We start from the raw sequence: 72089 nt of genomic DNA, 5'->3' as shown, positions 1-72089 counted from the left end.
TATATGACAAAGAACAAGAATTCTAATCAAGCAAAAGAATTAAAATACAAGCCTAAACTAATATTTTTTAGTGATTATTTTTCTATGTCACACATTTGTATTAAAGTCTAAAAGTTAATAGGAGAAAGATTAGTATTTTATCACCTAAAAGAAATTGGTAAAAAAAGACTAAGTAAACCTAAATTTATTAATTAAACAAAATGTGGATCAGGGGGGTGTGAACTGAGAATAGAGGTGTAATGAGCAGGGCGCAGGGCCCAGTGGTACTGGCCCAAATAGAGTTTTTATTGCAATTTTCTTATGTTAAAAAACAAGGTGATAGTGATACATGGGCCTGGGGGTGTAGTTTTCGGCCCAATATGGTTTATTTTGTATTGATCCATAACATTCTTTGACCCAATTAAGTTTCAACAAAATTAATTAAAATAAAAAAAGAATGAAATAGAATTGGGATTAGGGTAAAACCTTGCGACGTTCCAGCTTACTCTTCTTCCCCTTCCTCTCTCAAACAGAAGCGGCGGTGGTCAGATCCACTCTTCGATGGCACTTCTTCCGCCGTAATCCGCGATACAAAACAAGCTTCGCTCACTCTTGTCTCTTCTCGCTTCAGCTATCTCTCTCTCGCTTGATTTTGATCCGATTCATCTCTCTTAATTCAAATTCGAATGGAGTTCGTCCGGCCCGAATACATCGTGACAAGCACGAAGAGAAACTCGGAGACTAGAGGTTCATATTTGATTTTGCATTATCGATCCTTGCTCTCCTTTTTGTAGCTTCAACGCGTTTTCCAAACTCTCGATGAGTGAGTTCTTGATGATGATGTTGGTTCTGCAGTGTTGTTGATGGATGCTGGTGCGTCGTTACTTGATGAAGATGATGATGATGATGCGAAGGTTTATTGTGGTGATTTCTTCAGTGGTTGAATCTTTGTTGTTGCAGTTGAAGGTTATGAAGATGAAGGCTCCTCTGATTGTGGAGGGATATTGAAAGATGGTTAAGGTGTCTGAAGATTGAGTTGGGTGAAGAAAATGGTGAATGACTGAAGGTGAAGGAGAGTGATTGATGGGTGAAGTGTATGGAGATGAGAGAATGGTTGAAGAGATGGTGAAGAAAATGGTCGAGAGTTATGGAAGTGAAGGGAGTGATGAAGAATTGTGGAGAGGAAGAGTGGTAGATAGGTGGTGAAGATGATGATTTCTGGAGAAAATGGTGGGGAAACTGAAAGAATGGATCAAGGCTCTGATTTATAGAGATTCTCAGGTTAGTTTTTCTTCTGACTTTTTCTCTTGTATCCAGTTGCAAAGTTGGTTATTGGATCTGTTATATTCTGTTAAAGGTTAGTTAAAAGATGGTTATAGGTGGTTACAATTCTGTTATAACTGTTGTAGGTTAGTGATTGGCAGTTACGAATTCTGTTTTGGTTGTTATGACAGTTAGGTTTCTGTTGGAATGTTAGTTATGTGGATCTATTAGAGTTTTGTTGGTTAGGAGAAGTTAATTGTGACTCTGCTTTAGGTTAAAGGGTGAGGTTAAAAAGAATTATAAGGTTAGGATAGGTTATAATTCAATTAGAGATGGTCACCTGTTGGAGTTAATGTTAGAGGTTAAGAAAAGCTTCAAAATCTGTTATTGGTTATACACAAGAGTCAAGTATTGTTCTGTCAAACTCAGAAGAAGAATGTGAAGAGATGATCTTGAAAACAAAAGCATCAGCAAGCACTGTGTTAGATTATGAATAGAGATCAATAAATTAAACAATTAATTTCTCCTTTTTGTAGAGTATGTGTTATGCATCCCTGTTTGTATTGAGTCTTTGCTGCCTGAGACCGTTTTCGTTTTGCAGGTCACAAATGAACCATTTCAGAACAAGATCGCAATTGCGTAGCGCGTTGGATGCACGGACACGATTAGGCTTGCTGCAAGTCAGAATTATCACTTGAAGCAGCTGACTGGTTTTGTACAAGTATGGTGCAGGGGCTGTTTGATATGCAGGGCTGGAGGTATATGGTGTTGTGACTGAAATAACATGTTGATGTGTGACTGAAATGGCTGTAATATAATGGGCAATCTGAACAATAGCAGGGACTTGGAGCTGTTTCATGACATATTTTATGGACAATGGTTTTGATGAGTATGTCTAGAAGACTTGTAAACTTTGGTCTAAATGTGAACATCCTCCTTTTTTAAGTTCTTTTTATTGTAATGTATTGAAATATGTACCCATGAAGCGAACCATATAATTGTATTATATCTGAAAGATTGGTGATGGACTTTGTATGAGAAAGCTTTGATTTACTCTAAAGCAAATTTAGGATTCTTCTCCCTCCATTTTGTATTCTTCAATGTAACTTCATTTCTTATAATTTGTAGTGGATTCTTGCACTATGCCACGAGCCCTTCTTGGAACTTGAATTCGAAGTGAATTTCCTTTTCACTTGTAACATTTCAAAGTTTGCTTTCCTTCTAAGTTTTAGATTTAAATTTCAAACTTTTTCTTTAACTCTTGAAACTTGCATGAGAACCAAAGAGGTAATTTGCAACATAACTAATTGGAGGAATTTTTAGGAATCAGTGAGCGACACCCTAATTGCTTGTAGATTCAAGCAACTTAAGCAAACTTCTTTTGACAAATGAAGGAAGCTCAAGTGAAATCCTTTTGGTGTAGAATAGCTTTGCATGATGATGATAAGAAATCCACAGTGATAATAAAATAAACAATAATCCCCTCGATCCATGCTCATAGATAATTTTAGGGAATCTGACGTGAGTGAAGTAGAAACCTCAATTTCCAAGATCTTTGATCCTAAACCAAAATTTTGAATAGTGAATGCATGAGTTATGTTAATGTCCTAATAGAAAAATGCATATGAATGGGAAGCTCAAGTTAACTAGAAGTGAAATTATATGGGCAAATTTTGGGGTGCAACACTCGGTAAACCAGAAACAAAATCCATAGATATACTATCCCACTTCCATTCTGGAATAAATAACGGTTGCATAGCTCCATATGGTTTCTGATGCTCAATCTTTGACTTCTGGCAAGTCAGACAAGCATAGACAAATTCAACTATCTCCTTTTTCATTCCAGGCCACCAAAACAGCTTCTTTAAATCATGATACATCTTGGTAGCACCAGGATGAATACTCAATCCACTACGATGTCCTTCTTCGAGAATACTATTCCTCAATTCGGCAACATCAGGAACACAAACACGATTACCAAACCTTATAATACCATTTTCGTCAATTCTAAATTCACCTCCCTTGCCTTGGTTAATCAGAGTCAACTTATCCACTAACTCTACATCAGCTTTCTGACCCTCTCGAATCTCTTCCAAAATACCACTAGTCAGCTTCAGCATTCCCAACTTAACACTGACAGGAGTGTCTTCGCATACTAAACTCAAATCTCTGAATTGTTCAATTAAATTCAATTCTCTTACCATCAGCATAGACATATGCAAGGACTTCCTACTCAAAGCATCGGCAACCACGTTTGCTTTACCCGGATGGTAATTCAGCCCAAAATCATAATCCTTAAGGAACTCTAACCACCTTCTTTGCCTCATATTCAGCTCTTTTTGATCAAAGAGATACTTCAGACTCTTGTGATCGCTAAACACTTCAAACCTCGAACCATACAGATAATGTCTCCACAATTTCAATACAAATACCACTGCTGCCAATTCTAAGTCATGAGTCGGATAGTTTCTCTCATGCACTTTGAGTTGTCTCGACGCATAAGCGACTACCTGTTGATTCTGCATTAGTACACCTCCTAGTCCCAACAACGAAGCATCACAATATACAACAAAAGATTCCGCCGGATTCGGCAAAATCAAGATCGGCGCACTAGTCAACCTCTTCTTCAACTCTTGGAATCCTTCTTCACATTTCGAATCCCAGATGAATGCTTGACCCTTCCTAGTCAACTTAGTTAACGGCAACGCTAGCTTTGAAAAACCTTCAATGAACTTTCTATAGTAACCCGCAAGACCAAGGAAACTACGGATTTCGGAAACTGACTTCGGAGCTTCCCATCGAGACACTGCTTCTACTTTCGTTGGGTCAACGGCAATACCATCTTTAGAAATTACATGCCCAAGAAAGCTTACTTCACTTAGCCAGAACTCACACTTTGACAGTTTCGCATAAAGTTTCTTTTCCTTCAGTAGTTCTAATACCACTCTTAGATGCTCTGCATGTTCTTCTTCACTCTTAGAATATATTAGAATATCATCGATAAATACCACCACAAACTGATCCAGGTAAGGATGGAAGATCCTATTCATATACTCCATGAAAACTCCCGGCGCATTAGTTACTCCAAATGGCATCACTGTATACTTGTAATGGCCATACCTTGTTCTAAATGCCGTTTTTCTGAATATCGTCCGTCTTCACCCGAATTTGATGATATCCCGACCTCAAGTCAATTTTGCTGAACACACTCGCACCAACCAATTGATCCATCAAATCATCAATCCTCGGTAATGGATACCGATTCTTGATAGTAACTTTATTCAGCTGTCTATAATCCACACACAATCTCATAGAACCTTCTTTCTTCTTTACCAACAACACCGGCGCACCCCACGGCGACACACTAGGACGAATGAATTCTTTTTCCAGTAACTCTTCTAGCTGACTCTTCAACTCTGGTAGTTCAGATGCCGACATACGATACGGCGCCATCGACACCGGACTAGTTCCAGGAACTAACTCAATAGCAAATTCTACCTCCCTCTCTGGCGGTAACTCTCTTACATCTTCTGGAAAGACTTCTGGAAATTCACATACTACCGGTAAGTCACTACTCACCACTTTCTTCTTCACTTCCATGGATGCAATCAACATAAACACGGCAGCCCCGTCCTTCATTGCTTCATCCACTTGTCTAGCAGTCACTGCTACACTCTCAACACCGACATCTTCCGGAAAAATAACCGTCTTCGTGAAACAGTTGATATGAATCCGATTAAATTGCAACCAATTCATACCCAGGATGACATCAATTTGTTCCAACGAAAGGCACACTAAGTCCATTCCGAACTCTCTACCAAAAATATCAATTGGACAGTTCAAACAGGCAAACGAAGTAGTCACTGAACCCGACGCAGGAGTGTCAATGATCATACTTCCATAAATATCAGATATTTCCAAGTTCAGACGTTTAGCACAATCCAACGAAATAAACGAGTGAGTTGCTCCAGTATCTATTATTGCAGTTAAAGGAGTGCCATGGATAAAACACGTACCTTTAATCAATCGATCCTCTGGAGTAGTCTCTGAACCTGATAAAGCGAAAACTTTACCCCCAGCTTGATTCTTCTTTGGCTTAGGACACTGTGGACTAATATGACCTTCTTCACCACAGTTATAGCAAGTCACAGTCCTTCCCTTGCAGTCAACAGCAATGTGGCCTGCCTTACCACACCTGTAGCACTTCTTCTCTTTGCTCTTGCACTCGTGAACATGATGTCCAGGTTCCCCACACTTAAAGCACTTAACAGGAGCACTAGAGTCTCCCCCACTAGGCTTCTTCCAACTCCCAGCTTTATAATTACCTCTACCATGTGGTTTACCACGGTCCATAGGCTTCTTCCCTTTCTTGTCGACTAACTCGCGAGAGTGAGATGACTTCAGCTTGAGGTTATCCTCTTCATAGATCCTACTACAATCCACCAAATCTGTAAACCGACGAATCCTTTGGTACCTGATTCCCTGCTTAATTTCATCGCGGAGACCATTCTCGAACTTAACACATTTCGAAAATTCGCTCGCTTCATCATTGTTATAGTGGACATAGTACTTGGCCAGCTCAACAAACTTTGAAGCATACTCCGGCACCGTCATGTTACCTTGTGTCAGCTCCAAAAACTCAACTTCTTTCCTGCCCCGAACATATTCAGGAAAGTACCTCCTCAGGAATTCTCGCCTGAATATAGCCCAAGTGATCGCTACACCTGCAGATTCAAGTTCATCTCGACTAGCCATCCACCAATCATCAGCTTCTTCAGACAGCATGTGAGTCCCATACCTCACCTTCAGATTTTCGGCACAATCGATCACTCTGAAGATCCTTTCGATTTCCTTCAGCCACCTCTGAGCGCCTTCGGGATCGTGCGTGCCTTTGAACAACGGAGGATTGTTCCTCTGAAAACTATTCAGCTGCCTGTCAGCGCCAATACCAGCTCCATTGGCATTCCCCCTTAATGCACCAGCAATCATGCCCAGAGCCTCGGCAATCGCGTCGTCATTTCTTCCTCCTCTTCCGGCCATTGTTCTGCTAAATATCAGACAATATTCATTAGAACAAGAAGTATCGACAGTGTCAACTTTACACTAATCGTATACGAAGGATTAACTGACACTAAGACTCTGACTCAACGATCGACTATGCTCTGATACCACTATTGTAACACCCTTCTAAACCCCGCGGAAAATTAACATTAAAATTAGAGTAAAACATGAAGAAGGGTATTACAACGCCAACAAAATAAACAAATATTCATGTCATGCCATAAAGGAACGATAAACCAAAAATTATTCAGGTAGCATGTTAACACAGCGAAATATTCTTAACAACTGAATAATCAAACATCTGGAGTCGAAGACTCATAATTCAAATGTAAACCATAACAAAACGGAAGTCTATCAGCAAATTCTAAAATAGCGTTCCCGGTGTTACACGAGCAGAGCATGACACAGACCCAACTGACTCTAACGAACTACTTGACGAGCTAATCCTCACCAAGTACACAAGCTACTCCTCAATCTGAAAAATAACAACAGTAAGGGTGAGTTTCATTCGCATTAACAAATGTTATAGGAATATAAACAATACAACTTCATCCATACATTATTCACCCAAATCAATTATATTCAGATAATGTAGCAACATTCGTCAATTACAGTCATTCATACCAAAATACACACAAATCATAACATTGGACAACTTCCATTCATGTTACAGTTATACACAACAACCTAATGCAATGCAACTAAATGCATGTGGTACCAAACATGGGATAACCCATCTCACCGATCCACCACCATAAAGATTCGGCTACTTCTCTCACCAATTCCACACAATGGGAATTAGCTACCGCTGTCCCACCACCATAAGGGATACAGCCCACAATATGATTATGAAATGCATGCATCACATACCGCATGCTAATCATCAACACCAAACAACTGAACAATCATAATCATCAACCGATGCAATAACAATATAAGCCACCACAACCAATTAAATCAAGTGTTTTAAATTAAATTCGAGTCACAACTCAAAACACTATTTTATTGCATAAATCGCTTAATTAGCTTCACTGTGCTCGAAACGGCACATCAAACGGACTAACAGTTAAAAAGTTATACAACGTTAAACTTTAAAGAAAATCCCAAACAGCAACAGCACGCGGCGCCAAGCTTGGTTCGCGGCGCGAACTGAGAGTTCCAAAAATCCTTGGCTCTCTGCCAAGCTATTCGCGGCGCAAACATCTACACGCGGCGCGAAGCGAGGAAAAAGTTACGCCTTCGCGACACCAACACAGGTACGCGGCGCGACCTGTGCGTATCACAACATCCTGGCATTCTGCCCACCTGTTCGCGGCGCCAACCCTGTGCACGCGGCGCCAACCGGCGATTTCAGAAACCCCGACCTGCAGAAAACAGCATTCTATACCTCCCAAATGCTCCCAAATCATACCAGTACGAATTTTAGAAAAATAAACCACACATACGACATAAATTGCACATTTACACATACTTCTAATCATGTTTAACATCATTATTCAACACCAATCATCATTAACAACCTAAATTGAATCAAGTTCTATAAACCCCAAACCCGACATACAATCCAATTCGGAATCCTAACATACAAATTCCATTGAATCATTCATACAACCCATAATAGAGGTTAATGAGAAGAATCCCCCCTTACCTCGATGTCGAATTCTTGGATGCCCTTGCTCTTCACAGTTGCTCTTCTCCCAATTTCACGTTCAGCTCTTTTCTTCTCCTTTTTGGTTCTCTTTTCACAAAATCCTCCTCTTTTCTATTTTATGAAAAATATAACCTTGTTTTAGTAAAAGGCTTTGCAATTGACACACCCCCCAATTGCTACTTGCGACACTGGCCCATTAGCCTCATCAATCCATATTTCTCAAATAATTCAATTAATTCTATTATTTAATAAAAAAATTAATTAAATTAAATAAAGAAATTTATGGGGTGTTACAGTTTCAACGAACCAGTTTGATGAGATGCAACACCAGAAGCAGTGGATATTTCTTTATCAACTGTTTCCCAATCAACTCTTCCAGGAAGAGCACCTGTGATACCTTCTTCATCCTCTAGATTGTACAGCTTTCTGATCAACTTCTCAGTTATCACAACCTCATGCCCTAATATGAAAGAGATGATAGCTGTTGGAGTAGCCGTTGCATGAACCCAGGAATCCTTTACTAAATCAGGATATATTGGTCCAACCAGTCTACCAAGGTAGTTTGACCAACCCTGTTCCATCGTTTCAGCATTAGTATTGAAACCATGCATCCTTAGGTTTTCAAAATCTACCGATGATTCACAAAGAACTTCCAGTTCTGTTGACAGAATAGAGCATGTCTTCAAAGGAGTGTAATCGTATTTGAGACGAACAAGATGAGAAGATGACATTTCTTTTCTTGAAGAACTTGATGAAGAAAGCATGAAGATTCACTGAGGTTCAGTTACGAACTAGGGTTTATGCAAACAATGAATAAAAGAGAAAGAGAGAGATGAATGAAGAGAGAGAATGTAAAAAGATGAAATGAATGTGGAGATGAGTATATAAAGGGACGGATTTGAAATGAAATGCAATACGTGTTTGAATGGATATGATTACAGAAAACATGGAATCAAATGCATTTAATGAGAGATGACGTTAGGAGAGATAATGTGAAATTTGAAATGATTTGCACAGTTACCTAGGGAGGTGTCTCCTCAACTGTACGCATGCTTGTCCAAAAAGAGTGAACACGTGTTCATCTTCTGGAACAACTGGTGACAGCTGTTTTACTTTAATATAGATTCTGAATCAACTTAGATAATGAAGCGTTAGTAATAACAGAATCAGAACTTCTAAATGATCACAATTAGAACTTCTTATAAGAAGATAACCAAATACATTTCAGAACTTATCCATACGTCAGAACTTCTCATCTTCTCATTCTGGGCATAAATCCATACTGATATTCTTCAGAATGAACTTAAACCTATCTTCAGCAAGGGGTTTTGTAAATATATCAGCCCATTGATGGTCTGTATCCACAAAGTTTAAAGAAAGAACACCCTTCTGAACATAGTCTCTAATGAAATGATGTTTAATCTCAATATGTTTAACTTTGGAATGTAAGATTGGATTCTTAGATAAACATATAGCAGAAGTATTATCACATAAGATAGGAATGTTACTCTCATATATCTGATAATCTTCTAACTGACTCTTCATCCAGAGCATATGTGTGCTACAACCAGCAGCAGCAACATATTCTTCTTCAGTTGTTGAGAGGGCAATGGTAGCTTGCTTCTTGCTGTACCAGGAGATCAGGTGACTTCCAAGAAATTGACAACTTCCAGAAGTGCTTTTCCTTTCAACTCTATCTCCAGCATAGTCAGCATCACAAAATCCTACTAAGTTGTACTTTTTAGATCTTCTGTGGACTAAACCAACATTAGTAGTACCTTTCAGATACCTCAGAATTCTCTTAACAACTATTAAGTGAGATTCTCTAGGATCTGATTGGAATCTTGCACACAAACAAACACTGAATAAAATGTCAGGTCTAGAAGCACTCAGATATAGAAGAGATCCAATCATACCTCTGTACAACTTCTGATCTACCTTCTTACTTACCTCATCCTTACCTAGGACACACGTTGGATGCATAGGAGTTTTGGCTTCTTTGCTTTCAGAAAGATTAAACTTCTTCAGAAGTTCTTTCACATACCTCGTTTGATGAACATATGTTCCATCAGAAGTTTGATTGATTTGAATCCCAAGGAAGTACTTGAGTTCTCCCATCATACTCATCTCGAACTCAGCCTGCATAGACTTAACAAACTCCTTTCCAAGTGTAGCATTAGATGTTCCAAAGATAATATCATCAACATAAATTTGACAAATTAAAATATCTTTCTTAAATGTTTTACAGAAGAGAGTCGTATCCACTTGTCCTCTAGTGAAACCATTGTTCAGAAGGAAAGAACTTAATCTTTCATACCAAGCTCTAGGAGCTTGCTTCAAACCATACAATGATTTCTTCAGTTTGAAAACATGTTCTGGAGACTTAGAGTCTTCAAAACCGGGAGGTTGGTGGACATAGACTTCCTCATCTATATAACCATTTAAGAAGACACTCTTAACATCCATCTGATATAGAGTGATGTTATGTTGAGTAGCAAAAGAAATTAATAAGCAAATAGATTCTAACCTGGCCACTGGTGCAAAGGTTTCTGTATAGTCAATCCCTTCTTGCTGACTATAGCCCTGAGCAACCAGTCTGGCTTTGTTTCTTACAACTTCTCCTTTCTTGCTCAGCTTGTTTCTGAAGACCCACTTGTTTCCAATGATGTTGAATCCTTTTGGTCTAGGAACAAGATCCCATACATCATTCCTTGTAAACTGATTTAGTTCTTCTTGAATGGCAATTATCCAGTCTGCATCTTCTAGAGCTTGATCAACAGAGGTTGGCTCGATCAAAGAAATAGTCCTAATTGACATTCTGCATTGTTCTTGAGGAATGCTCTTGTTCTGATAGGATCATGCTTCTTTCCAAGAATGACATCTTCTGAGTGAGCAGATGTGAGTCTAGAAGATCTTCTGACTGTTGGCTCTTCAGAAATTCTGAGATTCTCTAAAGATGCAGCAACTTGATCTTCTGATCCTCTGCTTCTGAGATCTTCAGCTTCTGATTATTTGCTTCTTGGTTCTTCAGCTTCTGATATATCAATATTTAAATCTGCAAAATTCTCAAACTGCTTTGGCTTTTCAAGACCAAGCTTATCATCAAATCTGATATTGATTGATTCTTCTACAACCAATGTTTCAGTATTGTATACTCTGTAGCCTTTAGAGCGTTCAGAATATCCAAGAAGGAAACACTTCTGTGCCTTAGAATCAAACTTACCAAGATGATCTTTAGTATTCAGAATGAAACAAACACATCCAAAAGGATGAAAATATGAAATGTTGGGCTTTCTGTTCTTCCACAATTCATAAGGAGTCTTATTTAGAATAGGTCTTATAGAGATTCTATTATGAATATAACATGCAGTATTTATTGCTTCTGCCCAGAAGTGCTTAGCCATATTGGTTTCATTGATCATGGTTCTGGCTATTTCTTGTAGAGTCCTATTCTTTCGCTCTACAACTCCATTTTGCTGTGGAGTTCTAGGGCAAGAGAAATCATGGGCAATACCATTTTCTTTGAAGAACTCCTCAAAGAATCTGTTCTCAAATTCGCCACCATGATCACTTCTGACCTTTATGATTTTGCACTCCTTCTCAGATTGAATCTGAGTGCAGAATTCAAAGAACACTGAATGAGACTCATCCTTGTGTTTTAAGAACTTTACCCATGTCCAGCGGCTATAATCATCTACGATGACTAATCCATATTTCTTCCCTCTGACAGATGCTGTTTTGAATGGTCCAAACAGATCAATGTGCAAAAGTTCTAGCGGCCTAGAGGAAGAGACAACATTCTTAGATTTGAATGCAAGTTTGGAGAACTTGCCCTTCTGACATGCTTCGCAAAGAGCATCTGATTTGTATTTCAGATTTGGGAGTCCTCTGACCAGATTTAGTTTGTTAATCTGAGAAATGTTTCTTAAACTAGCATGGCCTAATCTTCTGTGTCAGACCCATTGCTCTTCACTAACAGACATAAGGCAAGTTACCTTCTGCTTCTTAAGATCAGAAAGATCAATCTTATAAATGTTGTTCTTTCTCTTGCCTGTAAATAGGATTGAGCCATCCTTCTGACTTACAGCCTTGCAAGACTTTTGATTGAAGATTATGTCATAACCATTGTCACTTAATTGACTTATGGACAATAAGTTATGCGCTAATCCTTCTACAAGAAGTACATTAGATATGAAAGGAGAGTTACCAGTACTTATGGTTCCAGAGCCAATAATCTTGCCCTTCTGATCTCCTCCAAACTTGACTTCACCACCGGACTTTAGCACCAGGTCTTGGAACATAGACCTTTTTCCCGTCATGTGTCGCGAGCACCCAGAGTCCAGGTACCATGACATGTTGTGCTTTGTCTTCTTTGCTGCCAAGGATATCTGCAACAGAAATTATCTTCTCCTTAGGTACCCACAACTTCTTGGGTCCTTTCTTGTTAGTTTTCCTCAAGTTCTGATTGAACTTGGGTTTAGCATAATAAACAACAGGAGGTACAGCATGATATTCCTTAGGTTTAGCAGCATGATATTTTCTAGGTTGTGTCACATGCTTCTTAGTGTGTGTAACATGAAAGCTTTTGGCATGTGAAGTGAGCCTAATATCATGTGAGTGGCCATACTTGAACTGATCATACAATGGCTTGTATGTGATTTTCATATCATCTACAGGTTCAAATTTGTGTGGGGTATCACCCTCATAGCCCGTGCCAATCCTTTTGTTTCCAGAAACACCATATATCATAGAAGCAAGATGACTTCTGCCAATACTTCTAGATAAGAACTTTCTAAAGCTCGAGTCATATTCTTTCAGAATATGATTGAAACTAGGAATGGATTTTTCTGAGTCAGAAGGAGATCCAATATCTTTGGATAATTTTAAAACTTTTTCCTTCAGTTCAGAATTTTCCACTTCCAGCTTCTTAGTTTCAGAATCAAATAGCTTTTTCAGCTTTTTGTATTTGATACTAAGATGAGCCTTGAGTTCCAAAAGTTATGTTAAACTGGAAACTAACTCTTCTCTAGATAGTTCAGAAAATACCTCTTCAGAATCTGATTCTGATGTAGATTCTGATCCATCATCAACTGTGGCCATCAGTGCAATGTTTTCCTGCTCGCCTTCAGAGTCTGATTCTGATTCTGAATCTGAATCATCCCATGTTGCCATAAGACCTTTCTTCTTATGAAACTTCTTCTTAGGATTCTCCTTCTGAAGTTTTGGACACTCATTCTTGTAGTGACCAGGCTCATTGCATTCATAGCATGTGACCTTCTTCTTGTCAGATCTTCTGCTTCCAGAAGATTCTCCACGTTCAAGCTTCTTAGAGCTTTTGAAGTTCTTGAATTTCCTATGCTTGCTCTTCCAGAGTTGGTTTACCCTTCTGGAGATCATGGACAGTTCATCTTCTTCTTCTGATTCTGATTCTTCAGAATCTTCTTCTTCTGCCTAAAAAGCGTTAGTGCATTTTTTATAATTAGATTTTAATGCAATAGACTTACCTTTCTTCTGAGGTTCATTAGCATCCATCTCTATTTCATGACTCCTCAGAGCACTGATCAATTCTTCAAGAGAGACTTCATTCAGATTCTTGGCAATTTTGAAAGCAGTCACCATAGGACCCCATCTTCTTGGCAAGCTTCTGATGATCTTCTTGACATGATCAACCTTGGTGTATCCCTTGTCAAGAACTCTTAATCCAGCAGTTAGCATCTGAAATCTTGAGAACATTTTCTCAATGTTTTCATCATCCTCCATCTTGAAGGCTTCATATTTCTGGATCAAGGCAAGAGCTTTGGTCTCCTTGACTTTGGCATTTCCTTCATGAGTCATTTTCAATGATTCATATATATCATAGGCAGTTCCCCTGTTAGATACCTTCTCATATTCAGCATGAGAGATAGCATTCAGCAAAATAGTCCTACACTTATGATGATTTTTGAATTGCTTCTTTTGATCATCACTCATCTCTTGTCTTGAGAGCTTTACACCACTAGCTTTCATTGGATGTTTGTAACCATCCACCAGAAGATCCCATAAGACACCATCTAAACCAAGAAAGTAACTTTCGAGTTTATCTTTCCAATATTCAAAGTTTTCACCATCGAATACTGGTGGTCTAGTGTAGCCATTGTTACCATTTCCATTGTATTGCTCAGCAGAGCCAGATGTAGATGTAGGTGTTAGAGTTTCAAACATCTTGACTTAGCGTTTTTCTCTTCCTGAATCTTTTCTAAACACGGTTAAGTGCTTGCACCTTAGAACCGGCGCTCTGATGCCAATTGAAGGATAGAAAAACACTTAGAAAGGGGGGGTTTGAATAAGTGTGACTTTAAAAACTCTTAAGATAAAAACAATGAACATAATATTTTTATCCTGGTTCGTTGTTAACGAAACTACTCCAGTCCACCCCCTTAGAGTGATTTACCTCACCTGAGGATTTAATCCACTAATCACACAAGATTACAATGGGTTTCCACTTAGATACCCTCTAAGTCTTCTAGAGTATTCTGATCACAACCTGATCACTCTAGGAGCACAATGCTTAGATACCCTCTAAGACTTTCTAGAGAATCCGATCACAACTTGATCTCCTCTAATTCTTTACAAATGAATGTAAATAAATTCTTACAAGAGTTATACAATGCTTCTTAAAAAGCTATAATCACAACTGTGATATTTCTCTTAAAGTTTAAGCTTAATCTCACTAAGATATTACAACATTAATGAAGTGAGGTTGAAGATGAAGTTTGAGAGCTTTTAAATTTGACAGCGTTTCTGTATGTTTGCGCAAAGTGTTGTATTCAGCTTCTCATCAGAACTTCTATTTATAGGCGTTTGAGAAGATGACCGTTGGGAGCATTTAATGCGTTGCGTGATCCTTACAGCATTGCATTTAATGTTTCACTATTTTGTCAACTACCTCGAGCCTTGCTTTTCCTGCTTTAACTGACTTTGCCTTTAATAGCTTCTAACGTTCCTTTTGTCAGTCAGCGTAGCCTGCCATCTTGTACTTGCTTCTGATCTGATCTTTGTAGATACAACGTTTGAATATATCAGAGTCATAGGAGCTTGGTGCAGATCATCTTCTTGTCTTCTGACCTTGAAGTGCTTCTAGCGTGATACCATGAGAACTTCAGTGCTTCTGCTTCTGATCTCAAGTTCTTCTGATGCTTCAATAGACCATGTTCTGATTCTGCTTGACCATCTTCTGATGTCTTGCGAGAGCATGTTCTGATGTTGCATGTTGAACCTTCTGAGTCAGTGCTTCTTGCGCTGATTTTGTGCATACTCTTTATATATTTCCTGAAATGGAAATTTCATAGGATTAGAGTACCACATTGTCTCAAGCAAAATTCATATACATTGTTATCATCAAAACTAAGAATATTGATCAGAACAAATCTTGTTCTAACAGATGTTGCCTACGAAATATGATCTAGTCCCTCGATTTGCCTACGAAAATGATGATAGTCCCTCCGAACGCTAAGGTATCCTTACATGTTGCCTTCTATGACTATACGACGACCCTATGCATGTCCCTTCACATCCAATAGATAGGACTACCTACCCACTAATGGTATGGATAGTACTATCACTCGGGAAAAGCCATAAGTACAAGAAAGACCTTACAACTTAGGGTAAGTAGCTCCTAATTTCTTGCTCACAACAAATCAAATCTTCAAATACTTTTCACACCTCATGTTTTTCCAAACACCTTTCAAAGATAATACTTTGTATACGTTCATACGAGAACTATTACAAAGTTAATTCTTTTACAACACACTTTTCAAAACATCTTCAAAGATAACACTTTGTATATATCCATACGAGGATCATTACAAAGTTAACTATTTTACAAACTGTTTTTTAAACACACACCACATTTCAAGCAAATCAAACGAGTTAAATAAAAGTGAGCTAAGCAATTAAGAGCCCATGGATAACCATGGATATAAATGGTGCTAATACCTTCCCTTTGTATAACCTACCCCCTGAACTCAAAACCTTTAAAAAGCTCTTTCCTGTTCTTTTTGTCTTTCCTAATTGGATAAAATAAAAGTCGGTGGCAACTCTTGCTAACCCGCAACATGTTTTGCGAAATAACAAAACAAAAAGTCAGTTCTCCCACCGTATTACACCAATCCTGGATGGAATTCACTAAGAGCATGGTGAACCATGTGAATGCATTCTTAGTCAGTGAACTAGGGAAGTGTTTTATCCTTAGATTTTCATTATTCGCTAATGTCCTCGACCACGGTAAGATACCTGGCTATATGTTCGACGGTGGACTCACTGGTAGGACCAGAAAATTTTGTGAACTTTGGGACTTTCCAGCCCCTGGGTAATTCGGTTTGTAAAAAATACTCAGATATTTGAGAAGTATAATTTTTCCTTCGAAGGCCAACATTTACCCTATTCTGTGCCATAATTCTTTCAATCATGGAAGCCAGGTTATTATCTCCTAACATCTCATCTTGTCGAACGCGTTGAATGACTTCGTCAACGTCCTGGTTTCGATTGACCAACATGACTTTTCGTGGTTCTTCCTCCCTAGGTATAGCCTGTTGGTTCCTGAGTGGTTCGATCCATACTCCCTAATTATTTTCACCAGCATTTTGTGTTATTGGCTGAGCTTGGTTGATTGTTAGATCCTCTTCGAAGGTTATACCCTGGTTTTCTCTTATCCAATTGTGACAAGGTGGTTGCATTTGTTCCCTAGGAGCCCTAAAGAAATATGCATTTCATTTCATCTACGCTACCATTTGCTGGTTCACCTGGGCATTTTGCAAGTTCAAAGGGTTGAAGATTGCACTTATTTGTTGGGCAAGTACGCCCACCATTTTGTGATAGCTCTCATCCATTTTTTGCCTTAAAATTGTTTAGGAATTTATTGTAAGTGCACGAAATTGGGTGGAAAATCCCATTGGTTGGATATTTTGACCCATATTATTAATGCCAAAGCCTGGTCCTTGTAATGGTAGGAATATGGATGTTAAGGGATTTGTGTATGTGGACGTACTATTATGTAAGGCTTCCATAAAGGATGTTGGCATACCATACGGAGTATCTCGCATTGGAATTGAAACGCCTGATGTATATGGTCTGGATACATTAAATCCTGGAGGTCTTGGGGTCACAAGTTGACCTTAAGTCACTGTAGAGGAAAAATTTGGTCCACTATAGGAATTCGAAGGTATGGCCATTGAACCTATCATCGAAGTAATGGTCGTTGTTCCTTAATTTGATGGTATGTCTTCAGTCATATTCGTAATGACCGTGCCTTCTCCTATCGGAGATAATTTATTCAACATTGTTATTGGGAGGGTTTGCCATCTTCCTATTGTATTTCCTTTTTGGTATTGGTTCATTGGTGTTAGATAATTTCCCATTCCTTAGTCTCAAGCAACAATGTCAAACAAATTGAAACGAGATAAAAGAAAACACAAATTTGTGACACAAAACTAGACGTTGGTCCCACTGGGCGTGCCAATTTATTTACCTTGGAATTTGGTAAACAAGCGCTAGTCTATCAAGATAGTGGAAACTCTCTTGAAGAATTATTGGGAACATGAGTAGGTCAAGTGGTTAGGTCGAGCATGTATAAATATTTAGTTTATTTTTCTTTCCCTTATGTCTTTTACTTTATTTTCTTTTTGTTGGTTTCCATCTATTTCCTTTTTCCGTTTTCTATTTGCTCATTTTTTTAAAATGATTTTAAACTCAAATTTTCACAATGATTTTGATTTTTACCATACAAAATTCAAACCCACACAATCCCCCCCCCCCCCCACGCCCTCTTGCGTTTTGAGTAGCATGTCCAACACATATGTCTGCGTTTTGAGTAACATGTCCAACACATATGTCTTTCTTGAATACCATTGTCCTTACCTGCCGTTATCTACTAACTCCAAAAAAACAACAATTGCAAGTTTGTTTCTTCATGTCCATAGTAAACATTTTCTCCCTAATAAACTTCTAGAAGAGATCATTCATATATATTATTCGATGAAGATGATGAACATATTTGCTTGAAATCTTCTAACAAACAATATGGTTGTGAGGTAACAACTTTATCATACAAGAAATTATTTAAATTAAATGCTAAGTTAATCAAGGAACATGATAAGATTGAAAATAGAAACTTAGATCTTACAAATTATATTGAGTTCCTAGAGAATAATGATGAAACACAAAGACATGAAATTTCTAATATTAGAAATCAAATTAATAATTATAAAAATTGTGTCTAATGAAAAATTAAATGAAATATTCACCCTAACTAAATTCAAAAAGGGGAAAGAAAACCTAAATTTGATTCTATCAAATCAAAGGTCTTCCTTAAATAAAACTGAATTAGGGTTTAAGTTGGATAAATCACATAGTAAAGGCTTTAATAGGACGAAATTGAAATGCATATCTATAAATGATATCTCTGTAATAAGCTTGGTCACTTATAGCCGTTCTTATACGATAAACAAAGAAAGTATAAATGGAATAACTCTAGACCACTTAGAGCTACTAATGGACTAGGATCCAAAAGGATTTGGATATCAAAGGTGAAAACCTTATTTATTTTGAGGAATGTTTTGTAACTTTAATGGAGCCTTAGTGAAAATTAAATAAAGTTGTGCAAAGCAAGATGTATCTTGGGTATACAAGACAAGTTCTTGTCTAATGGAATTTGATGAATTTGATACTTTTGTTTAAAGTATACTCGTTGATGGTATATTTCAATGAATATGATCAAGGTGTTCTTGTTGTGGGTGTTTCTCAACAATTATGGTGATTTGCTTGATCATTTAAACTATTAGTAAATTGAGGTGATAAGTCTATAATAGATTTATCAGTCTTATGGTTTGAACCAACTTTCTTATCAAAAGATTCACATAGAAGTATTTACAATAAAGGTTTGTCATTCCCTCAAAAGGAGGAGTTTTTTTCAAGTTGACTTAAGGTTTAAGGTAGTACATTTTTTAGATGTTAAAACCTTTAAATAAGTGTTTTATTAATTGCTTAGTCAATTGAATTTATTTTTACTTATTTTTTGTAGCCTTCTTGAAGAAAAGGGTGCAAAGAAATGAAAAAAGATGTACCAAAAGCAAAATGGCAAAGCGCAATGTAAATCCAAGGCCCAAAAGACCAAGGATGCTGAAAATACAAAAAAGTATCTATAAGAGCTAATGGAATAGTCGATTAGAAGCATGTGAAATTCAAGTTTCAAGAACTTTAATCGATTATTCCTAATGGGATAATTAATTATAGCGTTGGAAACATCAAGCCGCCCATTTTCTCAACAACCAATTGGTTACACTAATGGGATAACCCATTATAGGCTCTTATAACCGATTATTTTTCACATATTTAAAGGCTATCCTTCTTCTCACTTCTCATCCCATCATGATTTCTTCTCTTGTGTGTTATTTGTGAGTGTTAGAGAAAAAAATATTTTTTTCTCTCCATCATCATCAATGGCACCCAAAAGATCTCGCACATTCAGAGGCTCCTCCTTTTCTACTTAATACTCATCATTATTCTCCTTTCTTAGACGCTCTTGAAGATTAAGTCATCTCTTTGAATTCCACATTATGGTGAAATGATGTTCAAGTGAAGACTTATGTGTCAAGGTTAGTCGGTGGTTTGGTCCATCAACTCTCTTATAATGGTAATCAACTTGAATATATCTCAAGCCTCATCAATCTATAAGATTAAAAACATTGTGTGATGTTAAATTCTAATATAATGAGTCCAATACTTGAAACTTAAAGGTCTGTTTGGTTCAACGGAGGGGAGGGGAGGAGAATGGAAGGGGAAGAAATTTAACTAAATATATGTTTGGTTCAAAGAAGGGGAATGGAGGGGAGGGGAGGGATTTTCAACAAATATATGTTTGGTTCACAATGGGAGGGAAGAGATTTTAAAATTAAATTACCTTTTTATCCTTACAAATATTGTCATTTGTACTTAGTAAAAATAATTATAAATAAAAATATTTTTGGATAAATTTCACCAAATAAAAACTTGATAATTCATAAACCACACAAATTTAAACAAAATATCTAGAAACATATTAAATTTGAACAAATTATTCAGAAACATAATAAATTTAAATAAAATATTCATAAAAATCGTAAGGCTGTTAGAAGATGATCAATCAGATGAGCCAAAGACCATTTGCATTATCACTGCTTTGCATGTTTCAAGTTTTCCAAATTCACCTCATTTCGAGCAACATGGTCATCAATATCTTGAATAGTTTCAACAAAGTCTTCATTGGTGACCGATGACTTTTGTTTTCTTGTCTCTTTTAAAGTTCCAGATTCCTCTCCATCGGCTCAGTTAGGTCCATAAAGTATCAACATCTTCTCATAATTTGGAAGTGGTGCATTACTCCAATTTGATGCTTTTGGTTTTAACTGAAAAAGTATGATAAATAAAATATATAAGATTAATAAAAGCATCAACAAGAGTATCATCCATGACTCTATTCCAAGTCAAAGTTCTAGAATTACCATTATTAATTGGTAATTGCTTATTCGATGCCATAAACTATGAAAATGAGCAATTATAACACAACAAAGTTAATAAGTATAATTAACAAAAAGTTGCAATATCAGGATAAATATCATAATAAATTTGGTACTACTTCATCAAGGAACAACAAACATAAAAGTAATAATATAAAATACAAGTCAGACTCTTTAAGCTAAGTTATTATTTTGATGATTTAACCACATTTGATGTGCTACACTATCTTTTATAACCTCACCCATAGCAAATTCATCTCGGTCACTTCTTGAACCTTGATGATTGTCATGAGATACATTTTGATTTGCAAGTTCAACATCTACTTCTGCTATAAGGTCTTCATCTGGGTCTACTCTCATTAGATAATTGTGAAGAATGCAACATGCAAAAATGAGTATTTCTTTAGCTTTGACTCCATAATTTGGCTTTGTTGAATTAGATAAAATCTCAAATATTTTTTTCAATACACCAAAGGCTCTTTCAATTGCACTGCGTAAAGACGAATGTTGAAGATTAAACAACTCTTTAGAATTTTGTGGTGGATTTCTAGCTGAATATTCTTTCAGGTGATACCGAACTCCTCTATAAGGTGTAATTAATCCACTTGTCAACATGAATCCAACATCAACAAGATAATATTTTTCCTATAATAAAGGTAAACAATAAATGTGATAGTTTAAAATATATAATATAAATAACTAAGTTTAGGTTATTCTTGTATTACCTTGAAGAACTTTAATTTTATCTTCACATAATAATGCATTCTTTATTATTCTCAAGTCAGAGGCAAACCCTTCCCATCCCACGAGCACATAAGTAAACTTTAAATCAAAAGTACATGCTGCTAAAACATTTTGTGTCGGGTAGTCTTTCCTACTGCGATATCTAGGAGCATCTTTTACGGATACTTTGACACGTATATGTGTTCCATCTATTGAACCACCACAATCCTAACGCAGTATAATATATTTTTTATCAATAAAATCTAGGCTTAATTGCAATTTTAGTCCCCCTATTATCCTTTTTTTTGGGTATTGGTCCCCCTATTTTAAAATCCGAAATTTTAGTCCCTATATTTTAGTTTTTTGAGGATTTTAGTCCCCCTCCAAATTCGAAGGCAATTTTAAATGAAATGATGCTCACATTGATGATGTGTCACTGATAGTTCATCATTGAAATGTTCAAAAAAACTAATTTTATTTAAGATTTATATTGAACATGTCATCAATGTGAGTTCCATTTCATTAAAAATTGCCTTCGGATTTGCAAGGGGACCAAAATCCTCAAAAAACTAAAATAAAGGGACTAAAATTCCGGATTTTAAAATAGGGGGACCAAAATCCAAAAAAAAAAAGGATAATATGGGGACTAAAATTGCAATTAAGCCTAAAATCTATTAATATTAGAAATTTTAGTATTTTGTGCAGGAAATATAATTTATTAATAACAAATTTTACCTTAAAATATGGGTAGAATATATAACTACTAGAAATTTCATGAGGGACTGTTGAGTCATCGTGTTGGACTAGAAATTTTTCTTTCAATTCTAGAATAGCTCTCAAAATTGGATGAAGATGGCGACAAATAGTCTCGCCGGAACGACGAAACCAAAATTTGACTTCACGATTTTTAGCATTAAGTATTAATATGTAAATTGATTTTGCAACTTGTTCTTCCACACTTGACCATCAGGTAGCTTGTAATCCCCCTTCTCTTCTAACATACCACATAAGGTCATAAAGGTTTAAGGACTCACTCATAATATATTTCTACTAGTTTTCCTATTACTAATTCGATACATTATTTCTTCACGAACCCTCCCCTCCAAATACCCTCAAATTGAGGGGGAGAAAAAAGTGAGTCTACGAGGGATTTTGCTCCCTTCTTCTCCCCTTATAAAAAATGAATCAAACAAATATATTTATAAATATCCCCTCCCCTCCCCTCCATCTACCCCCAATCAAACAGACCCTAAGTGTTGTGACAAAGAGAAAGTGTGAAAGCTCCCTTGGTTATGTGCGTATGAGTCACAGTGTCCTGTAAAGGCACAAGGGCACTTATGGAATTACAAAGACAAAATGAGACACGCACACACATAAAACTTTTGAGAACCACTAGAAAATATTTTTAAGTCCTAGCTAATTCATTAGGGATTTGTCAGATCAATTAGGAGTTGTCTTACAACTAAATAATTAATTAGCAATAATGCTATAGACGATTATTTAGCTTTGTAACACTTATAATGGATTAGAAAAGGTGTCTTACTTATTGGTAATGGTTAAATATCAAAATATTTTATTTGTAGCTTGAACAATCGATTATTCATGTGTAATAATCTATTAGCCTTATCGAATATGACAATTAATTTGCTCAAGGATTATTTCCAAATTTAAACCATGTTTTAGCCTATAAATAGATAGATTCTCAATCATTTCAAAACACTTAGAAAACGATATTTGATCCTATTTTATCACTCTCTCATCTTTATCTATAAATATCTCATTTTTCTTACATAGACTTTTTATTGGTGGTTTGAAAGTGTTCTTGTACTTAGTGAGGATCATTATTCTAGGTAATCACATCCTAAATTTTGCCCTAAGATTTTCATCGGTTAATTGTACCTAATTCATCTGCATCAACATCTCATGGCCATTTCATCTGGTCATTGATTCCCATATACATTCATCAATTAAAAAATATATAATCTACATAGAAACCAAAAGGAGAGAAAATCAAGAATTTAATTTATTCATCTAGTCTTTTGCATTTTCATGCATCTTTTGTTTCTTTTTTTCTTTAAGTACAAGGTAAATAGAATTTGAATAAATACCAAAAAGATTAAGTTTGGTAATTAGAATTGAAGGATGAAAAGGAAGTAAAATAAAATTTGATTTAAAAAAGAAAAAATTCCATAAAGGAAATATACATTGTTTTTGCTAATGATACCAAGGTACAAAGGCATAAACTATTAAGCTCAAAATATAAGTGTTGTACAAAAGTTTACAAGTCCTACAGAGTAAATGCATTACAAAGGATTTGACTTAATTCAAAAAAAAATTGTTTGAATCCTCCGAAGCTCGATGTGATCACTATTTGATTTGTTCCAATTCTTCATGTTGAGTATCATCTTTGTGCATAGTTCGTGCCCTCAAAATTGTCATAATCACATATCAACAAAAAATAAGCAAATTAGAAAGGTTTTCTGTAGTACAAATGGAAATCACATAGGACCCCTACAAACCATTCACACACGGTTTCAGTAACAGGCCATACAAGACAAGGTAATACACAAAGCAATAAACCAAATTTGAATTTCATTAAATTAAAATTGTTGTGGAATTACATTGAGAGTTTGTTAAGGTGCAAAATTAAGCACATGGACCTCACACGTTTCATACTCCTTCCCACAAAATCAGGGATTTGCAAGTCTCCCTTAAACACTATCATCACACTTCAAAACCTCTTAACCTTATCCAATTTCCAGCTCACCAATTCACCAACAAACTTGAATTTTCTTCACAAGAATTTTATTCTAATTCCTCACAATCCTCACTCAAGTTACATGAGTTTATCAATATTTCATCATAAATTATCTAATTCACATGCTCATAACTAAGCCTCACACACTCACCATTTCACTTCCTATAAATAATCAACATTCTTCACTCATTAGCCCCCAACAGAAAAAACCCTAAACATTTTTGCTATCAATAGCCACTCTTTGAATGTTGAAACCGCAACACTTTTTCTCCCTAACCCTTACCAAATCTCTCCCTCCATAACCATTAGAGCTTCACACTAAAGCTTTAATCAGGTTAAGAGCTAAACCTCACTCGCAAACAGAAATAGAAGAAGAAAAGAAAACCAAAAGCAAGTTCAAGTAATAACAACAACTCAAAAGCAGAAAGGGGAACAAGAAAGGAATGAAAACAAAAATTGTACATGGAGACTCCAAGATTGAGGCTTGTTCTTCATTTTTGTAGATTATATTTGTTTCTTTATGATTTTCATTTATTGTTGTTGTTGTAAGCTCTAAACATTCCCCTTCCCTCTATAATTTTGACTATAAGCTCGATAACTAGTATACAAATAACTAGTTATTGAGCTTATTGTTCGAATATTCTTCATTTGTATAAAAAGCAATCCAACTCATCAAACTCTCTTTTTTCCGCCTTAGCGCTACTCCGCAAACTTTTCAAATAACATGTTTATCCATTCTATCGCAATACAAACGAAGGCTTAAGTCTCCCATGCGCGAGCATACAAGAAACGTTTAACTGCTAGAATGCAATCTTAGCATCGTTCACTAAAATCAACAAACACACAATTTTTTTCTACTAAGAACTACGTAGTCTTGAGTTCTTCTTGAACAATTTTTTCATCAGTTTATATAGAGAAAGTTGTTTATTGTCTTTTCAACTACAAACATTAAGTTGTTCTTCACATTCCTTATTATTTTTGGGGGAATCTAGTTTCAAAATCTTTTATTTTTCTTATCTTTCTCATTGAAAGTACATGTTTATTCAAACGTTAATTGTGCTATCGACTCCACGGATGGTGAGTCTACCACATTTTTTTAAATCTTTTTTGGAGAATTTTTTATTTCAAGTAAAAAAACAACATATATAGTAGTTGAGTATTATGATTAAAAATGTCAAAATAATTAACATTAATTTAAAATTTTAAAAATAAATATATACTTTTTTGCAATGATAATTTTTTCATTTACATATAATATATATCGTTTCATTATATGACATATGTAACTTATATAATTAAATTATTTACTTGCTCTTTTTTTTTTAATATTGAAATTGTTTATTTAATAGTATCAATAAACTTTTTGAAAATAAGGATAAAATTAAATGAAAAAATAAGGATAATATCTTGAATATATATTGAACTGAATACTTTTTTTTTTTTTTTAATAAAGGATGGTATACGTTGAATTGAATACGTTGAATATATGCATAGTAAATTTTGGTGTCTACAATAACAAAATGAGCTTTCAGTTTTTTCTTTTTTTTTAACGTGTGTATGACAAATTTGAAGTCATGGTCAACACATGCAGTCAATATTTTTTACATATTTAAAATACAAATAATAAAATAAACCAATACTTGAATTCACCTCAGTTACACTACAAGACACTCGAGAACAAAACATATTAGCAACATATACCAATTATTTGTTAAAAGAAAATGGCATATACTACCAAATATGTCCAACAATATCAGCAAACTAGATCAATTAAATATATAAACGTAATTAGCAAGTCTTATTAGCAGAATATACCGAATATTTAAGCTCTCACCCATAAGTTAAAATCAAATGTGATTAACACAACAATTGTTTCAGAATCGAAAGAAAAAAAAAGTTAAAATCAAATGTGATAATATACATCTTTAAAAAATTTATTAACTTATTTTACTTCATCTTTTTAAAAGACCATATATATATATATATATATATATATATATATATATATATATATATATATATATATATATATATATATATATATATATATATATATATATATATATATAGACACACACATTTTTTACTAACCCACATGCATGATACATTTATCCATCATCAAATCATATTCATACATACATGAAATGATATTGAGGTATGTCACTCTTTTTTTCATCAAAGCTTCTATCTTTGAGTTTATATCTTGATATTGTTCAACTCACCATTGATTGTATCCATTATACACATGTTATCACACACACTTGAGATATTCACCATGATTGATTGCTCAAGATGTTACCTAAAAACTCCAAAGGAATAGGAATAGTATTGACTAAAATTATCAAGTTACTCACTCTCTTTTCCAAACTCTTTTACTTTGTGCTTAGTATTGTTAAAGCTTTGCACCCCACTTGTTATAAATAACTCAAATCATTGAGAGTCAAATAGTGTTAAGAGTCAGCCATGCATTTTTCAAAAAATTACCTAACCCACCAAATTGTAATAGATGATCAAAAAACTTTCTTTGAGATTCCGTTGAGAATCCTAACCAATTATAAATAATAAGCCACAATCTAACAAAAGAAATCACATTTTACAAATAAATGATCTCTGTCTCCATCCATGTCATAATTCGCCACACATCTTTGATCGTTCATAGCTAGAACCCTCCGCCTAGCCAAATTGTCCTTCGTCGAAATACAATTCAGTAACAATCGTTAAACAAAAATCAAAACATTGATCGACACAATCTTCAACCACAAAATTTGGGAATTAGCTTTATTGTTGTTGGCGTCAAGTTCAGGCAAATTTTTATAAGCACCGTTGACCGTGTAGCAAGAAGATGGGTGCAAATTCCAAACCCAACTATCTTCTACATCCATCTGCAAAACAACTGAGATTAATCGCTCAATAAATTCTCTCACTAATTCCTCATCCCACACAAGCAACCTCCTACGCCACTTCCACGCCTCACCATTCTCCTCCATCCTAACTCTTTCATCTCTGCTACAATTGTCATCTTATTCTCTGCAAAATCAAACAACCTACTAAATATAACCTTCAAAGAAATATAGTCAAGCCAAGGTTTTTCCTAAAAGAGAGTAGAAGACCCACTTCCTATCTTCAAATCAATATTATCAAGCAACCATCCTCCATCGACCAAATCAGCCCCTCCCCAATGCTTTTCAAATTCCTTTGCTAAACAGATCCACCACCTTCCCCAAAACATAATTGCCCCTTCCTCACCATACCGAGCAAACAATACCATATACCAAAGACTTCCTGTGTCATTTAAAATCCTCCTACACCATTTATCAAGTAAGGATCGGTTAAACTCCTTCAACCTCTTAATTCCCAAACCTCAATTTTCTTTTTTAAAAATAATAAAATCCCATTTAATCCAAGAAATTTTTCTCACTTCCTCACACCCCCCCCCCCCATAGAAAAATTCATTAAAAATATATTCAAGGGAAGATAAAATATGTGAGGGCGCCTTGAAGAAGTAAATAAAGTAGACCAAGATGGATGACAAGACATACTTAATAAGAATCAGACGACCTATCATAGAGAGAAAGCGACTCTTCCACCCCGACAACCTTCTTTTGATGCAGTCAATCAGATGATAGCAAAGATCAAGCTTCCTAGAAGCACCACCAATAGGCAGCACCAAATACAAAAAAAGGTAGGCGACCATGCTTACAGTTCATAACCAGTGTTTCCTCGTGCCACCAAGATTCAGAGACGTTGGCCCCAATCAACATACACTACTATAAAAAGTGCTTTTTACCTCGGACGTGAAATGGATATAATCTCTGTTACACAAGTGAGGTAACGAAAGGCGACATGAAAAGTTGCCACTTATCACCTTGGTGATATAAAAAGTGAAGGGAACAGTGTCACTGGTCATGAGTTCGATCCCTAACAACTACATTTTTGGAAATTTCAAAACTGCACTACTTTTTACCTCGGTTTTTAACAATAATCGAAAGGTAAAGTCATGTTTACAAAATTTTAATTTTAACCAATTTTTTTCGTTTTAATCTGCAAAGCACTAATTTTTTTGACAAATTCTAAATCTTCCTCATCATCATCATCAACAACAACACCTATAACAACAAAAAAACAAAATTAATAAAATCCTTAAACATTAAATCTCACAATAAAAACAAAAACAACAATATCCTCGTCAAATACAAAATTTCTACAACAACAATATTAAACATTTTACTTGATACAACTACAACAAACATTAAACAGTTTTAATAAGGAATTACTAGATAAAAGATTACATTAAGAAACTAACCTTGAAATATTTTCCTGCTCTTGCTTTCATTATCATTGTTTTCAATATGTTAAGTTTAAATTTCAGCACTTTGTATTCAAGATGGATAGTTGTGACATTCGCATTTTGATTGGCTAATGAGAGTTTCACGCGGATTATTAATGTTTAATATAGAATGATGAGTTGGCAATGTCTTGACCATTGTTACTTTATAAATGGCAGACAAAGATTTGTTCCTAAATTTTTCATCAAATTAGTCATAAATAAATAAAATAAAATAAAATGCACTACTTTACCCCCTCGATTTTTAGCAAAACCAAGGTAATAGGTCATAAAACAAATTAAAAAATATATTGAAAGGTAATATTGGTCACGAGTTTGATCCCTAAAAACTACATTTTTTTTCAAAACTGCGCTACTGTTTACCACAGTTTTTAACAAAAGTCAAAAGGTAAAGACCGGTTAAAAAAATTAAAAAGTGATCAAGTGTAGTTGCCGACACTTGAAGTTATGTCCTCTATATACTTTACCTCTCGGTTTTCTGCAAAACTGAGGTAATAGATCATTAAATATTTTTAATAAAATTAAAAGGTGATAAAATGTAGTTGCTGGGATTCGAAGACGCGTCCTCTAAATACTTTTACACTCAGTTTCCAACATAATCGAGGGAATATATGTTTTTTATAAAAAAAAATTAAAATGTGACACATCTATGGTTTACACTTCAGATTTTTGTTGGGTGAGGTAAAATGTTCCGTCATGAAATGTATTATTTTTTGTAGTGATACTTTTATGAAAATTAATTTTTAATCCCGATATGGATTCAAAAAGAAACAACACCGCCTTCAAAGCTCGAATATTAACCCAACTTTTAATCCCCACCAAAAAAGTATCATCAGCAAATTGTAAATGAGAAGTAGAAGCAACAATTTGTACCCCCACCCCATAACCTGTACACATACCCTTTTTCACTAAAGCATGGATTACAATGATGTCACTAATTTATTAGCATGGATTTTTATGGCCAGTAATTTTCTCTACTATTAGAACATATTGAATCTAGATTGAATCACCATCACAACGATTCAACTTAACTAGACAGTGGTGCCATGGTTTCATATGATGCAATCGAAATTTGAGTTCTGGTCCTAGCAAGAGATCAAGAAGGCCATATAGTTAGAATTTGAACCTTTAGTGTTTGAGAGGCTTGCTTTATTCAAGCACAATCAATCCATATCTATGGGTGAATACTACTTAACTTTTACTTTGTTGGAAAATCGGGTTACAGGTTTGAATTCAGAGACAGTGTTGGATTGTTGCATTAGTGGGCTTAAACACAATCACTCACATCTTTAATGTAATATGTATAAATTTCCAGATTATTTGAGACCAAATTTCAACCCATCTAGCCCACACTACAAAATTCAATTTCCAAAGCTCCTTGCCCATTTACCCCGAGCTTAAACCACAACACAACTTTCCAAGATTCCACCTCTAACCCTTATATTCGCAACACCCCTCTCCATTCTCCATAACCTATCGCGTAATCAACCAACGACCTTGTTGTCAAAAACATCAATCCGACAAAGATGTAACTCTGTCATAATAAAGGCATGTGCTAGTACTACGATGAGAAATTCTCTTTCCATCATCTTTGTTCTAAAAAACATTTGTACATATTACAATTAAGCAATCCCAACCCAAATGATCTCGGCCCAACACCTTATTCAAATCCCAATTGTTAGGGAAAACATGTGTGTCGAATGGTCTAGAAGTGCGGGGGGGGGGGGGGGGGGGGGGGGTTGAATAGGACATGAAACCATTCAGAAAAATTATTTTCTTCGAAAATCCAAGATTTACAAAAAAAAATGTGCAGATTACAAATGAAAACAAAAGATAACCGGTATTTTAGAAAAGACTTGTTTGAATGTATTTCATGATTTGCGTCAGTTATCAAAGATTACAATAACCGTGAAAGATGAAGTTGCTTAGACAAGGAAAGAATCAATTAACATATTTTAGTTTTCACACAAGGTTCAAATTGAATTTTGATTAATTGAGAAAACAATCTAAGATTAACAGTTTATACAATATGATCATTAAAAATTGGATTCAAATGACTAAATATATCATAGATCTACGCTTACAAAGTCAATCACTATAAGCAGATAAAATATATTCACACATGATTCTATAAAGCAATAAAACTTAAGTCATAAAATTTTATAATGGAATATAAGAGAGAGAGAGAGAGAGAGAGAGAGAGAGAGAGATAGATTATACACCAGGTTTATACTAATTTAATGTGTGTGTCCTTGCTTTGCGTTTAGTCCAATCTTAAATATCAGACCTCTAAAAAATTGTTAGGTCCTCCACTATTTTGCAAATTAATATACAAATTTTTTTGTTACAATGGACAATCAAGACAACACCAAACACTTCAAATCAAAATGCTTAAGCTAACATATGTCTAAATATGGATTTCCCTTCTATTGTAGAAGAACACTAAAAACGACTAAATTCACGAGATCTTTACTTAATATTAACCCAATTACCTTGCTAGACCCAAAGTTTCTCTCCAAGCTTATGTTCTATAACAGTCTTCACCCAAATCTACCGACTCCTTGTCTAAGCCTTTGTTCTACTCAAGGATCTTGGAAACTCCCAACTCTATTCTGTAACTACTTTCACTTGGTACTACAAAAGTCTTCAATGGAGAAGGAAATGATCTTTCTCCTTGTTGGAAGTCATTCTTTAAACACCATAATCACAATATCGAATCTTCAAACTGATACACGCAAAAAGTTCACAAAAAACATTAAATCCCTAATGTACCTTGTATCTACCATTAGCACTAAATCTTTAGAGTTGAGTACCACAACAATTGAGTTTCTTGGTTCAAGGTTGAAGGTGATTGGCTTTCTTGAAGAAACTCATAAAACTCCTAAATAGATCTAACTCAAAAAACATATGAAATTTTTCTATAGGCTTGACTTGAGACACAAGGCGTGAAAAAAAGAAAAATCAAGTTTTTTCTAGATTTGTGAAAATATGGATTTTTCTAATTATGAATTACTCATTATCATGAGAACTCTTCAATATTTCTTTTCTATTTTTATTTAGAGAAAATGACAAAAATGGTTTATATAGGTGTTAGCGTTAGGTCATAAAATAGGTGAAAAATGAACAATTGATTCGAATCAGATCGTAAATTTATGATTTGAATCATATGAAAGAATGACTAGAATCAAGGTGATAAATCTAGAGATGGCTTGTTTGATTCAAATCACTGTTTGATACACATGATTCAAATCAAATAGTTAAATGATTTGAATCATAGTTGATTTTTAAAAAATTTGTTTGATCACAATTCAAATCATAAATGTTGTGATTCACATCAAGGTGGACTTTGATTCGAATCAGACACATCTTTAATCTGAATCACTAATACAACACCAAGATCTATAATTCAAATTGAATTATTTGTTCGAATAAGCCATATTTTGACTTTGACCAACTTACTCAAGGTAGAAACAAATTACAATGGATTCAATTTTAATCAAGTGTAAGGGATGACTCAAGGTACAGTACTACAATAAATAATCAAATTACTAACAAATTGATAGAATGAATTATCAAATTATAAATCTAAAAATACTACAAAACATCAAAGTACTGATGAAATTCACTTTTACTAGTGGAGCAATTTTAGTCTCCCCTTTTTGATGTTTGACAAATTTGAGATATTATATGATTTGAATAATTTGATTTGTTCGATTAATGATGAATGCATTTTGATATATAAGCTCTTGAGATAATTAATACACATAGGTAAAAAACAAGAAATGAGATGAAATGTAATTTTATGCATGCTAAAAACATAGGAGGTTGGACGTGAAATGGTCATCTCCAGGAAAATCTAAAACGTTGAAAGAGAAACATGGACCATTAGTAGTACCAGTTTCCTGTAGAGAAAAAAAAATTCAATATTTCTTCCTTAGCTCGCACTTCAACAACTATCTTCTTTTCACGACCAATTTGATGCTCTTCCATAGCCTTTGTCACTTCTTCTTGGCGGGCTTCCCCCTCTCGGGATCGACTAGAACCTTATCAAAACAACTACCAAGGTAGGCATTGAAAATTGTAATCAGACCATCAAGTGAGGTGGAAGATAGGGTGGAAGCAAATGAAGGAGTTTCTTTCCAAGGCACGAAACCATTAGGAGCATTCTCGCAAACAACATGTCCTCATATATCTTGAATAAGCTGTCATGATAGTAATATTCGCCTTTGTCATCTTGATGATATCTTATTTGAACATGCACATCAAACAACTTTGACGCTTTAATGAGAGTTCAACTTCTTTAGACATAATAACATTCCTTTCAAGAATTAGCTGAATGAATGAGGTCTAAAAGAATGGTCGATCTAGATTTGTTTTACAAATCATTATCTAGTCAATTATATACTTCACCTAATTAACTTTTGTTTGGTTGAGCAAGATCCACATCAAAAACCGTTTGTATCATCATCTTTGTCTCAATTTGTTGCCTTTCAATATAAAATTTTCATAATATTTAATGGAGTATTCTCATTTCCCATTTCATTTTATTTATCTAAAAATTAGAAATGCCCAGATGATCTTTGAATACAAATTTAGAGATTGACTCCACGGATGGAATACAACGAAAACCATTAGCTTGATGATGAAGGTTGATAACACTAGGAAAAAGCAACTATACCAAATCAGATTTAAACCATTAAATGACACTAGAAAGCAATAGATGAAAAAAAGACGTTCATTCAATTCTGCCTCCTTTTAGAAGATGAGAGCAGTTTAAATACTACAGCAGCAAACCCTAAGGGTTAGTTAAATGGGCCTAGCCCAAAACAGAAATAACAATTACATAATTATATAATAACTTAAAATGGAGCAAATTATTTAGTAACGAAATCCAGCATCCATTTGGGCTTTGTCTTCACTCGTATGGGCTTGCTATCAATACTATCCGGTCCAAAAACAACCTTGTCCTCAAGGTTGGGGTTATTGGATCCAGTGGGCAGTTGGTTGGAAACGCGTGGCCCAGAATGACTAATGGCGGTGGGAAATTTTGAAACGGGTGGACAGTTGTTTGCATGTGTGCCAGCTGTTGTAAGTGGGATTTGGGTGGAGTCCAGCTGTGACGCAGACTGTTGTCTTGGAAAGAGGTTATCACGTGAGTCCCTGTTTCCAACGGGCAAGAGATCGTGTGGGTGGGATTTGTCGGTCAGGGAATCCAATGAATCTGAGGGTGGAGATTTTTCCGCTTGTGTATTCTTGGGAAACGAGGTGGGGTTTGAAAAACGGTGTGGTCCCAAGACAGAATCAATTAAGTCCTTTGAGATAGAGTTGTTGGATTTCATAAGTACAAGTCTCTTTTGTTCTCTCTCTGCCTTCGTTCTCTCATTCTCCCACAACCCCTCTGTACTTTTAGATTGTGGCTTCGCTTCAGATGCATGGATTAGATCTGGGACTTGAGTGACTTGTGAAGGTAGGTGCGACGGTGTATCCTTGGTTTGTAGCACAGAGTTTGTCTGATGATTGACCAACTGATTATCTTGTGTTTGTTGCAGGTTTGAAGAAATGGGTGATGGTGGTTCGTTTGTTTCGTCATCTGAGCCTTCAAACTCAGATGGGATCTGTGTAGCGGACGTGGTGGTGTTTGGAAAAAACGCACGGAGCTGAGAAACGTGAATGACGGGATGAATCTTAGAAGAAGGAGGGAGGTCCAGATGGTAAGCGACGGCACCAATGCGTCTGAGGATGCGGAAAGGACCAAAAAATCTTTGCGCAAGCTTTTGTGAAGTGCGATGTTGAACAGAACTCTGCCGATACGGCTGAAGGCGGAGCAACACTAGGTCACCCACTTCAAAGGTACAATCTAACCGTTTCTTGTTGCTTTGAATGATCATGTTTTTCTGGCTTTTCAAAAGGTTGGTCTTTAAGCCCGTGAGAATTTCTTGATGTTGTTGTAGATAGTCGTCCAGATCTGTGACGGAGGTGGAACCTTTGGAGTACAGAGGAAAAGATGGAGGTGTTCGACCGTAAAGAGCTTCGAACGGAGTCATATTTATTGAAGAATGCAACGCTGTGTTGTGCCAGTATTCAGCTAAATGTAAGTACTTGAACCATTTCTTGGGATGTTCACTGGTAAAACAACGCAAATATGATTCTAAACATCTATTAACCACCTCTGTCTGTCCGTCAGTTTCAGGGTGATAGGAAAAGCTGTATTTCAATGTGGTACCCTGAACACGGAAGAGCTCCTTCCAGAAAGTACTGAGAAACAAAGGGTCCCGATCTGAAACGATGGATGAAGGAATGCCATGAAGACGACAAATTTCCACCGAAAAACGCAAAGCTAGATCCTTTGCAGCAAACTTTGTTGGGAGTGCTATGAAATGGGAGTATTTGGTCAAGCGGTCGCAGATTACCCACACTACCGTATGTCCAAAACTGTTAGGTAAGTGGGTTATAAAGTCCATGCTTAACTCGTCCCAAACTTTCGCTGGTATATTAAGTGGTTGTAAGAGACCCTTTTTCTTCTGTGTCTGATATTTATTAACCTGGCAAACTGTGCATGTTCTAACGAAATCCTTTACATCTTTGTATGCTCCGGGCCATAAGAATGAAGCTGAAAGGCGATGAAGAGTTGGTTGCAAACCGGAATGCCCACCTTCAGGAGTTGAATAATATTCTGTGATAATGGTCAGACGAAAATCCCACGCATCAGGTACAAACAATCTACCTTTGTACAGAATTAGGCCTTCTTTAATCTGGTATTGGGGATCATTTGTCACTGTTTTTAACAACATTTGTCCATCTTTGTTTGAGGTATAATACCGGCGCAGCTTGTTGAGAAGGAGAGGAACTGGGGAGGAAAGAGAGAAAAGTAAGGCCTCGGATTCCAGTTCAATGCGGCTTAAAGCGTCTGCAACTAAATTTGTCCTTCCAGGTTTGTAAAAAATTTCAAACTGAAATCCTTGAAGTTTAGCAGCCCATTTTTGTTGTTCGGGCGTTTGAATAGTCTAGACTAATAGGTTTTTTAAACTCCTCTGATCTGTGTAAATATGGAAATGTCTACCAATTAAGTATTGTCTCCATTTCTTGACAGATTCAGTGATGGCGTACATTTCCCGAACATAAACCGAAGAATTCTGCAGACGTGGGCACATCTTTTTGCTGAAGAAAGCCAGGGGGTGGCCGGATTGGGATAAGACAGCTCCTATTGCAACGCCGGACGCATCCGTTTCAAGAACAAATAATTTGGAGAAGTCTGGAAGACACAACACAGGGGTCTCAGTCATTTTTTGTTTTAATGTTGTAAAAGCAGATTCTGCTTCTGTGCTCCAATGTAACTTAGTGGAACTCAATAAATCGGTGAGAGGAGCGGCGAGAGAGGCATAATGACGAACAAATCGTCGATAGAATTCAGTGAGGCCTAAAAAACCCCTGAGTGACGTGAGAGAACGTGGCGTAGGCCAATCGACAACTGCTTGAATTTTGGTAGGATCCGGGGTTACACCTTCACTTGAAATAAAATGACCTAGGTAATCAATTTTAGGCACAACAAACACACACTTGGATAATTTGGCATAAAACTGATTAGAAAACAACAATTCTAAAATCAATTTTAAGTGAGAAACATGATCAGAAAGACAAGAACTGTATATAAGGATATCGTCAAAGAAAACTAAAACAAACCGTCTTAAGTAAGGGCGTAGTAGGTCATTCATCGCTGATTGAAAAGAACTAGGAGCATTAGTTAGGCCAAATGGCATCACTAAAAACTCATAGTGTCCATCAAACGTGCGAAATGCTGTCTTGTGTCTATCCTCTGGTGAAACTCTGATTTGGTGGTATCCAGATCGAAGATCGATCTTAGAGAAAATAGTTGCTGATCCGAGTTCATCAAATAGCTCATCTATGGTTGGTATAGGGAAACGATCACGAACAGTGACAGCGTTTAACGCTCGGTAATCGACGCAAAAACGCCAAGTGCCATCCTTTTTGCGCACTAACAAAACGGGTGAGGAATATGGGCTATTGCTGGGTTTAATGATGCCATCTTGTAGCATCTCTTGGATGATGGAGGTCATTGCGTCTTTTTGGGAGTGGGGATAGCGATAGGGTTTGACATTCACTGGGGTAGTATTTGGCAGGATAGGAATGCGGTGGTCGTGAGGTCTGGGTGGAGGCAAACCTTGAGGTTTTTGAAAAATGGAGGAAAAAGATTTTAGAAGGTTGGAAATTGGTTTAGGAAGAGAAGAGGGTAAAGTGTCAAGTGAATGAAAATTGGGTGGGTCGGGTGATAGGAAATTTTCTGGAGTGGGCTGATAAATTAAAAGATGAAGGGAGGCAATGGAATCAGAATGGAGAAGTTGGCAAAATTGATTATAAGAAGAGTGGGATGGTATTGGTTTAGGGTCACCGCTAATAGTTATTTCGTTATTGTTAAAAGTAAACGAAATTTTGGGTATGGAGAAATCCGTAATTAATGGACCGAGGGTGCGGAGCCATTCCATTCCAAGGACAACATCAGCTCCTTCGATAGGAAGTAGGTGAAAAGGAATTGAGAAAACAGTATTCTGAAGGGTGATTGGGACTGCGGGGCAAAGTCCTGAACATAGTAACTTGGATCCATTACCCACCATAACAGAGAAATTTGGAATAGGTTTTGTGGGCAATTTGAGATGTTGGGCAATGCGGGGTTGTAAAATGTTATGGGTACTGCCAGTATCGATTAGAACTGTCACGGACAAGCCATTAATCAAACCATTGAATTTTAGTGTTTTAGGTGAAAATTGCCCACTGACTGCTTGGGGGGATAGCTGAAAATAGGTCTCTTCCGCTGAAGAGTCTGTAATCTGTTCGTCTTGTGTCACAGAATCCGGGTTGTTGATATCATCTTCATCATCAATCATTAATAGAAGAAATTTACCAGCAGAGCATTTGTGTCCGGGAACGAACTTTTCATCGCAATTGAAACATAAGCCTTGGGTACGTCGTTCCTGGAGTTGAGTATTGGAAAGACGTCGAATTGGCAGGCGGTTAGGTTGTGGGAATTGGGTCTGTTTGGGGTATATGGGGGAGGCAGTAGGAGGTGGTGGTGTGGCTGTTAGGGTGGATGGTGTAGAGGTGGCTGAGCGTGGGGTTTGAGAGGTAAAAGGTTTGTGGAACTTGGGTTTCGAATCTCTTAGTTTTGATTCGATAAGTTTGGCGAGGCCGATAGCTTGGGATATAGAAACAGGTTTATGTATGGCAATTTCGCTCTGAATTTCGGATGATAATCCCGAAATAAAACAATTAAGGAATGCTTGCGGTGACAGCCCAACAACTTGATTTGCTAATTTCTCAAAAACAGCCTGGTATTCCACAACTGAAGCAGTTTGTTTCAACTTGAAAAGTTCAGCTTGGTGGTTGGCATAAGTAGACGGACCGAAACGTAATTCCAAGGCCTTTGTAAACGAGGCCCAATCCACTAACTCATGGTGCTGATACATCCATTTGTACCAACACAATGCTTCACCCTTCATATAGAAAAACATCATAGGTAAACGCTGTTCAGGTGGTATATGATAAAAATCAAAAAATTGATCTGCCTGAAAAAGCCATTCGAGGGGGTTGGTTCCATCAAAAACAGCGAGTTCCAATTTCGGAGTTCGAAAGGGGGGAAGGGGGCTGGCAGTGGGGATCTGAGTGGGTATAAATTGAGGAATTTGTGTGGTCTGAAAATTGGGAATAGATGGAATTGAGTATGGCTGAGTGAAATTTGTGGAAAAAGGAATGGAATAGGTGGGAATGAAGGGTTGGGTCGTGTGGGGGATATGACCAAAATTTTGATTGGGTGTAAAAGGGGGGTTTGGTGAGAAACGTTGGGTGGTGGGTATCGTAGAGTGTAAGGGTGGTTGGGTGAAATTCAAAGTTTGGCGGAGTTGTGTGGAGGATGGGGAAAAAGTAGAATGCATAGGTGTTGAAGAGTTTTGGCCCGTCATACCTGAAGAATTGGGTGATGTTGCTACTTTGCTGGTAGAGGTCAGCTCCTGCTGAGACACCAACTTTGTCAAGATGGACATCATAGAGTCAAATCTTTTGTCAGCTGTTTGTTTATCCTTGTCCAATCGAGAATGAAGCTGACCAACTTGTTGTTCTAACTCATTTGATGCTAAAAGAAAACGTTCGTCCATTTGGTGTTGAGTGTCATGGAGTGCGTTGTCAAGGTGGAGACCGGCGGTCTGCACCGCTGTTTGCACTGCTTCTTCGATAATTTCTTTGGAGGATGGGTTAGGGGGTTTTGGGGGGGCCATGAGAACAAGATGAAAGCACCAATGATAACACTAGGAAAAAGCAACTATACCAAATCAGATTTAAACCATTAAATGACACTAGAAAGCAATAGATGAAAAAAAGACGTTCATTCAATTCTGCCTCCTTTTGGAAGATGAGAGCAGTTTAAATACTACAGCAGCAAACCCTAAGGGTTAGTTAAATGGGCCTAGCCCAAAACAGAAATAACAATTACATAATTATATAATAACTTAAAATGGAGCAAATTATTTAGTAACGAAATCCAGCATCCATTTGGGCTTTGTCTTCACTCGTATGGGCTTGCTATCAAAGGTCTACTTCCAAACCCTTGTTCTCTAGACCGGGAACCTCATGAAAACCCAGCAAAGTGAATTAAATAAGTCTTCCATGATATCTATGGGGAAAGGTGCTTCTAACATTGCAGTAAAAAAACTTTATATGGCCGGGATTGAATTTCTTGTTTAGGTCCAGAAATTTCAACAAATTGTAATTCTAAAACGATTATAGCAATTCCATTTTTAAGCATGCTTCAGCTTTCTTCAAGACAAAATACTTTTGATCAGAAGTTTTGTTCAATAAAATCTTAAAAAAACGCTTGAACTCATCCTAAAAAATAAGGTGATTAACCTTATGCGGAAGGACAAAAAAATCTGGAGTAGAAAAGGTAGAACCATAACCTTAACTTTTGGTCTAGACGGATATTTTTCATTATCCTTGTTAGTTCGAATCTTGATTCTCTTTTTAATGGGAACTTAAGGAGGAAGAAAATATGAACTAGGACACTTCCCTTGTTGTTTATCAGATGATTTCATGGAATTTTCCATTGATGAAGGATGAAGAAATTATGAACTTTGGTGAAAGTGATGACAATGATGAAGGTTGAAGGTTGGAGAGAAGCTGAGGTTTAGAAAAATGAATACGTAAAAATGAATGTATTCACAAACTAGAATATCCATCAAACTAGAAAATGAATGTATTCGCTTACTGAGGTTTAGAATATCATCCATCAAACTAGAAAAAATACTTGAGTTTAGATACACTTATTAAATATAAAATAGGGAAAAATACACTAACCTCCCTTGAGGTCTCTTTAAATGACACATACACCCTCTCTAGTTTTATATTAAACACTAATCTCCCCTAAACTCTCTTAAAATAGATTAAAATCCCCTTTATCAACTTAACACCGTTAATAAATCTGTTAGAACTCATCTAATTTTACACTAGACACTAACCTCCCCCTAAAATCTTTTAAAATGGATAAAACTCATGTTTGAATTATCACTAACAATAACATCATGTTTTTCTTCAAAATCACTAAATTCATCAATATTGATTTCATTTTTCCAACCCATTCAACATCAGACTCACTATTTATTGTATCAACAACCTGACAAAGAACTTTGGTTTCTAAGTGATTTAATAATGTAGCATATACTTGGATACAACTACACGTGTTATTTAGCTTAAACATGTCAAGAACAATCTGGATCAGTTTTAATAGATTTCATTGACTCACAATTGAAAGAGCTCCTGACAAACTGCATCCTTGTAGCCAATATTGTTAGCCAACCAATTAATGTCGTTAACCAAATCCATCAATATTCAAAATCGGTATGCTTACTTTTCCATAAAAAATGTACCAGCAAATGCACACAACCTAGGTTAGGTTTATCATCGTTATCCAACTTTTATCCCAAAAACCTGAAACATGAATGCATAATGAAAAAACATAAAGAGAAAAAAGAGTGAATAAGATGCATCAACCAATCATGATAAGGACAACAAAATAATTAGAAGAATTTTGAAAACCACATTACCGAGCACGGCGAGAGCAAAAGCCACAAAAACGAAGATAACGAGAGTGCGGCGAGAACGAAAGCTACGAAAACTATGTTACCGAGAGCGCAGAGAGAAGAAATCTACTTTGTTGAGAGTGTAGAAAGATATGAAAGCAGTGAGAACGAAATCGATGAAGAAGAATACCCAATGTTTTAGGTGTTGCTTGTTGTTAAATGATGCTTCCATGGTGTTGTTTGTTGTTAGATGATGCTTCCATGGTGAGAAGTGAGGACAAAGTGGCACAAGGATCGATCAAGAACAATATTTCTGGAAGGGAAATTCAAAAGGCTGGTGCTTAGAAGGACAAAAAACGTTCTATTGTATTGGACGGCAATTATCAGTAGCTAACGTCAAGGGAGGTTTGTGTCATGTGACAAATAGAAGGGGTGTTGATTAAATATAGATAGAGTTCAGGGGAGGTTACTGTATTTTCCCCTATAAAATATGTATTGACACTACTTAGTAAATTTTCTGACTCCTATACCTCTAGTAAGCGAAGTCTTTCTAAAACTTTTTAAAGCTAAATATTAAATTTAGTTGATTTTAATTTTAATTCAATTGAAGTTTTATTTATTATTCACTTGAATCAAACTAGTAGTTGCTAAATTTAAATCACAATACAAATAAACTATGGGTTTTTCTAACCTATGCAACCTTGCATAGGATAAGGGCAATTAATACATTATTTCCTTCCATATAAAGTATTATATTAATTATTTTTCTTTTGAAAAATAATCTTTTATATTTTCTCTCTCCCACCTAATTAACGGATCAACATAAATAATAATTAATATGGTAATTTATATTTAAAAAAGTGGTGTATTAATTGTCCCTTATCCTATGCAATGTTGCATAGGTTAAAAAAACCCATAAATTAATAGTATAATTTATCAAAAGTTTTCTTTTTAACTAGTTTAGTTTCTTCAAAAAATTGTTTTCTTTTTAACTAGTTTAGTTTCTTTCAAAAATTGAAAGTGGTTGTAACTGTATTATATGGGATATTTGTCAAAAAAGAAATGTAATGTAGCTATATTCAATGAATCAATTAATGCAGATTGTTGGGACTCAGAAAATAAATTGAATTTGTTTCACGTGCTCCTTAAAACGGAAATAATACCATTAAATAGACGAGATTTTTTTATACAATAAATGAGACAAGAGTTATGTTTTTTATACAAAATTCAATTTGTAAATTTATGTTTTGTAAATCATAAATAAATAATCTTTATATATAAAAATCAATAAATAAAAAACAATAAGTTTTAAAAATCAATTTATGTTTGATTTTTTTTATAAATCAAATATTTTTAACGCTTAATTACAAAGTATTGAAACTATGATTAATCTATTTTTTGTTTTAATTTAAGTTAATCCAAATTGAGCATTTAAAACATTAAATATAACTATTTTTTACGTTTAGATTTGTAGTTTGGCTCATCACGTTTGTCTTAGACAACAAAGATGCAAATGCAATAGTTTAGATTTTCGGCACACGGGTTCCACTCATCTTGATTGATAAAAAAACATATAGATTCAACTCAATTAATAAAATAATATCTATTCAATCAACTCAATTAAAAAAACACTAATGACTCAAAAGTGATGTATATGTATTAATTAAAAAAAATCAAAATTCTAATGCAATCATTAGTTTGTGAAGAGGAATTAAAATACTCTATGTCGTTCTCTAAATCTTAGCAAGATTATAAAAGGGAATATGTCATTACATCATTCATAATTTTATCCATTTAGCAAAATTCTAATTATGTTTATTGTTTTTGTAAATATACATTCAGAAGCACATTTTTTAACATAATTTAATTTTGTTCGTATGTATATATACGAAAGTATTAAAAATATAAAGAATTTTGAGAAAATTCAAATTAATTCAGTTCAGTGAATCTTCCATAGATGTATCTACGGAATGTGTTAAAAATAGAGTGTTTCGTAGATGTACCCACAAAACCTTCTGCTATATTTTAAATCACCTTCATTTCACTCCAAAACTCCAATATTTTTAACAAAAATGGAACATCAAATGATAGTACATCAAAGTAGTGCAATTTAAAGGCAACGAAATATGGTACAACAAAACAGTACATCATATAGATCATTAAAAAAGTGTCAAATACATAATCAAAATAAAGTACATAAATGTAATCAAAATACAGACATCAATAAAATCAAAGGCATCACTACTGTGTGTGTCGGACAACATCCTCCTCCACTCCTCGGCCTCTGGCTCCGTCTCTGCGTCCACCACGTCGTCTCTTAGCTACTCTATCTCTACCGTCAAGTGTCCCACCCATCCTAGCACGATTTCTACGGTACAGAAATACCCCATCTGCCACCCTAATGATACCATCATGTACATGCCTGTGATCAGACCCCTCAGGGAAGAAACCATCGGCAATGACTGCCAGCGCTATATCAACTATCTCACGACAGCGAGGAAGAACATCGTCAGTGTGGTCGAACTGAGACTGACGAGTCTGCAATATCTCCTCATGGGTTGATCTGGGTGGTGATCCCGCTGTAGTGGGGATAATGTATGGGCGTGACATCGTGAAGTACCAAGTGGTGTACCCATCAGTGTAACTCCTGTCTCTCTCAAATATGGTCGCTTGAGCCTCGTCAAGAACCATGTGATGCTCAAAGTCTGCAAAGACCTCATCTATCTGCCGACGGGTCATCAATATAGGAACGAAGAGATGAGGGTCGCGAGGTATCGTCTGACAGTACCCGAAGTTCCGCATGACGCGCTTTGGAAGATAAGGAATAGTGATGGTCAAACTGCCAGACAACCATCCAGAATATAGGGAACAACTGCCAGCCACAATCCTTACCTTCCACAAGCATCCCTCTCTGAGTCTATGGTAGCTGTACGCCAGTGTAGTCACTCCTAATTGTACTCATAGATACGTGTAGTATCCGATAAGTACCTGAGATAAACAACATATGTGTAGGAGGAGCTGGTGTCCACAAACAGCTGAGTGCCTAACAAAAATAGGAAGTAACATCTCAGCATCTGATGCTTGTGTATGTCCTCCTCTATTGGGTCACCAGCAGCCTGTTGTGCCGCAAAGAGCCCGACCTCGTAGTGCCGTGTAAAGAAGGAAAACCTCACGTGCGAGTTGCGGGTCCTCTCCACCTTCTCAAGCGCGTCCTTAAGATCACCCCCGGGCTCAACAATTAGAACCTTCCTCACCTCTTCCTTCGTCAGCCTACCGTGACCAAGAAGGGTTCCCTGATAAGTATATGCAGGAGACATGCAATGTCGTCAAGAGTGATGGTAATTTCACCATGTGGCAGATGGAATGATGAAGTCTCTGGGTGCCACCTCTCTACAAAATACATCAGCATCCCATTATGTATCGTGTTGTACCTAATCTGACAGAGGTCCTTCAGCCCAAAAGCTGGGAGGACATCCTAGAACCACGACTCGGTAGGCTGCATAAGAGAGGCAATATTCCGACCGTGGTTGTAGAACTTCAGGGAAGCCCTATCCTAAAAATTTCCAAAGAAAATACTGTTAATAACAAGCAAAGTTAGAAATAATAAATCAGAAACTGTGTACAAAAAAGTAATAAGTAATAAGTCTAAGAAATTTTACCTCTCCGTCCCAGCTATGCCTGGCTGAATGATATGCATACACTGTCTACAGGGATAAATATGCAGAACCCCCTGAGTAGACGACAAACTCCTCAACCACATCATTCTCCTCGTGCATCTTCGGAAGTGGCACCGGAGATCCAACATCACTCTCTAGAGGTGGCACAGGAATAGAAGAAGTGTCCCGACGACGTCTACGAGCGAAGGGCGTCGTGAGGAACCCTCACCATCATTCTGAGGCCTTCAGAATGAGGTAGTAGATGTGGAAGGCCCCTCTACTGGAACAGTTGTAACATGTACCTCTACTGGAATAAGTTCCTCTACTGGAATGGCGGTATTAGGTGCATCTGCTGGAGCGGAGGCTCCATCCGTCACCTGTGAGACTACCTGCATCCGTGCACGTTGCACGAAGGCATGTTGTGCAACCCTCCCATGTATAGTGCGGTCTGGCTGGTCGGCCATAATGTCTGCATTGTATTACAAATAAATTCGGATTAAATACAATTAACTGATAAATGAAAAGGAAAAAAAATCAAATTTAATTCCGTATGTGCTAATACGGAACTCTTCCGTATATGTATCTACGGAAGCACTCAGCATTTCAAAAAACAGGGGTTGTTTCGTAGGTGCATCTACGGAGCTACCTAATGTTTCATTTGTTCTGTAGATGCACCTACGAAACTTTATGAAACTCCAACAACGCAACAATGACGTCTGTCATTGTTCCAGGGGCTTAAAAACCCCATTTTGGTGGTTTGATCGTCTGTTTTACACATCCAAAAATACCTACATTGTCTTTAAACTATGTTTCTAAAACTATCCAATCATTTCTACACCAAAAAATTGAATTCTAACTCTATTACGAGAAAACTAAAAGATAACTCGAAACGTCGAAAACTTACCGATTAAATTGAGTTTTGAAATTGTTGGAATGTGCTGATCGTTGATGCACACGTCTAACGCCAAACTCGAGAGAAAAAAACCAACTTTGGTGGAATTTTAATTTTAGAGAGTTTGAGAGTTTGAGAAGATGAAAAATGTGAGAATGAGGGAGAAGAAGCTGTCTGACGCGAGTATAACATCAAATCGTTCCGTAGATGCATAAGTGGAAGAATTCCATAAATGCATCTACGAAACAGATGGACTTTGAAACAAAAAAAATAGTAATTTCAGAGATACATCTATGGAAGTAAGAGACATTTTTGACAACGCACATGGTGCGTAAGAGACCCAAAGAATAAATTAAGAGTTTCTCTTATAAAATTGATATTATTAAGTTGAAGTTTGAATTAAAGTAAATATTTTTCTTTTTTCAAATATATTTTAAAAATCAATAATTTATTTAAATTGATATATAAATATATAAGAGATTTAATAAAATCAATTTAATTCAACATATATTAATTGAACTATTCTACTGACTCATAATTGTTTTTTATCATCGTCAAAAATTTATATTTATTTAACTCAGTTTATAAGCTAATATCAAAATATTAGAGGAGCAAAATCAAGAAAAAACATAATTTTCTTTATCTTTAAAAAAAAATCAAACTAATAATATTTTAACTATTAACATAATAATTAATATTATAACATAATTATTTTTTTATAATATTATTTAAATTTTGAATTAAAAATTATTTAAATTAAAAAAAAAAGAATACATCGACAATATAATTTTACATTATCAATCAATCAGCAACGAATATTCCATTAAATCACGTTTATAATTTAAAATTACGTTGATGACATGATAAATTAATAAAGTTTTATTGAATGAAAGTGTACAACTATTTTCTTTACCTTTTTTAGAAAATAACACATCAAGCTAATAGTATTTCAAAAATTGACAAAATAATTAATATTGTAACATAATTAATTTTTTTTATAATATTACTTAAATCTTAAATTAAAAAATCATTTGACTTCAATTATAATAAAACAAGAGACTAATTCATATACACAATTTTTACACCATCAATACAATTATTCATAAATAATACTTTGAATTAAATCTAATTAAAAAAAAGTTAAACACATAAAAATTTAATTAATATGATTAAATACATATCAATTAAATTCATATAACAATTATATTACAATAGAAACAATTTTGACCACTATAAAATTTTTATTTATGAATAATATTTTATTACAATATGAGAAAATGTTGAAAATTTATAACCATATTCAATAAAATAAATATACAACTAATCGACTTTTGTTTGTTAGTTCTTATTTTAATTAGTATTAATAAATTGAGGAAGAAGGACTACTACCTCATGTTAAGCAATTACTATTGTGCAGAACTGTGTTTCTCCTCTGAGTTCTCTTCCCTCACACAAACACCAACCACAGAAAAATTAAATTAAAATTAAAAATAAAAGCAAAACCTTAGAAAATTCTATTTTCAATCTTTCTCCTTCATTCATTTTCATTCTTCTCTCTTTCTCTTTTCGCCATTACTTCTCTCATGGCTTCTCTTACCTCTCCTCTCTGCACGTGGCTTGTTGCTGCTTGCATGTCTGTCACGTGCGAATCTCACTCCTCTCTTTCTCCTCGCTCTCGTCGTCGCAGCAACAACCGTCCCAATCTCACCCTTTCCACTCCCAATCGACACCGTTCTGGTAATTTACCTTTCTTTCTACTGATTTTTCATTTCTTGTTTTTCAACTTTGATTCTTAGCGACTTGTTAAGCATTTTCTTCTAATTCTTTCTTAATCTTTTTATTAGCTTTATTGGTTCATTTATGTGAATATTGATTTTCGGTGTAAACTTGTTTGTTAATTAATTAATTTATTAGTTAATTATTTTGCTGCTATATAGTTTTATTTGCTTGATTGATTCATTAGATATGAATATGGTTGGTACTGAGAACTTCTTCAGAGATAAGGACTTGTTAGCTACCTCTGTTTCTTTGAATTTATTAGTTAGATAGATAATTAATGTTATTATAATTCGCACTGATTTTCTTGTAATCTCATTTAAATTGTTCGTTTTACACACTACTGAGATTTATTTTGCGAATTTCATATGAAACAAAACTTGAAATAATAGATTGAATTCTCTAATCAATATATTGGCTGTATGTTTAAAGTTGATAAGGTGGTAAACAGAGCTGTTTTTATTTTCGGGATAAATAAATCTTGACGAACATTAGAAATGAAAGTATTAGAGAGAGTGTTGAAGTAACACATATTAGATGGTGGAAACTAGATTTAGGTGGTTAGGACTTGTATGTAGAGAGAAGACCTGGAGATTTAGTGGTAAGGTGAGTAGATTAGATGGAGAGAAGTCAAATAACTAGAGAAAGAGGAAGACATAGAAAGACTATAAGAGAAGTTATTAAGAAAGATCTCGTGATTTATGATTTTGATAGAAGCATGATCTTGGATAGAATATTATGACGAAAGTTGATTCATGTAGTCGATCCCACTTAGTGGATAAGGTTTGGTTGTTGTTGTAGTTGTAAATCTTGACAAATATTAAGGACGTGATATATATTAGTTTATGGTAGAAACTATCTATTTAGCAATGACAGACACAACATTGACATGTTGACAATGTAACCACATGTCTTGGTGTCCGACACTAGACACGACTTTAATATGAGGTGTTGGTGCTACGTAGGAGATTTCATCATGTGCGTTGTTGCTCCAAGAATGTAAATTTAGTCTTTGAATATGCATGCGTGTTTTGTGGCTTGGTATGTTTAGTTAAAGTCATGCGTCTATTGTGATTAATTTATCATTCTAAGTATATGCTGTCTTCAATGTGATATGTTTTGAAGCATCAATCTAAGTTAAGTTTACCTAAACCTAAGCATATTCTTGGCCATTGGCTGCATTCTCTGCTCTAATTTAGCGTCAAAGATTACCATTTCTTGCCTATTAAAACTGTATATCTTTAACTTCTTTATGAATGGTAAGAACTAGGTATTCACTCTATTGTAAGGATGTTGGCATTGTTTGCTTGTATGATTAGTAGAAATTGGCTCCAAATTTGAACTCTAAAGCTGTGCTGCTGATGTGAAGGAAGCCACTTTCAAGTCATGATTTACTATTTACTTTCTATTGTTGTTATAATAATTACTTACCTATGCCTCGTGTTTTATAAAATTTTAAGGTAAAGTAATGGCCGTAGCTTTAGAACCTGCTCAAGAAGCTACAACAGCGAGAAAACCTCCTTTAAAGCAAAGGCGAGTAGTGGTGACGGGCTTGGGCGTGGTAACATCACTTGGTCATGATCCAGATGTATTCTACAATAATTTACTTGACGGTGTTAGTGGAATAAGCGAGATCAATGCTTTTGATTGTGCGGAATTTCCAACGGTAACAATATTTCTTTCGAAGTTTATTTGTATTCATTGCCTTCTGTAACTTTTGATCTTAGTATTCTGTGTTTCCAGAGGATTGCTGGTGAGATCAAGTCTTTTTCAACTGATGGCTGGGTGGCGCCAAAGTTTTCAAAGAGGATGGATAAATTTATGCTGTATCTGCTGACAGCAGGGAAAAAAGCATTGGTTGATGCTGGAGTTACTGAGGATGTAATGGATGAATTAGATAAAACAAAATGTGGTGTTTTGATTGGCTCAGCAATGGGTGGAATGCAGGTAATCTCTCTAGAAATTTAGTTACTATCTATGAAGCATCGACAACGACTTGGCAAACACCAGACAAATAGACACCAATAATTATTTAAGAAAATGAAAGTGTCCATGTCCGAAATGCCTTTAATCTAAAGTGTTGGTATAACCTAGATACAATGCTTGAGCATATTGGGAAAAGAGACTGTTGTCCCATTCAGTAGTTTAATTTATATATTAAAGCATAATAAACTTTTTAGGAGGGTGTTGTCTCTGTTGTGGTGTGAAATGAAATTACTTTCAAATGCGATCCAAGATGGGGCAAGAAGGTGTTAATATTATGTAAGTTGATTGCTTTGATTTATTGACTATTTTGTTTTTGTTTGTGTTGAACAGGTTTTTCACGATGCCATTGAAGCTTTACGAATCTCATATAGGAAGATGAATCCTTTTTGTGTACCTTTTGCAACCACAAATATGGGTTCTGCCATGCTTGCAATAGATCTGGTCTGTTTGAATAAATAAAATTAAGCACATATTATGGACACCATAACTGGCTTAAGCTTCTGAAAAATGAATTTTTTAATGAAAAATGCAGGGGTGGATGGGCCCAAATTATTCAATCTCTACAGCGTGTGCTACAAGTAATTTTTGCATATTGAATGCTGCAAACCATATAATTAGAGGTGAAGCTGTAAGTATTCAATTTCAACATTTTCTTGTACGATTGTGGATTTCTCATATTTTCCTAACTTTTCTCTTTGAGAAGAACTTTGTTAACAGCCATATGATAATTTTTTCTGGAAGACATAAAATATTGAGTTTACTTATGCAGGACCTGATGCTTTGTGGTGGTTCAGATGCTGCTATAATACCAATTGGTATTCTATTTTACCAAATATTTGTGGCTTGCAAGAAGTTATCTTGGCTTAAATATAATTTCAATTCAACAATCTTTGTGTAGGTTTGGGTGGCTTTGTAGCGTGCAGGGCACTTTCACAGAGAAATGATGATCCTACTAAAGCTTCACGCCCTTGGGATATTGTAAGATCACAAATATCATAATGCTTTATTTTTTTCTTCTTTTTCCATTATTATGGCTGAGTTTGCTTTAGTCTTTTTTGACAACCTATTAATCTATAACACTACTGAATGTTGGACCCTGCAAAAAGTTTTAAATTTTCATCATGTCTATAGTTTGAAGTGGAAAAATTCTTGAGAACTGAAAAAGAGAAACCGTGAATCTGAATAAACATTAGTGAAAAGTTTTAATACCTGAAATGAGCACAATTTTCAGCATGTGCTTAAATATCTAAATATTTGAACAACTTTTGACAAAATGACAGATGCACCAATTGCAAAGGATACTAAATTACTAATTACTAAACAGTTAGAGTGCTTGTAGTTTGGCCCGTATTTTTTTCTTGTTCCTGTGTTGCACTTCTTTTGCTTACCATTAGTTTACCTGTGTGATATCGCAGAACCGTGATGGGTTTGTCATGGGAGAAGGAGCTGGAGTTTTGCTTTTAGAAGAATTAGAGCATGCACAGGTACTTATATTTTAGTCTAACAATTTAGGAATAAAATTCAACTTAATTTTACTGCATGATGTAGAACATTAATGTGATACTTATTTACACAATTGACTGATCGTCCTTCATTTCCTTTCAAAGGTATAAGAGCACACTGATGAATCTGTTGTATCCCGTGTTAGACTTAGAATCACGCTTCATAATTATTTCCGTCATTGCTTAATCACTCTCATTACATTACATTGTTTTGGATGATCTTATATTCAACTAACTGATATTTGCGTCTAATTTTTTATGTTTCAGAAAAGGGGAGCAACCATATATGCGGAGTTCCTTGGTGGAAGCTTCACCTGTGATGCTTACCATATTACTGAGCCACGTCCGGATGGTAAAATTTTGCATCTTCTTAAGGCCAATTCCTTTCAGCTGATTTTAAAAAACATAAATAACTGGTAGGTTTTCTGACAGCTTCCGGAGATTATAGACTAATAAAAGGTTTAGGGTTCAGTAATCTTATCCTGGTCTTAAGGCTCCTTCCTCCAAGTCCTAGGCTGCTTGAGACTAGTATATGTTGATCAAGAATTTATTTAGGCTAAATTCCAATGTCTAAAATGTAGGATATCAGGTCACTGCGTAGACCCACATGTATTGGTAGTATATATGTTGAAAACATAAAAGGCATCAATCTTCACCTCGCATATATTGTTATATGGTCAATTTTATCCCCTCTCACTTCTCTTGCTTCACTTGATATGCTCTCTATATGTTTTGGGTACAATGATTAATAGCGTTATTTTTATGCTGATGAAAATATAATTCCTTAATAAGACACTTGATGAGAATTGTGAGACATGCATTTTATGAGTATCATATGGCTAAGCTGATGAAAATATAATTCCTTAATAAGACACTTGATGAGAATTGTGAGACATGTATTTTATGAGTATCATATGGCGCTGGTGTTGGAAGTGTTCAACCCAACATCTATATAAGGAGAAGTGGCTGTGCTTCATGATAGAAAAAGAAGTCTTTTTGGAAGATTGGTTTAACCATAAATACTGATGTTGGAAACTCTATCTTAATTGCTGTCCACCCCGAGCTTCCTTAATGGGAGGCATTTGGGTTCCCTTGGGTGGGTTTAGCCCCACATCACCCAGACATACGACTTTAGTAGTGCTTAATAAAACTTGGGTAATCCTCACCTTACAAACCAATTTGATAAGTTAGATTCAAAACTCAAATACTAAGAATAGAGAACACTTGCACCTTTCTGATGTCGATTGATTCGTATTCTCGGTTTTGTTTGAAGCAGGGGAAACAACCAATGAAAGCTATTTTCCTTTTTCATGATTTCATTAATGAAAAAACTATAATGATTAATATTTTTTTTTTTGTTATTTTCAAAATAAGATTTACCAAGACGTATTTTTCTGCTTAATGGCATTTTGACCATGACAATTCTCAAATTATATCAGCTATATCGTCTGCATGATTTTTACACTGTAATGTCTTTTTAAAATAATGTAGTGTCCTTGGTAAGTACTTGATTCATGAATTTGTTAAGAAAATTTGGTTCTATATATCCCTGCAAATCATATCTTAACTATGCTTGAACTTATGTTTCTTTATTCCGTATCTACAGGGACTGGTGTTATTCTTTGCATTGAAAAGGCATTAGCTAATTCCGGTGTTTCAAGAGAGGATGTAAACTACATAAATGCACATGCGACATCCACTCCTGCTGGTGATCTTAAGGAGTACCAGGCTTTGATTCATTGTTTTGGCCAAAATTCTGACGTAAACTTCATTTCATGTGTATTTATTACTATATTCTTCCTAACCACTTTAAACGTAACTATAATATTCTGCCCTTTTATCTCGTTTGATCTATGCTACAGCTACGAGTGAATTCGACAAAGTCTATGATTGGTCATCTACTAGGGGCAGCCGGTGGTGTGGAAGCCGTTGCAACTATACAGGTGAAAATTAATGTGCCACTTGTTTATGAATTTGTTCTTGTAATGTAACCTGTTGTGACGAAAAAGTTGAGGACTTTTCTTCTTTCTGTTTTCCTGCATGTAGGCAATAAAGACAGGGTGGGTTCATCCTAATATCAATCTAGAAAACCCAGATGAAGCAGTCGTATGTACTTTTGTATTTCTCTTTAATGCTTACTGTAGGATCACATTTTTGTTTTCAAATTGAGTTTATAATTAGGGACTGAGGTAGCATCGTCGTATACGGGGTTCATCAAAGTTATCTAATTTGTTTAACTGAACAAAAAACCAGGACACCAATGTGCTTGTGGGCCCAAAGAAAGAGAGACTGGACATAAGGGCAGGCTTGTCTAATTCATTTGGTTTTGGTGGCCACAATTCTTCAATCATATTTGCCCCTTTTAAGTGAAACAGATTTTACCAAGTGTTATTACCTTCCTATCATCATTAACAAGGTATGTGGAGTTTCAGGCACATATTCCCTTTGTTCCTTTCTTGCTCCATTTTAAGGGTATGTTTGAATTGACTTGAGCTTATAAAAATAGCTTATGACATGTTCATAAGTTTTTTTCAGCTCATTTAAACAGTTAATTAAGACATTTATCCAAACATGACTGAGATCTTTTTATCTTGCAGTTTGCTGAGTAACCAGGCAATGTGTTGCATTCGTGTACTCCTCATACTACTCCTTTGCTCGAGTGAAAATGCCTGTGGTGTGGATTGCTTACTTGGATGATTGATATTCTCTGAAATTGTCGATGAGATGCCGCTCTACAATCAGAACTTCCAGAGATTGATTGTTTGGTGTTTCTGGTGAGATAAAATTGCATTTATCAGTTGGTGAAAAAAAAATCCTGTCTGACCATGAATGACTAGAGTAGGAATTGACTTTTGATGTAACCGCTAGACAATCACCTGATGGGAACATTGACATTGTTTAATTGAATGTTAGACGAGAAAATGTGGATTTTGGGCTGACAAAAAGATTATATGGGGTATTTTCATTGAAGTTTATGCCTTAGGTTGATTTCAACTTAGTTATTATATATTTTGCAGTCTGCAAATCCTAGCTCAACGGACAAAAACTGATATTGGTAGGTTAGACGTCATCATTAGGATTTGAATCTTGTTACTCATGATTGTGTGAGTTTATAATGGATATTACCATTTTGTCTAATTAGATTAGATCTATGTTGTACCTCTACTTAGTGGCCAACATTTGAAACCTACACTGGTCATTTCATTGTCCTCTATGTTGATCTATCCTTTTTTCTTCATGTGCTTCATGTTTTTTTTTAGTGAATGTGCAACATAATTTGACCGTATAGAAATTGATATTGATGTTTATTTTGACAATATATTGACGTTTTAATCTTTAATATATTGTGGACTCAATTTTAAGGAAGATCATAGATCATATGACTGGAGGAATTAATTTTTTTTTAATTCTAAAATTACCCTTGAACAAGTTAGTGGGGTGAAGAATGAAATTTCCGGTATATTTTTTTGAAAAAAAATAAAAATTTGTATTACCGGAAATTTTGAGAAATCCGGTAAAAATTCATGGAAATTTTTAAAAATTTGGTTTTTTTTTTTAAAATTTCCAATATAGTAGAAAGGCAAATTTTTTGAAAATTAGTGACTTTTGACAAGGGTATAATGGTAAAAACATATCCTTGGGGTGGGGGAGTGGCATGTATAATTTGAGGGTTGGCTAACCATAAATTAAGGATAATTGCTCAATGCACCCTTCAATTATTACTGGAAGAATGCCTCCGAAAATGTTTTTTTTATTCGAAAATATACCAATGAAAACATGTTTTGAGCATATAATGGTGATTTAAGAAATGATTTAAATCGATTATTTGATTTTCAAAACATGGTTTTAATTTTTGTCACTCGTCAGTCGTCACACTGCTAGTTAACAATGGCTGACTTGAGTCACGTAAGTCCAAATACCATTTGCCAGGGGGAGGAACTTTTCTAATTGAGTTGCTCATTATACATCTTTTTAAGCCTTATTAATTTGTATAATTATTCCTTTTGCTTCGTCGGGTAGTAAAAATTTGGTTGCACCCTATCTGTTTATCTAGATAATGCTATCACGACAAATCTCTGTAATTATGTTTTGGGAATTGTTAGTGTTCTGGACTGGGCCGAGCAGGCCCAGCTCTTCCTTCTGGCCGAGCAGGCCCAATGCATTTGGGCCTATTTGTTTGGTAGCCGTTACAACTACTCAAGCACGAAGACCACGTATCACACTTCAGCGAAGGATCCGGTCAACCTCCTCCGAATCCTACGCCACGCTCATCCAGGACGTGGGTCACCTGCTGACTCAGCCCTAGCACAAGGGTGTTCTGGAAGTTTCCTAGCACGTGGGCCTCCAACTGGATTTGACCCAATTAGGAAACCTTGGCCCAGCGCTGGGGGCTATAAATACCCTCTTTCACTAGAGGGTCAGGTATCACATTCTACACTTTCTAAACCTTCAATCTCTGATAGCTACTGACTTTAGCATCGGAGGACCTTGCAAGCACCCCCCCATCTTGCTCTTCAAGCCAGATTCTGCCGCCTTGACGATTCTTCTGATCAGGTACGATCAGTGGCGCCATCTGTGGGAATCTTGCTCCCCCTTCTTTAACAAACAAAGATCAAAGCTAATCCATTCACGATCGTCATGGCTGACAACAACAACAACAACAACAACAACAACAACACCAACGTCCCAAGCGCTGATCCCTTCCGCCTGCAACGGCTCATCGAGGAGTCCAACCCTAGGGGGACGAATCGACCTCGCCGGGAAGGACAGCAGCCTACCCTTGACGGGCAAAGGGGACAGAGGCAGGAGGCCTCACAATCCAACAGAAGACAGCAGCTTCAGAACGTCGATCAGGTTCAAAACGGTGGGAACGAGCAATCTCAACCTGAGAACGGGCACGAGCAGCCTCAGAATCTGAACGAAACTGACGCCAGAGACGGGCAGCCCGCTTCATCATTCACCCATACCTCTGAGAGACGAAGGGTTCACTACGAAGACGACCAAGAGCAGGTCGAGATCCCCGAGGATGCTGACCCCACGACCATCCTCCTACTCAAAGAGCTGCAGAGGACCAACCGTCTCATCCGCCTTCAGGGTGACCGCATCCGCGAGCTGGAAAGGAAGCGACGATATCGTTCCCCCCGCGGAGGCGCTATCGATCGCGTTCCTATTCCTCCTCGCGCTCACCACCGAGGAGATATCGCAGGCGCTCCCCATCCTCTTCCCGCTCACCGCCCAGGAGGAACCGTCGCCAGAGGTCATATTCCCGCTCTCCACCACGAAAGAGCAGGAAAAATCAGAGACCTGAAACCGCTGAAGCTAGGAGCCTCTCACCCGAACAGGACTACCGAGGCCCCTCCAAGGCTGTGTTGAAACCCCGCGAGCATTCCCCTCCAAAGGACAGCCGCAAAAATTCGGGCAAAACACAGACGAAGCCCAGGCGAAGCAGACACTCAACCTCCCCTGGACCGAGTGACGAGGAAGATTTCCGCAGTCCCCTGTCCGAGGAGATCTGAAGAGCTCGTCTTCCACGAGGGATGGAAAAACCACCCAGCTTGGACCAATACGATGGAATCACTGACCCTGACGACCACATTCGGAGCATCGAAGCCGTCATGGATTATCACGTCGTCCGGGGATCCATCAAATGCCGCATCTTTCCGACCACCCTCAGGAAAGGGGCGATGACATGGTACAGGAATCTTCCTCCTAACTCCATCCACTCCTGGACCGAGCTCAAAGAACTCTTTTTGAGCCATTTCACAGCATCCCGTCGGCAACCGAAATCAGAGGCGAACCTCGAAGCAGTAATCCAAGGAACCAATGAACCTTTCCGAGAATACCTCGACAGGTTCAACAAAGAGGCCGTCCAAGTACAGACGACCGACTACATGAAGAGGTACCTCCTAGAGCGAGGACTCCTCCCCGGAAGTGACTTCAAGAAGGCCATCAAAATCGAGAAGGTGCACACCATGAACGCCCTCCTCCGTAAAGCTCAAGCCTTCATCGATTTCGAAGAAGGAGAAGCTGCTGCCATTAAAGCCTCGCGAGGCAATGATGCCGCCCGTAGTTCGAACTACGAGAACTCAGGTTCGCGACGGGGACATGAAAAGAGGAGAGATGACAGGTCACACGACGCCAAAGAGCGCCGAGGACCAGCTGGTCGCTTCAACGACTATACCCCTGTGAATGCTTCAAGGGAGAAAATCCTGGCCGAGTGCAAAAATACCGACTTCAAGAATTCCAGCATCAGGCCCCCGAAGTCAAACCCCGCCAGGCCAGGAACTGACAAGTCCAAGTACTGCAAGTACCACAAGAGTCACGGGCATCTAACCAAGGAATGCATTCACCTTAAGGATGCCATTGAGACGCTGATCAAGGAAGGTCGCCTTTCAAAATACCCAAAGAAAGGAGAACCTTCCCGGAGGGACGACCAACGAAACTCTGACGAGGGCAACTCGCCGGATAACCGACCTCTGCAAGTAGCCCTGTCCGTCACCCGTCTTGAGGACTTCATACCTTCGGTTGGAGAAACCACCGCATTTAGCGAATGGGAAAGATTCCCGACCGCCATGGTCGTCTCTAACGGCGGGGATCCTGGTTCTCTCACCATCAGCTCGGTGAAGAGAAAGTTCGATGAATTGCTCAGCGCCAACGCAGACCTCGGCCCTACTCTGCGGAAGTTCAAAGGAAAATCAGATCCAATTACCTTCTACTTAGAAGAACTGCCCGGCGGAGCTTCCAACGCCACAATTCCCCTACTCGTCCGGGCTAGAATGGCAAATTTTGACGTCCGACGAGTCCTAGTCAACGAAGGCAGCTCGATCGACATCATGTACTCTCACCTCTTCCAGACACTCCAACTGGACGACTCACACCTCACTCCTTATGTGGGTTCTGACCTCCAAGGCTTCAACGGAGCCACCACCAAACCTTGGGGTTACGTCGAGTTGATCGTCACCTTCGGGGAAGGGGAAGCTTCCAGACAAGTCAAAACCAGATTCTTGGTGATCGACTGCAAGACCCTATACAACTGCATTATCGGATGCCCCACTCTGGCCGAGCTCACCTCCGTACCCTCGACCGTGCACTTGAAGATGAAATTCTACACAAGAGCAGGACGAGTGGCCACCATCAACGCCGACATTGAAGCCGCCAGAAGAATCTTTGACGCCTCCGTAAAGGGGCTGCAACTGATCGCCCCCCATCCAGCTCCAACAAGAAGCCAAGGGCCGTAGACAAGCATCCTCGAGAAGATCAGCATCAGCCGACCAACGTCAGCTCAGTCGACCTCGATGCACGCTTTACGGAAGAAGAGCTGAAGAAGGGCGAAGAGGCGCGACCAAAGACAGCTCACCCCGTCCGGCCTGTCCCAGACGGGGACTTCGAGCTCGTCCCGCTGGGCGACAATCCCGACAAAGCAATGAAGATCGGTAAGGGCATCCCAGACCTAGCGAGAAAGCAACTCGTGGCTTGCCTTCAAGCCAACGCCGACCTGTTCGCCTGGAGCGCAGCGAAAATTCCCGGACTCGACCCTGAGGTCGCCTGCCACCACCTCTCCATTGATCCAGCCGCGAATGCAGTAGTTCAACGTAGGCGTCGGCAGTCTCCCGAGAAAGCGGAGGCTGCCGAGAAAGCTGTAAAAGACCTCTTAGAGGCAAATTTTATTTCCGAGGCCAAGTATTCAACTTGGCTCTCAAACGTTGTACTAGTTAAAAAATCTAATGGAAAATGGAGAATGTGCGTTGATTACACTGATGTTAACCGAGCATGCCCCAAAGATGCTTACCCGTTACCTAACATTGATAGGCTGGTCGACAACTCGGCCGACTATAAATTATTATCTTTTATGGATGCTTATTCAGGTTACAACCAAATCCCCATGGCTAGGAGCGACAAACAGTGCACGGCGTTTATGACCGAGTCGGGCAACTATTACTACAACGTAATACCCTTCGGACTCAAAAACGCCGGAGCCACGTACCAACGGATGATGAACAAGGTGTTCCGAGGAGAGATCGGCGACACCCTCGAGGTTTACATGGACGACATGATCGTCAAATCTCGAGAAGACTCCGATCACACTACCCATCTCGAGCGAGTATTCGAGCAGGCCAGATCCTGCAAGATGCGCTTCAACCCGGAAAAATGTACCTTCGGCGTCCGAGCAGGCAAATTCCTCGGTTTCTACTTGACCGAACGAGGAATAGAAGCCAACCCGGATAAATGCCGAGCATTCTCGGAACTCCCCACTCCTAACAATAAAAAATCCATCCAAGTCCTAAACGGGATGCTCACGGCACTATCCCGTTTCGTCGCAAAATCCGCCCAACACGCTCTTCCATTCTTTAAGTTATTGCGAAAAGAAGCGACCTTCAAATGGTCCGAGGAATGCGAGCAAGCACTATCCCACCTCAAGCAAGTGCTCTCCAAACCACCCGTCCTCTCTCGACCCGATGACAACGAGCCCTTATATCTTTACCTGGCCGTCTCAAACGAGGCAGTCAGCGCGGCTTTAATCCGAGAGATTGAAGACGGGCAGAAACCCGTATACTTCACCAGCAAAGCCCTACAAGGACCCGAGGTGTGATACCAGCAGATCGAGAAAGTCGCCCTGGCCCTAGTGACAGCAGCCAGAAGGCTGAGATACTACTTCCTCGCCCATACCATCGTCGTTCGAACAGATCAACCTATCAAGCAACTCCTCAGCCGACCAGACATGGCCGAGAGAATGCTAAGGTGGTCCCTCGAGCTTTCCGAGTTCGACATACAATACGAAAGCAGGAGGGCACTGAAGGCTCAGGCGCTAGCAGATTTCGTAGCTGAAATGACCTCGATCGCCAACTCCCCGACCCTCGCTGAGAATAAGTATACCATCTACGTAGATGGCGCCTCAAGCAGCTCGGGAAGCGGGGCCGGCATTATCTTGGAAAACGACGAGGGACTCATCATCGAGGTTTCCTTGGTCCTCTCTTTCAACACGTCGAACAACCAGGCCGAGTACGAAGCTCTCCTGGCAGGCCTACGATTCGCAGAGGATGTAGGCGCTCGGGAGGTTAAGATTTACACCGACTCCCAACTTGTTGCATCCCAGATCAGCGGCGACTACCAAGCCAAGAACGACGTGCTTGCCGAGTACCTCACGCTCGTCAAAGATAAGATGAAAAAATTCGCTAAGGCAGAAGTAGAGCATATCCCCCAAGAACACAACTCACGAGCCGACGTCTTATCCAAACTCGCGAGCACAAGAAAGAAAGGCGGGAACAAGTCGGTGATCCAGGAAATCCTATCAAGGCCGAGCGTAGACAAGGGCGCGCAACCCCTACCTGTGCTCGCCATCGGCGACGACAACTGCTGGATGACCCCGGTGTACAACTTTCTCACAAAGGACGAACTCCCCACCGACGCAAAAGAGGCTTCAGCAATCAAAAGATGAGCCTGCTCGTACACCATCATCGAGAACAAACTATACCGACGAGGTTTCTCCATTCCTCTCCTCAAATGTGTCGACGCCTCGCAAGAGCTCGAGATTCTTCAGGAGCTTCACGAGGGGATCAGCGGTCAGCACCTCGGCGGCCGGTCACTCGCAAGAAAGGCCCTCAGGGCCGGGTATTACTGGCCTACCATGCAGCAGGACGCCAAGGAGCATGTCCAGAAATGCGACAAATGCCAGCGTCACGCCGACATTCACTTAGCTCCCCCGAACGAGCTTAAATCTTTATCCTCACCCTGGCCCTTCTCCACCTGGGGAATGGACCTCCTCGGACCCTTCCCGGTCGGTTCATACCAAAATAAATTCCTGGTGGTCGCCGTCGACTATTTCACTAAATGGATAGAAGCCGAAGCCCTCGCCAAGATCACGTCCCAAAACGTGCTCCGTTTTTATAAACGGAACATACTCGCTCGGTTCGGGATACCACAGACGATTATAACCGACAATGGCACCCAGTTCACCGACAAAAAGTTCCAAGAGTTCGTGGCCAAACTCGGAACAAAACAACACTTCACTTCGGTCGAACACCCCCAAACGAATGGGCAAGCTGAAGCTGCCAACCGGGTCATCCTCCGAGGACTGAAGAGGAGACTGGGCGAAGCAAAGAAAGCTTGGGTCGAAGAACTACACAGTGTACTCTGGGCGTACAGGATGACCCCCCATTCGAGCACAGGCGAAACCCCGTTCAGGTTAACCTACGGCACCGAAGCCGTGATTCCCGTGGAAATCCGAGAACCTTCTCACCGAACCGAGCCGCCTCTCGAGGAAGAGCTCAATGAGGAAGCTATGAGGGAAGAACTCGACATGGTCGAGGAAATCCGAGCAGGATCTTCCCTCCGAGAAGCAAAGTTGAAACAACAGATAGCTCTGCGCCATAACGCCAAAGTTATCAAACGCGAATTCGAAGTCGGCGCCCTAGTGCTCCGCAGAAACATGAAAGACTCGCGCGAGGGCAAACTAGCCCCGAACTGGGAAGGCCCATACCGAGTTTACGATAAAACCGAGAACGGCGCCTATTATCTCGAGAACCTTCTTGGCGAAAAACTTGCTCGACCTTGGAACGCTGAAAAACTCATACGCTATTACAGTTAGATACAACCTAACGATACCCGGCCTCTCGTACGGAGCACGGAGGGAAACCGGGCAAGGACTCGTGTCATGGTACGAGCGCGAGTACTCCAGGACAGCGACAGTCAGAGCTCCCTATCAGAAGGCGAAACCGACTACGCGGTAGGCTTTACGCCTAAACCCGCCGCGGCAGTACCTGCACGGCAGAACCCCAGCTCGCGAAGGGACCGTTAATGACGCACACCTGCTCTGCGCACCCGGACCGTACACCACACGCCCGGGCAATCAACCTCGGCCGAGCACAACATAGAAACTATTGAACACCCCCCGAAACACAAACATAACCCGGGGTCAAATAAACATTGAAACAATGCATAAAATGAAAAATAGTATTAAAAACCGACCAAAATGGCCGGAGATATCCAAATATTACAAACATGACGGGCACGCAGGCCCCAAAAAATTATCCGGGCATCGCCCAACAAACGAATACTTTGGCACGCAGGCCACAAAATGTATCGGCGCGCAGGCCAGAAAAGGAAAAGAAGTTGATCAAACGTCACCGTCATCCTTCTCGGCACCGTTGTCTTCACCCTGAGCATCCTGCTCGTCTTCCCAATCCTCAAACTCGGGGTTTGACTCGATCCGCCCATCCACAACCTTGTTGTAAGGACCAATTCCCTTCGTCACCAAGCGCGGGTTGAGAACTTTCAGTTGATCCACGGCGGCCCTGAATCCAATTCCTAAGGTGGCGACGCAGTCGACCTCCAGCTCCCTGTAGCGGGGAAAATCTGACATCGAAGCCATGAGATTGACTCGAATCAATATTCCGTTTTGAAATCGCCACCGCGCTTTATTTTTTCAAAGGAAAAGGGAAAAGAACGTAAAACCCAAAGTTTTGTTTTAAAAAAAACTAGAAAGAGAACTCAGGTTCGGGTGTTGATTATATGAGGGGAAGGTTTAAAGCACCCCTCATATCCGTGGTACTCCACGGGAGCCTTTTTGAAAATCTGTGTGTGTGTGCTAAAAAAAGGTTTGTTTTATTTTCAAAATAAGCTCGGCAAAGCGTTAAGCTTTGGGCCTACATACCTCCTCGGTGCAATGGAGAAGTCAGAGCTAATGTAGTTCCGCTTTTTTGGGAAAAACGTTTTTAAAATGAATAAACACTTTGTTGTCGTTAGAGAGAAATACTCAGCCATTAATCTTGAGCATGAGAACAAACAAGTTCTTTGCATCGCAAATGAAAGAAGGGCTCCAACTCGGATAAAATCAACGAGTATGCCACTAGCTCTCTCACGCGGAAAAGATCTCGTTATTATCAATCAATTTCAAAATCGTGGGGTATAACCACTCGTTTCGACAATTAACGGTGTCTAAACTTTTGAAGAAAAGCCACTAAGGGCGAAAGATATTTTTAAGAAAAAAGTTTTGAAAAGGTTTGCAAACATAAGACTATTTTGGAAAAAGGGAGAAGATTTTGAAAATTTAAGAATGGGAGGAGATGAAGAGGCTAACCTAATGCATAAAATAAAAGCTAAGGGAAGAAACGGTCTAACCGAATAAGAAGCCAACACTTGACATTAAGAGCCGAGGTAGTTTTCCCATCCTTTGGATTTATCAATACCAACACATTAACACTTGGGGATCCAGATGAACTTATTGTCTTAGCACCATTTTTCACTAAGCACATTAAGATTCTGACAAAAATTGGGCAGAGTAACGGCTGTTTTTTTGGGTAAAATCCTTATCTCAATGCCTTGGAATTAACCATCAAGGGCTTTCAAGGAAATGCCTGCACACATAAACATACAACAGAACAATGCCAGACAGACAGAACAATCACAGGATAGTAATAGAATGAGTCCAAAGGTACTAGGTCCATAAGTCCGAATCTCCAAATTGCTAGGGATAGTAACTGATAGTCCAAAGAGAGCCTTATGTATTTTTTAGATTTTGATTATTTATTAGTGTTTTAGCGAAAAAATAAAGTATGGTCCAAGTGGACAAAAGAAAAAAAAATACGGAAGCATAAACATATGTCCAAGTGGACAAAGAGAAAATGACAGAAAGTAAATATGATGAAATGATAAAGTAAAGCGATAAAGCGAGAAATATAAAGAGCGGTAATATAAAGAGCGGTAATATAGAGAGCGGTATAGTAAAGGTGCGGAAATTAAAGTTAGTTGTTAAATGTTAAAGATAACCATCTTGAAACTTGTCAAGTATGTTATCAAAATTAGTAGGAGATCGATGGTGAGTGAATGATGTACTCGGATTTAAATTCAATGGGGTTTATCAGAAGCTTGATAAAATCATAGCGACTACACGATAAAAACCTCCACAAGTCTTAAATCGACCGCATACAATTCTCTTCCATATTTGATCTTTTTTATTCGGGACACGAAATATTGCGCTATGTTAAGCAGATCGCCAAGTGATTTATGTAGAAATCACCCTACAACGAGGCCGGTCAAAACTTTATGTGCTAATGCATGCGAGAAGAACGATATGTAGATCGTTTTCCGAAAGCAATACCACACGAAAAGAAAAATGGTGAGTGATCTAGTCTTCACCAAGAATCCATAAGAATTCTCAAGGCATTAAGACTTTCATCGACCAAAATAAAAAGAAATAAAAGATGGAACCACATTAAAGGCTCCTTTCATCCATAATTTCAATCACATAATTTTGCGGATTTGGATTCTCATCCTATCGACGCCCTAAGTCCATTGAAATTAGAGAGAAATTAGGCCTCTAACTTGTGATTCAAAGAAAATATCAAAAGAATGGAGTAGAGGATGAGTTAGAACCAAAAACAAGTCAAAAACCACAAAAATCAACATTCTGCCCAGTGTAAATCGATTTGCACAGAGTGTAAATCGATTTGCATAACTCTGTTTTCAAAATCTGCGCAGTTTTCAGTTGTGTAAATCGATTTGCACAAGATGTAAATCGATTTGCACAACACAGTTTTCAAAAAAACAGCAAATAAAGAGAAGAAAACTTGTTTAAACATAAAACCAAACACCTTGTGATCTTGGATCAATTTGTGCACGAAAATGTATCAATTAAGCAAGCAAATCTCATCAATGTAGCACCAAAGGTGCATCAAGCATAAACAACAATGGATCACATCTTGAATCATGTAAAGGATCAAGAATTTTACCAAATCTTCACAAACTTTGAATCTTCTTCAAGAACACACAACCACAAGCCTTGATCTCTCACAATTGATGCAAAAACTAGTGTTTGTGTTGAGGTTTAGCTCTAAATTAGTGAGGTTCAAGATGTGACTCACTAATTTGTGTGGAAGAGAAAGAGCTTTGAGTGATGGGTTTGGAAGAGGTGAGGAGAGATTTTGCAATAAGTTTCTTGGCTATCAAAGCTTGAAAAATGAAGAGGGGAGTGTCTCAATTTATAGCACTTAGGCTTGGGAAATTTTGTGGCTTGGAGTTAGGATTGGAAAATAGAATTAGGCTTGGAAAAGTGATTTGGAGCCAAAAATGAAATCCAATGGTCTTGATGCAATCACATGAGGGTACATGATTAGATGATGTAGGAAATCAAATGTGAGAACCAAGTCATGCTTCCCATGCTTGCAAATGATGTCAACACTTCAAAAAGCTGAAATTTGCCTTCATTTTTCCAAATTCGTGCTGGTGCAATCGATTTGCACCTTATGCAAATCTATTTACATGGCTGAAAAAGGCAAAATCTGGGGAAAAAACAGTTATGCAAATCGATTGCTGTCTTATGCAAATCGATTTGCACTGATGGCAGAAGCAAATCTGGTGCAGAAACAGTTGTGTAAATCGATTTACACCTTATGCAAATCGATTTGCACAGTGAAAATGTTGAAAAATGCTCCTTTGATGGGTATTTTGACTTGGTACCTACAAAACACAAACATACAAGAGCACAAGGCAATATTTTTGGTATTTTGGTTAGTAAAGGAATATATACAAACTAAAACATGGGTGCTCGATGATTCCTTTGCAGATGAATTGAGCACAACATTGCAAGTAGAGATCTAGGTTAAAACTTCTTGATTGATGATTGGTATGCAAATGATGTGTGATCTTAGGGTCAAAAATTGGGGTATGACACTCCCTCACCTTGCCCAGAAGCTGAGAGCGAGTCACCAAAGCCTTCTCGTCTTCATCTTCCTCGGCAGCAGGGAGGTGAGACTTTTCCAGTTCAGCAACCCGATCACGCAGCCTTTTCTCCTCAGCTTCCAAGGCCCTGATTCTGTCCTGCGCCTTGCAGAGATCTTCAACAATGCCATTTTGGATCTCGTATTTATCCTTGTAATTCTCAAACTCGTGCTCCAGCTTGTCATGTTTGAGCTGCAGAGCGTCGTAATCCTTATGGGGACAGACCCTTTGAGCATTAAGAGCCAAAGTACAAGAGGGCAGCACTATGTCATCATCAGAGGGATTGTCATTGATGAGAGGACGAACTTCTGGAGTCCCTTCACTCCTTTGTTTCTTCCCGGCCGGGGAACCACCCGAAGCCGTCCCGACCGACGAAGGAGAGCCACCACCAGGAGCAGCCACAACAGCCGCTTTGACCTCCTCGACTCGAGACCTCTTCCCGGTCGCCTTGCTGGCCGCCTTATTCTTTGCTCTCATCTTCACGACTTTATCGTGCAAGTCGGCCATTTGTCCTGTAAAACAAAAGTTAGTACCGAAGAGACATAATTCAAACATGAAACAATTTCCTCACCAAGCAAAATTATAGCATCCCCGTAACCCCCGCACTCGAGGACAGCTTTGGTGTTGATGTGCCGAGGCTCCAGCATGGGACCCCCATCCTCTTCGAATAAAGGGTCCCCGTTAGGATAGGTGCATACTGCCGACCTAAACCCATCTACGAAGGAGACGAGCCGTTGATACCCCGCCGTGTCGCGCTCGTTAAGATCCTTATCCTGGAAAATATAGTAGTCAGTCCCGTTCTCGAAGTGATCATATTGCCACTCCAACGGGAACCGAGCAGCTGGACCCACGCTTTTCACTCCGTCCTGAATATACTCTCGGATCTCAAACAAATGATCCTCGGCCCCAGGAGTGAGAGGTTTAACCATAAAGTATCGACCCTTGAAGTGCTTGATGGAGTCCTGGTAAATGGCGAACAGCTTCTTCGGCTGCTTGAAGGACACCCAACTCCATTTGCCATCCAGGTCACGCAACCTCTGCATATGAAACACTCTGAAAAATAGGGGCAGAGTCGCCTCGACCTCCAAAAATCCGCACACAATTTCAAAGGCCCTTAGAAACGCAAAAGTGTTGGGGTGAAGCTGGGACGGACACAAACGCAACCACCCGAAAACGCTCCGCTGTAGATGTGTGAAGGGGAGCCTGAGCCCGACCTCCTTGAAGACGAACTCATGCATAGCGAAGCGAGGACCGGGGAATCGCGAGCAGATCCTCTGATGAGACTTGGGCACAAATGCACCCCAGGAAGGCTCCTCATTCGGACCAAGATCTTCGAGGACATTAAAAGCCTCCTTGGGATGCGTCGAGAAACGCGATGCAATTGTTCTCGGAGCGACAGCCACCCATTCCTCAAGCTCCCTCGGGGAAGTCTCAACGATTGGAACTCCCTCGTCCTGCGAGCAATCAATAGCTTCGTCCCCGTCGGATATGTCGAAGACGACGTCGTCCTTGTTTTCGTCAACCATTTACCTGAAAAGCAGAGGAAACAGTGAATTCGACTTGTCAAATCCACCCTTCCACCGCAAGTCAAGTGAAAGGGCGAGGAGAGCGGACGAGGAAAGACTTCTGCCTACGACCAACATCCACGACACACTCTCCCAGGTCCATCATGTCCGACCAACTACCATCGAACTACACTAGGAAAACATGCTCGCAAGATAAGGCGACCACCCCAAACCATGGTCGGCAAACATATCCAATTCTCCAACGAATTCATACCCTAATCGAGGCACACAACCGCTTTTACTCGCCGCATTTAAACTCTCCTCGTCTAATTCAAACGCTGGACGTTTCACTCAACTGCTCTCGCTCGGCTTACTCAAGCCTCATTCGGCAAACGCATCTGAAAGAATAATAATTTCCTAAGTCTACTCGGCGCACTCATAAACCCTGCTCGCTGCACTCATAAATCTTGCTCGCCGCACTCAAAACTAAGACGTAAATCTTAAATAAACACAAAGGAGAAGACGAGGAACTTACTTGAGAGAGCGGAGGAGAGATGCACGAGACGAAGAAGAGAGCTGTGAGCGAGTCTTGGAAGTTTTCAAAATGCTAAGTAACAAATGAATGATCTTCTCACTCTTTATATAGAGGAAGAAGGCCAAAGGGCATCATGATGGCCTAGGCAGCCTAGGAGGCGTAATCATTGCCTACACCCCCAAGGCGGCTCTAAGCATGGGAAAACGCCAAGTGTCATAAAGTGTCTTGGAAAGCCCAAACGGCGCAGTTAGTACTTATACCAAAACGGCGCTGCAATGATGTCAGTCCCAACAGCCGCCACCTGTCAGTCAAACTCTGACGGAAGCAACCAAAACGTGTCAGTTGGAAACCAACGAAGAGACAGTCACCTCCTCGGCCAGACTCCGGGAACTCGAGTCAATCACCTCTTTGGTCTTACATCCCGGCAGCAGCTCCTCTCCTCGCAAACCTAAGCATCCGAGGAGAGCCCAGTTGACAGCAAACGTTCGTACGCGTGCTCGGCCAACCTCTTGGTTAAAGTCATCACTTCCATAAGACTAATGACTTGGGGGGCTCCTGTTCTAGACTGGGCCGAGCAGGCCCAGCTCTTCCTTCTGGCCGAGCAGGCCCAATGCATTTGAGCCCATTTACTTGGTAGCCGTTACAACTACTCAAGCACGAAGACCACGTATCACACTTCAGCGAAGGATCCGGTCAACCTCCTCCGAAACCTACGCCACGCTCATCCAGGACGTGGGTCACCTGCTGACTCAGCCCTAGCACAAGGGTGTTCTGGCAGTTTCCTAGCACGCGGGCCTCCAACTGGATTTGGCCCAATTAGGAAACCTTGGCCCAGCGCTGGGGGCTATAAATACCCTCTTTCACTAGAGGGTCAGGTATCACATTCTACACTTTCTAAACCTTCAATCTCCGATAGCTACTGACTTTAGCATCGGAGGACCTTGCAGGTACCCCCCATCTTGCTCTTCAGGCCAGATTCTGCCGCCTTGACGATTCTTCTGATCAGGTACGATCAGTGGCGCCGTCTGTGGGAAGCTAGGTTGTTATCCTAACAAAACTAGAGGAAAATAAGGATTAAGAAGATAAAATAAGATAAACTAGAAAAAATATAACTTTTTCATTCATTTCATAATTCTTTCAATGTCTCAAGAAACTACATATATAGTACTCCTAATGGATAATGAAATATATAGTACTCCTAATGGATAATGAATAATTAAATAAAGCACAAACTTATAAAACCCCAATTCAACAACCTTAAAAGATTCTAAGAACATTCTAGAATTATTATAAAACAACAACAAATATAAAATACTAAATAAACTATATTAACTCTCTATCATTGTCGCCAGGTTCACTTGAACCTTGTCCTCCAGGTTCTAGATTGTCTTTAGAAGGATCGATTGCAGACATGTAGCTAAACGGTGAAACCAAGCAGCATGACTGTCCTTGTTTATGTTTCCAGTAGGAGAAATGTGATCAATTGTTATGTTGTCACTAAAATTCAGTAGACAATAAGCATCTTTCACACCATGAGGTCCAAGAGGAACCATGGTCATGCCCTTGAAATATGGAGGTTCATGAATATATGTTGAGTTGGTGTCCCATGAGTACAGCTTATCAAGATAACCAGCCCATAAAATCCCTCCAATTTTGTCATCAAACTTGGCATAAATAATATTAACAGGACCACCGCACAAAATAACCAAAATAACAGGCCTCTTAGAATCTTTAGAAACACTTTTAATAAGCTCATGCTGCTTACCAGGCAAATCTAAATGATCTCTATCATGAGTTTTCCTATTTTGAGTTTGATCCAATCTTATAACCAAAATAACATAATCAACTTTCTTAGAAACTTCAACCACTTCGTCGATTTCAACCGAAACACACTTGGTTTCATCATTACAACCAGGATGATAAATACTCTTCTTAACATAACTCTCAAAGCCTTGAAATATTGTTACCAAATTAGAAGGAACAAACAATGCATTATGTTGAATTTTATTCTTTTCAATGATCGGCAAAATCCTTAAAATATCAACCACACCAACAGAATTTTTCCAACATGTAATAACATAGGTGCCGAAGTTCACTACCTTCGCAATATGAGTAAGTATGATGTTGAGATGAAAACCATAAAGAAGAATGATTTGATGCTGCCATGCCCATGTGAAAGCCCGTGTGGAATACTGTTGGATGTTGGTGAAGAACCAAAAGTGACTTTTAGCATGATGCCTGCACAGGAGATTAAGATCGGCTACAGAGAGCATGGTGACAACAATATATAAACTCTTGTTTGGAGGTTCAGGTGGTAGTGGAGGTGTTGTTATGGTGTCCGAAGTGAAATATGTTTGTTTAGCGAGTGGGTCCGAGAATGCATACCTCGCATCATTAGAAAGTAGAGGAATATTAACACAGAGCTTTTCAAGAAGTTTTAAGACACATGTTGTGCTAAATTTTGGAAATGCAACCCTTGAAGTGACAAGAATTTTGAAATCTGATATATGGAATTGAAGTTTCTCAATAAGTGATTCTGAGTTTTGCTAAACATCATTCAGAACCAACAAAAGTGGAATTCCTTCAATTTTCTTTAGCAGGAGTCCCAATCTATTGACAGTGTCTTTGTTAGGAACTCGAATTGAACGCTTAAGAATCAAAATTGCCCTCAATGTTTCCTCCTTCTCAACTCTAGCATTCCCTCCTCTATCAATCGTCTAAGCACCAACTGTTAATATCCAAGGAGCTATGTTAAAGAAGTATAAGGAATCGGACCTGAATTTCCTACAGAACAAGAAACAACAACACTGTGCTGTGCAGCACCAAAAACACCAATCGCAATCGAATCACGATAATAATGAGGTGCATAGCCATTAGAACTAATAGAGAGTGAAATCACACGAACCCCATCTGAAACAGCTTCATCCATAGCAGCAAGAATATCAGAATCAAAACAACCGAGTTTCCAACAGATTTTGTACGTTGCGGTTCTAGCTTTTGTTACCATTCCCTTAGCTTCACCTTTAGCAAAATGAAACAAGCCCACGTTAACAATGATCGAGCCGGCCGCGGTTGAGGCTGTATGAGTTCTGTGGCCTTCTATGTCTCGAGGAGATTTCGATTCGACGGTTTCATCGATGGGTCTTTGAAGATACGCTTCGTAGCCTTTGTAGAAAGCTTCCGCGTTGATGATTTTTCCGTTGCATGAAGATTTAGGAAAATCGTGGGTTGCTCCCCATGATCCTTTCTAGGATGAGAGAGAGAGAGAGAGAGAGAGAGAGAGAGAGAGAGAGAGAGAGAGAGAGAGAGAGAGAGAGGAACTCGTCGGAGAAGCTTTGGAGCTCCGGCCAAATTCCGGTGTTGAGGACGCTGATGATGACTTCGGAGGAAAAGTGTGAATTTGGCCATAAACTGGAGGATTCTGTGAGTCCGAGGAAGTCTGGATTGTATGTTGTGTGGAGGTGTCAGATTTGGTCAGCTTGGATGGAGAGGATGTCGGGGTGGAGTTTTTCTCTCTTGGACAAAATGCGTTTGTTGGTGGAAGAGTTTAGAAAAGCCCAATTCAAACTTATAAAAGCCCAATTCAACAACCTTAAAAGATCGTAAGAACATTCTACAATTATTACAAAACAACTAATATAAAGAATTGTGGTTAACCATCATAATGTTGTGTTTGTATCTATATATTTTGCTATATAAATAATTATGTTTAGACTGAGAAGTGCACTTTTAAAAATAAAATTCTGGTGATTGAAACCTTAAACAACCATAATGTTCACTTTTACATCACCATAATTTACCGTTTTTTTGGTAGTGTTTGTATTTAGACAAATCATGTTTAGACATTATATTTTATAAAAAATTTCTTACAAATAATTACTTTGATGCTTGAAAGTGAAGTCTCGGTAGTCATTATACAAAATACTTATAAGATTGTTAGAAAATTAATTTAAAATAAATTGATCGAGGTTAGAATCGTGAACGAAATCACTTTTCTTATAAGTATTTCAAACACTCTCAAATGTCTTTGAGTTGGAACGCAGAAATACCCAAGATAAGCGATCAGCCTTTTATCGAGTTTACGCAAGACCGACGAAAACTTGAATGTAGCGAAGGGTGTCTGAAATTTTTGATGAAGAGAATGTACGTTTTGTTGTATTGTATTTCTGAATCCGGAATAACTTATTTATAGTACAAGTTAGTGTTGATTCACAAGGTCTCTTGATGAAACAACTCCCTTTCAGCAACACTTTTACCAAAAGGTGTATTGTTTCACCTATAACAACACTTTTCAAGTGTTGCACTATTTCGCCTAGAACAACAGTTTTCAAATATTCTATTGTTTTGTATTCGGCAACATTTCACGAAATGTTGTCTGTTTTTGAATTCAAAATACTGCCTACGGCAACACTTCACTAAGTGTGACCTATTTTCAAATACAAATTTCACATGCATATTTTCTTGTCATTTTAAAACACACCCATCCATGATGATTAATTATTATTAATTAATTATATATATATATATATATAATAAAATTATGAAAATTATTAAATATTTTCAAAGATAAAAATAATAAAAAATACACGTGCATGTAGTATGCTATAAAATCATAAATATACTGTCCTACGTCTTGAAATCTTTGGGTCCATATATGCTTCAAGTTTATAACACTATCATATTACCTCGACACACTTCAAAGGAAAGATGCACGCATAATAGTTTAAAGCGCAAAATAAATCAATGTTAAGAGTTAATGATTGATCTCTAAATTAATTTACAAGTTCCTCATCATAAAGTTATTGTCCCTACAACTACAACACCATAACTAAGTTGTGGAGAACTCAAGTCCCACTCTTAATAGTGGCGACGACATGCGAGAATGAGAACGTCACAATGTCTTAGAGTTTGTGGTGGATATATTGATAAAATGAATAGCATGTGTATCTATGATTATACATTAATATGAGGTTGGAGAGGTCCTCTATATTATTGACTATGCCCATGTTTGGACCATCCCTTTAATCGACAATGAATAACAAATAATAAATGCAATTCAATGTTATGTTTTTCTTTTCTTTTTCATATTGATAGTCAATGTAAAGCTTTTTCAATAAAGTTTTGATTTTTAT

General features: G+C 38.0%; 3 protein-coding genes across 3 annotated transcripts; 2 read left to right on the top strand and 1 right to left on the bottom strand.

The window, feature by feature from the left end:
- Nucleotides 1-35314: 35314 nt before the first annotated feature.
- On the bottom strand, nucleotides 35315-38593 carry LOC131597514 (uncharacterized). The gene has a single exon (XM_058870208.1). The coding sequence runs from the start codon at nucleotides 38591-38593 to the stop codon at nucleotides 35315-35317; it is 3279 nt and encodes a 1092-aa protein (XP_058726191.1).
- Nucleotides 38594-46343: 7750 nt separating this feature from the next.
- On the top strand, nucleotides 46344-53440 carry LOC131594973 (3-oxoacyl-[acyl-carrier-protein] synthase II, chloroplastic-like). The gene is made up of 14 exons (XM_058867184.1): nucleotides 46344-46675; nucleotides 48175-48380; nucleotides 48458-48661; nucleotides 49031-49141; nucleotides 49233-49328; nucleotides 49470-49515; nucleotides 49599-49678; nucleotides 50116-50184; nucleotides 50470-50554; nucleotides 51809-51963; nucleotides 52065-52145; nucleotides 52249-52308; nucleotides 52456-52618; nucleotides 52800-53440. Exons 1-13 carry the CDS (start codon nucleotides 46522-46524, stop codon nucleotides 52570-52572), a joined length of 1464 nt encoding a protein of 487 aa, XP_058723167.1. The 5' UTR covers nucleotides 46344-46521; the 3' UTR covers nucleotides 52573-52618; nucleotides 52800-53440.
- Nucleotides 53441-56093: 2653 nt separating this feature from the next.
- LOC131597513 (uncharacterized) lies at nucleotides 56094-57440 on the top strand. Its single transcript, XM_058870207.1, has 2 exons — nucleotides 56094-57141; nucleotides 57322-57440. Exons 1-2 carry the CDS (start codon nucleotides 56094-56096, stop codon nucleotides 57438-57440), a joined length of 1167 nt encoding a protein of 388 aa, XP_058726190.1.
- Nucleotides 57441-72089: the final 14649 nt, after the last annotated feature.

This window comes from Vicia villosa, linkage group LG4 (genome assembly GCF_029867415.1).
Source record: "Vicia villosa cultivar HV-30 ecotype Madison, WI linkage group LG4, Vvil1.0, whole genome shotgun sequence".
NCBI classification, from domain to species: Eukaryota; Viridiplantae; Streptophyta; class Magnoliopsida; order Fabales; family Fabaceae; genus Vicia; species Vicia villosa.
This window is presented reverse-complemented; position numbering and strand designations above follow the sequence as displayed.

What these genes read in the sequence shown, in the direction of transcription:
- LOC131594973 (XM_058867184.1), top strand. Translation starts at nt 46,522, where the DNA reads ATGGCTTCTCTTACCTCTCCTCTCTGCACGTGGCTTGTTGCTGCTTGC. An exon ending in CAGCAATGGGTGGAATGCAG is followed by an intron (nt 48,662 to 49,030) that starts GTAATCTCTCTA and finishes TGTGTTGAACAG; the next exon opens with GTTTTTCACGATGCCATTGA. An exon ending in AAGCCGTTGCAACTATACAG is followed by an intron (nt 52,146 to 52,248) that starts GTGAAAATTAAT and finishes TCCTGCATGTAG; the next exon opens with GCAATAAAGACAGGGTGGGT.
- LOC131597514 (XM_058870208.1), bottom strand. Translation starts at nt 38,593, where the DNA reads ATGGCCCCCCCAAAACCCCCTAACCCATCCTCCAAAGAAATTATCGAA.
- LOC131597513 (XM_058870207.1), top strand. Translation starts at nt 56,094, where the DNA reads ATGAAGAGGTACCTCCTAGAGCGAGGACTCCTCCCCGGAAGTGACTTC. An exon ending in AGCCACCACCAAACCTTGGG is followed by an intron (nt 57,142 to 57,321) that starts GTTACGTCGAGT and finishes ACACAAGAGCAG; the next exon opens with GACGAGTGGCCACCATCAAC.